Below are 72,089 nucleotides of genomic sequence, written 5' to 3'. Positions count from 1 at the left end.
CTTCTACCTCTTAAATTCCGCCGCAATGTTGCCTCTCTTTCTATCTTCTATCGATATTTCCACGCTGACTGCTCTTCTGAACTTGCTAACTGCATGCCTCCCCCCCTCCCGCGGCCCCGCTGCACTCGACTTTCTACTCATGCTCATCCCTATACTGTCCAAACCCCTTATGCAAGAGTTAACCAGCATCTTCACTCTTTCATCCCTCACGCTGGTAAACTCTGGAACAATCTTCCTTCATCTGTATTTCCTCCTGCCTACGACTTGAACTCTTTCAAGAGGAGGGTATCAGGACACCTCTCCTCCCGAAACTGACTTATCTTTCGGCCACCTCTTTGGATTCTTTTTAGGAGCAGCGAGTAGCGGGCTTTTTTTTTTTTTATTAATGTTTACTTTTTTGTGCCCTTGAGCTGTCTCCTTTGCTGTAAAAAAAAAAAAAAAAAAAAAAAAAACCATATGCAATGAAAATTACTTACTTATCAAAGTAAAGCATAATAAGCACATGAAGTATGAACATATAGTTACATAAGAAAGGAACACCACATCACAACCGCACAACTGGTAATAGCTGTACACACCTGTCACAGTGCAACTGGCTCTGGAGAAATGGCCTCAGGTTGTTGTATGGAGTATGGCTCTTGAGCTTCTTCCCATTACTCACAGCCTCAAGTGCCACGCGGTTTGAGGAGTCGATGTCAAGGACTCTGTTGAGTGTCAGTAGGTTACAGAAACCTAAATGACAAAAATGGAGCACACACAAAAATACAATTCCTTTTAACATCAGTACTCACTTGTATGGACCAGTCCACTTCTGCTCCATTTTCCCACCCTTCCGAGTCTCAGTGCGAAGGTTTCTTTTAAGAACCTTCATCCCTACACAGAAGTTGAAGGTCTTCACTCCTCTTGCTTTCCTGTTCCTGTACTCAGCCTTCTGCTTTTCTTGGGCTGCTTCAACTCTCTGTTTCCGCTGCATAATAAAAGTAAAAGCATAAGCATTGATAGCACTATCATGACCGGATTGATTGTACTGAAATGTAAATTTCCTTGTGCAAAAGATGCTTGTAATGTATGGTACAATATGGATGAAAGAATGATCCTATGTAGCAGGACTTGAATTGGAGTCAACGTCGAGTGTTTAATCTGGCCATATATCTGCAGTCATTACATTGAAATAGTTTGGAGACCGAATAAAGTCGGGCTAAAGCAGAGTCAGTCTGGCAATGAATGTACTATGCTGAAACATAAATTATAGCATCAATGTAAAAGTTATGGTATTTTTTCTTCGGTACTACTGCCAGACTTAGGACATTAGCATCAGGAAATATAACACATGACGTCCTCAGCCAGACCTTGGAGTGCAGTTCTTCACGCCTCTGGTCCTGCTCATTGACACACTCCACAATGTCCTCGGAAGAGGGCAGTTCAATAAGTTCTTCAAAGAACTGAAACAAAAAGAAACAGCAAAAGAAGATTACTTGAGAGGTACTAGAACTAGACATATTCTTCAATTCTTGTGAGATACACATTTCTTCCAGAATTTGCACACATATGAATCTACTTTCTACTTACTTCTGGTGTGGTACTCCTTCCTCTGTTTGCAGAAGCCTCAGGATCAAATGTAGTTTCTTCCTAAAAAGAATTATTTCAATAAATTGAACTGAAATTACGGTCATTAGGCACAAGAACAACTCTTCATATTTTTTTGGCTTGTGATTGAAAGTAATGGCTTCATATTTTAATGGAACCAATAGGAGAGGGTCAGAGACAGCATATCCCTTACCAAGCACGTAGGAAGGAAAATAACGACCCCAAATGGATGACCCGCAGACTCAAGCATGAAATAGGCTTGAAGAGAGGAATTTATAGGAAAATAAAGAACGGAGAGATCCACCTCAGGGGTAGGTATGTTGAGCTAGCCAGGTCGGTGAAGAAGAACACCCGCCTTGCAAAAAGAAATTATGAGATTAGGGTAGCCAACGAGGCCAAGAGCGATCCCAAGGGCTTCTTCAAATTGTACAGGACGAAAACAAGGGACAGAATTGGACCGTTGAAAACAAACAAGGGCGAGCTCGTTGAGAATGGAGAAGATATGAGCCAAATGATGAATGACTATTTCCTCTCAGTTTTCACGCAGGAAAATCTAACAACCATTCCGGAGAGAGTTCAGATATATGAGGGTGACGAGAACGACAAGTTGAGGGATGTGATCATCACTAGGCAAGTAGTCCAGGATGAGATTGGTAGGTTGAAGAAAAACAAATCGCCGGGCCGAGACGAAGTATTCCCAAGGGTTCTGAAAGAGTGCAAGGAAGTCCTTAGTGGCCCTCTTGCCGATATCTTTAAAATGTCGTAAATTCTGGGTATGTGCCCAATCAATGGAAAGTAGCTAATGTGACGCCGATGATTTTCAAAAGGAGACAAGTCAGCCACCTCAAACTATCGCCCAATGAGCTTTAACATCAGTTGTGGGAAAGATGTTGGAGTCAATTATAGCCAGGAACATTAGGGACCATCTAAAGAAGCATAATTTAATTCATAACTCAAAACATGGGTTCACGAAAGGTAGGTCTTGCCTTACTAACCTTTTCTCCATCTACACCAAAGTAATCGAGGCGGTTGACAAAGATGAAAACTATGACATACTATATATAGATTTCAGTAAAGCGTTCGACAAAGTTCCTCATCACCGGCTATTACTAAAATTACAGGCTCACGGCATAGATGGGAAAGTCTTGAACTGGATCAGGGCGTGGCTTAGTGGTAGGAAGCAGAGAGTGCAAATCAATGCTAAAAAATCTGAATGGGACTGTCGCGAGTGGAGTCTCACAGGGGTCGGTGCTGGGTCCACTGCTTTTTATCATTTACATCAATGATTTGGACACAGGAATCGCAAAAAGATGCTTGTAATGTATGGTACAATACTTGGATGAAAGAATGATCCTATGTATGAGACTTGAATTGGAGTCAACGTCGAGTGTTTAATCTGGCCATATATCTGCAGTCATTACATTGAAATAGTTTGGAGACCGAATAAAGTCAGGCTAAAGCAGAAATCCCAGATCTGGCAATGAATGTACTATGCTGCGACATAAATTATAACATCAATGTAAAGTTGTGGTATTTTTCTTCAGTACTACTGCCAGACTTAAGGACATTAGCATCAGGAAATATAACACATGACGTCCTCAATGAACCCAGCAGGTGCAGTTCTTCACGCCTCTGGTCCTGCTCATTGTTACTCACAATGTCCTCAGAGAGGGCAGTTCAATAAGGATTCTTCAAAAGGGCGAAACAAAAAATAGCTAAAGAAGATTACTTGAGAGGTACAGAACTAGACATATTCTTCCAATTCTTGTGAGATATACACATTTCTTTAGAATTTGCACATTACATATGAATCTACTTTCTACTTACTTCTGGTGTATTGCTCTTCCCTCTGTTTGTGCAAGCCTCAGGATCAAATAGTTTCTTCCTAAAAGAATTATTTCATTAAATTGAACTGAAATTACGGTCATTAGGCAACAAGAACAACTCTTCATATTTTTTTGGCTTGTAGGATTGAAAGTAATAGGCTTCATATTTTAATGGAATCAATAGGAATGATCTCTTCTATTAATTCAAACACTGGTGGTTACCTGGTGAAGTGGCCGGTGCTCATGAGCAAACATCAACCGGAAAGGTGTGAACCCGGTGGTCCGCTGCTTTTGGGTGCGGATGCTATAGGCGACTTCATCCAGGAAGTTTGGCCAGTCAGTCTTGGTCGCGTTGCAGAGCTTGGAAAGCCTGGTCTCCAGAGTCTGGTTAATTCTCTCTGCCAGTCCATTAGTCTGGGGATGGTAGGCAGACGTGATATCCTCCGGATCCCGTAGAACTTGCAGAGTTCGTCGTTGATCTGTGGGGAATGAAGAGGTCAAAGTAGCAGCAGTAATACAACAGGTGTTATAATAGTATCAGTTGTTTGCAGTGTTAATAATACCTGAGGTTTGTTCAGCATCTTAGAGCTAACGAAGCATTAGATGATGTAAATGTCCTCCTCTGACGACTGTATTGGTAATAATGCAGCTCTCAGGCATACCTGAATATAACATTACATCCTGATGACCTTTCCAAGAATTACAACAGAAATAACAGTAACATAAAGACTTACCAAGGAACATAACTCACGTCCCTGATCAGTCAGGATCCTTGCAGGCTTGCCCCACCTAAGGAAAGCAAATGTCATTACACATGAAAAAAAAAAAAAAATCTGCATCTTTTGTATCACATTCTTATATTATGCCTAAACATAATCAATTGATGGTAATGACAATGTCTGTTATGATTAAATTTCGGAATTAGTGCAAACAATATGGCAAGGCAAAGAACTTTTATACAAGAACTAAAGTGAACTTTTAATTGAAATAAAATTGATGAAATAAAACAGTTGTGAGAAGCAACAAACAGAGAAATATATATGGAGTGGCACGACTGCACGGACTTTTACATGCATTGATGAGAAAACATGCTGCATCCTCACAACAACTGTGGTAATACATGATTAAAGAAATAATGATTACCAGGGGCAGACTCATTAGCTTGGACTCATTCCGTTTCACTAATATTCAAAATAGGGAAAATATCGTGGATGGATTGTATGACAGAATTTTTTTTTAAATGATCCTACCAATGATGAATATGTTTTGTTTATTACATCAGATTGTTGAATGTTCGCATCTTTTTTTGAAAGCAAAAAATCTGTCACGGTGATGATGAGGTAAACTTCAAAGGAAAACAATGAAAACTGAATTAATCTTGACATCAGGATATTTTTTTCTAAGATGGATTGTTTAGCATCCAAACTGACTATTTGAAATTACATTCATAAGTAGTGATGACATGGCAGTAAATAGTTCATCCAAGTGCGGAAACTAATGATAAAAATTTACCTTTGGATAAAGGAGCGTATGCACCTGGACACCCCATAAGCTGTCTTATCTCTAAGTGGGAAGAAGTCGACAAACTTTGTGTAGAAGTCGACAAACGTGCAAATGTACCTGTAGCCTTCATCACTAACAGCCATTGGACCTGGATAGTTTAATAAAGCAGGAAGCAAAAAATACATCATGCAAAGCCATCAAAACCCAACATAACCAATTACATTAGCTTGTGCAGACACTAGGTAAAGCTAGATAAATCACCCATGCTAGATCAAATTATTCAGGCAAAGAGAAAGTGCATTATAACCCAGAAAAGAGAGAGAGAGAGAGAGAGAGATAGAGAGAGAGAGAGAGAGAGAGAGAGAGAGAGAGAGAGAGAGAGAGAGAGAGAGAGAGAGAGAGAGAGAGAGAGAGAGAGAGAGAGAGAGAGAGAGAGAGAGAGAGAGAGAGAGAGAATGTGTTGCATGAACAACAATGAGAGCTAACTACCATGCATTAGAAAGCATTGTTCTTCTCATATTTACAATTATCATAAAGTAAACCCAAAAGAGTAAGACGGCTGGCATTTGAGGTAGCTCACATATGTACAAAGTTTTAAGCAAGGCATTTGACAGAGTTAAAAAAAGGCAGATGATTCCTGAGAGATTGATTAAATTGGTGAGACATTGTATGAAAACTAAGAGGTTTCATACAATGTGAAGGCTCCACTTAGAATGTTATAGGAGTTTAGCATCAGGTGGAGAAGAACAGCCTATATATATAGATATAGATGAGAGTTGCAACCAAAACCAGGCATTCCAAAAGCACAACCCAGAAAAGGCCCACAAAACATCAAAATGGTATCTGACCTGTCTCGTGACCTACAACAGTAACTATACTTGGACAAAAGCATGTATATAGGTATGCATGCATATATGTGTGTGCAAGGGAGTTCTACAATTATGCTAGGGATAAGTTTTTTGAAGGGATCATGCAAATTTAAGCTTGAGCAGAGATAGTGCGATTTCAGCTTCAAAATCTAACTTTGAATCACTCATTTGTTGTATTCTTGTGTATGAGAAATGTGAGCCTAATAAGAACATAAGAACGTTGGAATCTGCAGGAGGCCGGTAGGCCTATACAAGGCAGTTCCTTTGAGCCTAAGCTCCCATGTATCTAACCCCACCTATTATCGCTGTCCATGAATTTATCTAATCTGTTTTTGAATGTGACAATTGTATTGGCACTCACCACATGACTGCTAAGCCTATTCCACTCATCCACAACCCTGTTGGTAAACCAAGTTTTGCCTATGTCCCTGTTAAATCTGAATTTATCCAGTTTAAACCCATTACTTCGTGTCCTACCCGGTTCTCTTACCAACAAAACCTTATGAATGTTAAAAGAACTAACAGTTTTCCCCTGTGCTATTATAAATTCACGAGAAGACAAATTCGAAGAGTTAGGAATTCTGTGTCTGTGTGTGAGTGAGTGTTGGAATATATGTACATTTGATTTCTGAACTTTTTTGCTTACCTAATACTTGTACCATTTTTAAAAGAAACCCCAAGACAAACCACCCAATAACACTTTTCACATATCTGATCCTCACCGACCAAGTCGACTCCTATAAGTTCCAACGGCTCCTTCACCTTTATGGGACGCATCTCTGGGGCCTTTGTCTTCATTGGCGTGTAGTGCTGGCACTTACTACATGTTTCAATCTAGAAAACAAATGTGAAAACTGAGAAAATTGCTTGAGGATTCAGCAAAACAATTCTGGAGAGTATTGAATTAGCTAACAATCATTTTAACTGTATCAAATTTATGTAAAGATGCACTACTTGTGATCAGGTATTTCATGCAATACCGAAACAATATTTACATACATAATGTTTGATGTCCTGGGTCATGTTTCGCCAATAGTAAACTGGGGAGACATTCTGACAAGTGGTAACCCAGCCGCTATGCCCTGCAGTGGGACTGCTGTGATGATGATATAACATAGCAGCAACCTCCTCAAATGACCTCACCACGAGCTTCCGAGGCCTCCCATCATGGTTTACTCTGTACAGCTTCTGATCTGTTTATAAATGCATAATAATCACAGTATGAGAACTGCAAGTGAAGCTTCCGTACAAGGCCACTCCACGACAATGACAACATATTTTAAACCACAGCTCTAACTTGCTTTGGCACTCATCTTTGCTTCCATGAACCCTGCACCTGTGCTAGAGAGAGCCTGTCACTCAAAGTTGTATTAAATTTAACTCCTTCAGGTGGTTGGGACACAACCTCTAACAATGAGCTGGTCCTTAGCACTAATAAGCAGTGGGTAGGGACACTGGCATAAAAGCAGCAACCTATCTCTTTCCTACCTTACTATAGAATGGATATCAAAATGTTAGAATCGGTGCAGAGGAGGATGACTAAGATGATTCAGGGGTTGAGAAACTTGCCATACGAGGAAAGACTCAAACATTTAAACTTGAGTTCTCTAGAAAGGCGAAGGGTGCATGGAGACATGATCGAGATTTATAAATGGATGAAGGGCTTTAATAAGGGGGATATTCATAAGGTTTTGTTGGTAAGAGAAACGGGCAGGACACGAAGTAATGGGTTGAAACTGGATAAATTCAGATTCAACAGGGATATAGGCAAATATCGGTTTACTAACAGAGTGGTGGATGAGTGGAATAGGCTTAGCAGTCATGTGGTGAGTGCCAATACAATTGTCACATTCAAAAATAGATTAGATAAATTCATGGACAGCTATATTAGGTGGGGTTAGATACACGGGAGGTTAGGTTCAAAGGAGCTGCCATGTATAGGCGTACCGGCCTCTTGCAGACTCCTACGTTCTTATGTATATAAGGATGAAAAGTGGGATCTCTTTATTTCTAATCAGTATACCCTAGCATATCTTATACTACAACCATGGCCATGAAATCAATCCCTTCTCCCTTTCCTCTACTAATCACATTATCAAAATAAATCATCATAAGCTGATGAGAGAAAATCATGAACACAAAATGCCGCAAAAGTGTACATTCTTCAACACATAACCACTTTAATTAATTTCAAATCTTGGCCTTTGTTTATTGCAGATAGCATCAAACAGACTTTCAAACTGATAATCAATCAAAAACAATCACTTACCCTGTTCATCCCACTGAAATTGGCGTGCCCATCGCAATACTTTCTGCTGCTCAGCACCCTTAAGTCCAGAGGCATGCCTTCTGGTCCTCAAGCAGATGATGAGTCGCTCATACATGATGTTGTCCTCAGCAAACCTTTGTCTGCAGGCCAACTCATACTCCTCAACAGTACAGTTGGACCTGATGATGAATTTTAATTATCAATATTATGCTTCACTGCAACCAGTCAAGTAAAGCTGCATGTCAACTTGACAGACACTGAGAAAATAATGACATGTGGTAGGGTATGTCTTTTCTGAAACTATACATAGTAATAAAAACACTTTCAGATATTTAATATATACATACATATATACAATAATATAATATAATAAATATAACATATACAATATGTAGAAGCACAAGCAGTAGAAAACCAAACGATGAACAGATGCTGAAACTAGTAAAGCTTGCCAGTGAACTAAATACTAATCATATCCTTGTAACGGCTGATTTAATTTTCCAGGTAGCTATAAACTGGCTGGATATGATACTGTTAGAGGCAGTGATGATTACTCCATTTAAATTTCTGGAATGTCTTGGAGGCTGTTTCCATATTCAATATGTGCATATCCCTTAAAGATTTAGAGGAAGTCAGAGTTCCACCCTTGATTTGATAATCACTTCAGAGGGAAATGTGAGCAATTTAAAAAGTGGTAAGTCTATTGGGTAAAAGTGACCATGTTGTATTAAATTGCGACTATATTTGCTACAGTGATGAGAAAAGGGACGCAACCGATGAGCCCATTGGTTTTCCAAACTATATTTTAGTTTGGATTTCTGCAGCTGAGTCTCACTTAAAACTGTTAGATAGTGTTCAACCAGATTAAATTTCTTCTTCTGAATCTTGAGATTAATCTTCGGCATCGTCGCCTGGTGGGATAATTATCTTATTTTTTCAAAATTATGTTTAATATCGACCAACCATTGCATCGTCGCTTGGCTGCCCGATGTAATACATCACAATTTTCCTGGTGTTTCATCCCAGCGACCGTCAAATTGTGGGATACACTTACTAATGTGATTATTAATTCTAGTAATTGTGAAACATTTAAAGAACATGTGAATGGCTTTCTTCTCTCTTAGCTCGCTACCTACTAGATTTTTCTCCATCTTCCTATTCTTTGCTTTCTCCTTCATTCTGTATTTTCCGATATCGGTGAAGTGTCGCCAGCTGGGCCTTTTGGCTTAAAGCATTTGTGCTTTCCGGCAGGTCACTTTCACTGATTCATATAATAATAATACTATTTTTTAAAGAGAGAGATTGTGAAAAAAATGACAAATTTGATAAATGAAACAGACTGGAGACAGGAGCTTGATGGAGGGTTATTGGATGAAATGTAAGAGAAATATAAAAATAAAATGCATAAATTCTATGAAAAATGTATAGCAGTGGCAAAAGCAGGACAAGACAGAAATAAAAAGCCACCATGAATGAGTGCGAGAGCCACTAGAGCCAAGACAAAGAAGTATTTTGCATGGAAAGTAATATTAGTAATATTAGTACTCCAACCTTTCCCTGATCCAGCCATGCAAGAACATCATTTGTTACACTACACAGAGCAGATTATGTAGAATATAACTTCCTATAGGCAGACTGCTTATCAGGTAAGGCATGGATAGTCGATAAATATCCCAAAAAATTGAACTAAAATTACATTCTCCACTATCTTAGACAAAAATGAAAGGTTAGAGACAGGTCTATATGAGGATCAAGTTTACTTTTCAAGGTGGGTCTGACACTTCCCAGCTTTTCACTCTGAGGAAAAACACACTGCTGGATACTTGAATTTATAATGCATTAAATAAATTTTAAGAGCTCATAGAAGCCTCCCTCACTAGCTATATCAGATAGGGGCATCGGATCGTTCACACAATACGTTACCTTAATAGTTTTCATTAAGTCACGTAACTTCTCAATACTAATTTCATGAAAAGATGACAAGCCAACATAGGGGATATCAGGCAAATAATTTGATTTCATCACCAAGCCTCCCTGAAAGTTACCAACAATTTTTTTTAATCTTTTCATCGAAGAAGTTTATAAATCTATTAGCTAGATCAGCATCAGTATAGCCATCTGGAAGCCTTCTAGTGTTGCTCCTATTACCCGTTAGCGTGTTTAAGATTGAATACAGCCGTTTAGTGTCTGAACCAGCTTCAGTAATCTTCTCTCTATGAAAAGTACACTTTCTTTGTCTAATTAATCTATTCACAGTATTCCAAGCACTAACATAACCACTGCGGGAATCTTCCGTACGCAAACTACGCCACCTCTTTTCCTTAAGTTTTCTAGTTTTGATGGCATTCTTAATCTCGGTATTAAACCAGGGTGTGTTTTCCCTCACTTTAATGTCTTTAGTGACTACCGGACACATGTTGTTATATTCAGTCTGTAGTACAGTATTATAAAGGTGAACCAGACAAACTTGACAACCATCCATTGTCACATTGTTGCTGTGCTCATGGGGACAACTTTTCTGGATTTCAGTTGTTAATTTGTTAAGTACATTATCAACTAATGCTTTAGGGTCATAGCTACTCTTAAGTCTAAAAGTGATAGTTTTCTTCATTTTCAAGTCTCTACTCACATCCACAATATATGTAATTAACTTATGATAAGGAGATATAGTAAAATCTGGCTCAATATCTAACTGATTGACGCTAACACCCATGGGATCACAAAGCACAAGGTCAAGCATGTGGCCAGAGCGAGAGGTTACATCGTTTACTTTATTTATACAATATAAAGAATCTAACAGCAATAAAATCACTCCTACACTGATTATGTACATCATCCATCCAAATATTAAAATCCCCAGAAATAAACATTTTACCAAGTGAATGATCAAAGCCCTCCAGATACTCAGTAAATTCCTCAAAAAAACAGCTGACAATTTGTATTTGGTGGTCGATAAATGACAACAAAAGTTAGCCTCTGAGAGGTGTTGACCATGAAAGTTACAGCTGTTTGTTCAAAAGTTTTAGAATATGGTGAAGGCAATTTTCTTAATTGAGAAAATTCATTTGTATTAATAAATATTCCTACTCCACCTCCCCTTCTAGTACCTCTTGAAGTGTGCATGAATGTGTGAGTAGGTGTCATTTCCACAATTTTAGATTTGTCTGATTCATTTAACCATGTTTCCGCAATACCCAAAACGTGATATGACTTTTCAGCGATTAATTCTCGTAGTTCAACAGTCTTATTTCTTACTGACTGAATATTAACAAACCCACATTGAATATTACCATTTCTCCTAGTATCCATGATCAGTCATATCCCTCAGCCTGTTTAGCTCAATTTCTAAAGTTTTACATTGCCTGCTTTTTTTTTTTTTTTTTTTTTTTTTACGTCGTTGCCTGTTCCTCCGGGTAGGCATCTTCCTGGTGGGGCCTGATGGTCGGCCCAAAGCTTCTTCCAGGTGGGGCCTGATGGTCGGCCCAGCCCGTTCTGGCGCAGGCGAGTGTTTATAGTGGCGCCATCTTGCATTGTTAACCTTATGATTTGTTTCTGGCCTTGATAGTCGCACACAATTAATACACTTATACGAATTACTGAAACACTCCCTAGTCAAATGATTACCAGCACACTTAGCACACACAACAGCATCACCATTTTTCTTAAAATTACAGTTATGCTCAGTATGTCCATACCTTTGACAAAAATAGCAATTACATACATGATACCTATCCCTAACATTATACCTGGCCCACTGCAAGCACACAACATCACCATGCCTGTGAATGAGCTCTCTTATTTCTGGGGTGCACCTTAGAATGAAATGACTAGTATTACCATGTGCAGGCTTAGTGAAAATCAATTCAATCTTGTCATGGACACCTTCAACTGACTGAAGATAGCTGTTCTTAGCAATTAAATATTCAACATCATCATCTTTACACTCTTCCATGGACACATTACAAATCATTATCTTGGGAGCAAACTTCTTAGTCATCCTAGTTTCGACATTACTCAATACACTACTTATCTTATTAGCTCCCCTTTCCCTCTCTTGCTCGTTTGCAAAGTCCATCACAACATTACCTCCTCCAGTAAACTTCGTGTTGACCACTGGTACATCTTTCAGGACTTTAACCAGCTCATTCTTTCTACTGACAGCATTATTATGTGAATCAAGTGACTTTACAATTAGCACATTCTTTTTCTTTGCTGCAGCAGCATATGTATCACTTTTCTGGCCTTTATCAAAGTGCTAATTAACCATAGTGTTAATAATCTCCTCTTCCGTGTCAACCAGCACATTTTTCTTTTTATCCAACACAGCTTCAGCACCGGAACCCTCAACAGTGACTACATTTACAACTGTGCTGACTGTTACATCTTTAGCTTCATGAATTTTCTGGTGTAAGCTCTCTGAATTGACCACTAACCTTGACATGCACTCACTAATCTCTGGCATTACTCCACCCTTCTCCAACTTTTCTGTAAGTGCACGGTTTTCAAGCTTTAACTGCTGATTTCCCTCAGTCAGCTTGCTAATCACACTTTCCATGCTCTCAGACTCATTGTAGCAGTCCATCACCCTTTTCCTACATGGTTTACACATCTAATCCACCTTCTTTAGATCCCCATCCTGTACACTATGAAGAAACAGACACTTCTTAGGCGACCATTTCTCACAGACATCACACGCTATCCAATCTGAGGAAAATTCTTACCCCTTAGTACACTGCTGACATTTAATAGGGCCCGCCACTCTGTACTCATATGCAGAATACAGTATTTCAGACACGACAGACTATGTAGAGTTGAGTATGGTCATACTTTTAATGCACCACTGCCCGAATGCACCAACCCTAAGTCTGAATGTACCAAAGGGAGGGTAAGAGGGTTGTGACAGGTGTGGGGCGTACAGAGGGTCATGGCAGGAGTGTGAAGGGCAGGGCCGTAGCAAGAAGCAGTGCGGCCCCCCAAAAAAAAAAAACTTGTGGGGCCCTATACAGACAACCGAGTTTCGTTCCGAGCCCCTCACCCGCCCTTTCTGTCCTCAAAAAACTTAACTCAAAGGAACTGGGGTGACTAACCAGGTGAGTGAACCCTCAACACAGCACAGCCCATTCTTAACCAACCCACGCCACACCACGGCGTCACGCGGCCATGCGGTCAGCACCCACCTTGAAAGTTATCTTTAATTTACCAACTGAATCGAAATGGATACCAGTATATAAATACGTACGCCTCAAAGGTGTCCTTCTCCATGTTGTTGAGATCTGAGGTGGTCTGCATCACAAGTCTGATGAGGGAAGTCCACTCACTAGAGTCAGAGCAAGGTCATTAACACCCAACCTTAACAGAGTCTAGAGAGCAACTGGCGTCGGTCGCGGGAAAAGAGACATTATACGAAGAGATAGTGGTATGTAGTAATTCCTCGGGCGTGCGGAAGTAGCGCCATCTATTGCAGCCCACAAAAAACGTCACTTTTCAGGGGTAGCTTTACTATTTTGAAGTACCTGCCACAGAACCCTATCCAGCCTTTACTTGTATTTTCATTATTGTAAAATGATTTTACTAATGGGGTAAAAAAAATATATTTGTTCTTATGTTTTATTAGGTATTATCTACACTATATCAATTTGTTATTTTAGGAAAAATATGGTGTAGAAAGCATTTGCTAATATATATATATATATATATATATATATATATATATATATATATATATATATATATATATATATATATATATATATATATATATATATATATATGTGTGTGTGTGTGTGTGTGTGTGTGTGTGTGCAGCAAACATATCCAGTGCTTTAAATACAGGCAAAGCATACAACATTCTATGCATGCTAAATTACTATAATGCCTTTGCAACTGTGGTAACCCGGATGTCACACTGGTCCTGTGTCCCAGGGTAATGGGTTCCCTAACACCACAGGCTCAAGGGCCAATGTTACGGAGATGAGCACCGAGGCCACGCGCTGCTACAGCGTATGCCCCCAACCGTACCTTTACCTTTTGCAACATGCTCTTAGCTGAGTAAAAATATCATACTAACTGTACAAGTGCCAGATAATGGCAAGCATTGCATACTGTTTGACAGGGCAGAGAACAAAAGCTTCTAAGCATTACAACTGAAATAAACAATGGGAGACACTCAAAGCTTGTTAACTGAGCATGACCCGATTTATAACAGGCAAAACCAACAATGGTGCGTTATATACAATGAAAACTTTATAGAAATGTTGCAAGGCACATCAATATAAGAGTAAGGCATCATAAAACATGCTGAAATACATGATGGAGGACATCAAGAAGGTAACACATGAGTTGTCTTAAATGGAATGCAATAACTTGGTGGTCCTGGGAGACAGCCGAGCCGGGAGGTGAAAATGGGATGTAGGACACGGTATGATCTCACAGGCTCTGACCTTGGTGTCAGGGTCATGAAGATATTAAGCTCAGTAGGCACAACTATGCAGCGGAGGCACATATGATAAAAGCAAATGAGACAAAATAAGGCAACTCATAGTGTAAGAAAATGGCAGGAAAGTTATGCTGCAGTATGTGACACAACAAATTACAGGGCAGAGAGTGATATGTATTTCATAGGCTACATCAGTAAACATGTAGCATTTATTGCAGGAAGCACACATTAAAGTTGGATGTAATAAAATATATGTTTTTAGCACACATTAAAGTTGGATGTAATAAAATCATTTGATATGAAACTCCTTGAACTGGCCAACCAAACAAACCACTCCTGTCCACCCTCTCCCTCTCAAAAAAGCATTATTTTTCACAAGGTTTATGAGGTATTAGTCAAGAATATCAACTGCCATTTCATTTTGTCAAACAATATCATACCTATGTCATTATGTATATCATATAAAGCAGAAAAAAACGTTGCATGCTGTAATACAAACAAGATTACTCATGGAAGCCACATTAATGATGCCAGACACGTGATGATAGACACTTAGTGTGATGAAATTACAAGCTGTATTTCACATCATGAAACCAAGCCAAGTGTCACTGCAGCACATTATTAGGTAAGGCAGACATCAAAAGTTTGTTACCTGAACAAGATTAAACATAACAGGCAAAATCCACAATAATGTATTGCATACTGTTGGGTAGGGAAGAGAACAAATGCTTCCAAGCATTACACCTGAAATAAACAATGGCAGATATTCAAAGCTTGTGAGCTGAACAAGATCTGATTTATAACAGGCAAAACCAACAATGGTGCATTACATGCGATATCTGGCAGGGGATTCCTTGCATTACAACTGGAAAGTGGCAGACACCTAAAGCTTGTTAATTGAACAAGATCTGATTTATAACAGGCAAAACCAACAATGGTGCATTATATGTGATATCTGGCAGGGGAGATAAATGATTCCTTGCATTACAACTGGAAAGTGGCAGACACCCAAAGTTTGTTAATTGAACAAGATCTGATTTATAACAGGCAAGACCAACAATGGTGCATTACTTGCAATATTTGGCAAAGTATATGGGAAAAATTTCTTGCTGTAACAAGAGTAATACTAAATAATGGCAAATCCCACGAAGTATCTAATCTTTTGACAAAGCCTGTGCTCTTTGCTGCAGGGCTGTCAGAGTCTGTTTGCTCCAGCCAACATTTACTGAAATACCCCTAAGCCATGAGTGAAGTGTTGAAACTGAAGGCAATTGAAATACTGTGCCTAGAAATCTATTAGCATTTGGACTTTGATAGTATAAGGCCAGAGCAAACCTCCTCTCTTGTAACCTATATCTCCTATTAGGCTTAGATCTTGGCATCTTGCAGCATGTTGAACCTGACCTTAGAAAAAATCCACCCCTATTGGATCTAAAAAAAATGCTGGCTCTGGGCAAAAACTGCCCAGGAGTTGTAACAGCCTGGGCTTTGAGCTGCCTTGCCTCCTGGTGCAGACGACAGACTGTTTTGTGCAGCAATTTTCACTTTTCATGTCTGAAAATACATGAAAAAAATATTTAATCACAATTAATCACAATTCTAAATAATAAAATATGTTCATGTAATTGCATTATTTTTAGTGTTATAAGACAGTGAATCTAAGCATTGACATTATGTCTGCACGCCAACTTCAATGTAAGGCTTCACTTAAATTGCCTGACAAGAGTAATATTTTCAGGAGAGATGGGGGAGAGGTTACAACTGGAGACTCTTGACAGATATAATGTCAAGATCTAAAAGCACCCATTTTCCATATATATATATATATATATATATATATATATATATATATATATATATATATATATATATATATATATATATATATATATATATATATATATATATGTTCAGTCCATACTAAAACCTTTGTCAATGTGTTGCCACACTAAAAATCTAAAAATTCCCTGTTTCTGCAATGTTAGTCATACCTAAGCCCTGCTAAACCATCCAAGTGAAATGAGTTCCAGGGGGCAGCATGAGCCAATACTAAATGGCGCCACTATAAAAAAAAATGCCTGCATCATGACGGGCCTGGGCCGACCGCCAGGCCCCTGTAGAAAACCTACCGGCGCTATAGGCGGGTGGGAAAAAAAAGGATCACATCAGAAGAATGGAAAAAGGTTTGTTAGTGGCACTTCAAGGTTATGCTACCTCTTCAAAGATTGGCCAGTCATAGTTTAAAGTGGAACAGGATAAACAAGAAACAGGCAGGTATCTGTGGACACTACTGTTACTATCAATTGCCAGCCTATGGCAAAATTTGAACTTATGCTATCAAAAACATAAGACCCATATGCTGATCATTCGACTAATTCTAACGGTACTTCAGCCATAGAAACATAATAGAGTTTAAATATATCATTCAAAATGTCAACCTTTTTTTTAAGATATGTAGCCTACTGGTGTAACAGTTAAATATTGAACTCAATTTGTATGCAGAGATGTGAGGTATGTTATTAAGCTGTAATGTTTCCAACACATTAGTTGTGGTTAAATCAACACGGAATAGTAACTAAAGAGGATAAATTATCACTGAGAACAAGAGGTTCCTTACTATATTGTGGTGAGCTTGATGGCCGAGTCGAGTTTCCTCCAGCCCCATCAAGTTCAAACCCTGTTGAGAGGCAATTTTTTAATCAAAGTGAAAAATGGATGCAAATGGTCACTAAAATGAGTTATTATACTTGGTGTCACAAATTCAGGCAAAGAATTTAGGGAAGGACTCCTGGACTTGGCGTCACTGATGAGGTAAATGATCTCTTGCACTCATTGGGCTATAATATATACATTGTTATAATGTGTATTATTGTCTTGTTACTATAATTTTATATTACTTACTGATAATGGAAATACATGTCAGGATTAATCATCAAATACAAGGAAAAAAGAATCATCTGTGGAAATTGTGAACTTTTAAGTTCATGTAACAAACAAGGTTTATTATACACAAAAAGGTTGGATACTTCAGATGTAAAAGATTTTTGGATATAACATCACCCCCTTCCTCCATATTGGTTCTTTAAAGCAAGGGTTGACTACAGCTCATTATTATTTGCAGCAGGTTTAATGACACTTTTTTTTTGGTGCAAAGCATCTGGAAATCAATGATCATTATAAGGAATACTTCTCATGAGTAGCTACTAAAACTTGACAACCTAGAAGGATGCACCATCAGACTGTAAAGGATAGATATATTATAAGACATAGCTACATTGGTGGATCCAAGGGGGGGCCCAGGGGGTCCGGGCCCCCCCCCCATGGTCCTGAGTGATACAGGAAAACTAGCTCAAAAGCGCGCTGCGGCTAAAACAATGCTTTGGCACAAAGTCCAGGCCGTTATACCCATTGCTTTAGGTCAGTCCACCAGTTTTTCAAGACCAGGACTGCCGAGAATGGCTAATCGGTAATGCTAATGCTCCTTCCACCCGCAAAAAGTCTGACGTCCCCCCAAACTCATTTCCTGGATCTGCACCCAAAGACATACCGTAACATGGTTCAGTGATCATGGACAAAAAAATCAGGTTAAGAATCAATATCCAATCATTTCAGGATACACAAATCAGCATCCATATGAAGGAATTCTACAACTTAAAAGTGATGTTGAGCAGGGCATGTGTTAAGTGACTTGCACAATCTATTTTGTGAAGTCATAATTAGATTAGTAACACAACAATCAACAAACACTAGATGAAGTATTCATACCAAAATCAGTACATGGAGCTGGTGCACTGCAATGGGGAGAACATTCCTGCAGCTCACCAAGAGGGTTGGATGATGCCACGTACTTCAGGGGGTGGCTAAATGTCTTCACCCTTGGCCTCTTTCTTGGACTCTCCCCTTCAGCTGCCACATTCTCTTGGATAATATCAAACGTGTTCGGATCTGTTGGGATGTGGTTGTATTAGATGTGGAATAACATACGACAGTGGAACATGGAAGGAAAGAGTATGTCCACACGGTAAAATATGGAGATGAGGGTTGCACTGCATTAGTTAAGTGATTACAAGAGGTAAACTGAAATTCTTTGGATACTGAAAGGATGTACGGGGACAACTGGGTGAGAAGGGAGAAAGATGCAGATTTTTATGTTATATAGCTAGTTACACCAATGAAGACTTAGGACATACACATTCAGAAACACCACAATTTGGCTGCTAGACAGAGAAGCACTAGATTTCAAAGTGCCAGGACATTGAAGGAAGTAATAATAAGAAAAGCAATAATGATTAATGAGTATAAATATATTTCTGATATTTTTGTTTATCTTAATACTAGTATTAGAATTTTCAAACACTAATAATATAATAAATAAATATTGATAAATTAATGAAAATAAATACATAAATTGTACTAATACTACCACTAACAATATTAACAGCACTGCACCTAATAGACTGAGCAATAAACTGAGTCTGATATATAACCATAATTAAACTGTCTCTGTCTGAGTGTTATGTGAAGCTTGTTCCATGCACTGTGATAGGAATGGCATAGATGCATGCAGGTTGCTGAGATACTTACAGTCACCAGCCACTTGTAGATATGGCACCAAAATGTGTTGGAAGCATTGGCGGCCAACTTCTATTTATTTCATTATTATTTTCTTTAAACAAAGGAGACAGCTCAAGGGCAACAAAGCGTACTAGAAAAAAAGCCCCACTACGCACCACTCCCAAAACAGACAAAAGTAGATTATTGATATACTCTTCTTGAAGGCCAAATTATAGGCAGGAGGAAATGCAGACGAAGGAAGGCTGTTCCAAAGTTTATCAGTGTAAGGGATGGAAGAGTGAAGATGCTGGTTAACTTTTGCATAAGATGTTTGGCAAGATATAACATGCAGTAATTGACGTAAATTAGAAAAGTATAGATTTAGGAGGGAAATGGGCAGGCATTAGTTTAGTAATAGGGTCGTGGGGGAATGGAACAGACTCAGCAATCACATAGTGAGTGCAGGGACGATAGCTTGTTTTAAGAATAGACTGGATAGCTACATGGACGAGGCTGACAGGTGGTAGTGGGGAGGAATCTGGAACTGCCGTGTGTAGGCCATTCGGCTTCTTGCAGTCTCCCCATGTTCATGTGTTTAAATCAAGTGCAGCGGCCAGCGGGGCCGCGGGAGGAGAGGAGGCATGCAGATAGCAAGTTAAGAACATCTGTCAGCGTGAAAATCATTAAAATTTCCACATTATCATTATTTATATATATATATATATATATATTTATATATATATATATATATATATATATATATATATATATATATATATATATATATATATATATATATATATATATATATATATATATATATATATCACTTACCCCCGGCTGGCATCCTTCCGTAATAAATGTAGCTTCACACCAGGCTACGTCCTCTTTTTCACCACAAAGGGACATGATTTGAGGCTCCGGCTGGTAAACGTGGCGGCCGCGGCGGTGTTATGATTTTTGAACGAGACAGCGTTGCAATCGGAGCAGAGAAAGATATTGCTGCGAATAGCGGTATAATAAACAGTAAGTTACACCGAGATAATTGTATTCACTCACTCTTTCCCCTTACAAATCAATGATTCAATGTAAATCATTACTGATGGAAGTCAGCGTGCGTGCTAAAACAATGAGTTTGGAAGAAAAACATAATCACAGTTTTTTAAAGAACGGCAGTAGGGCTACAATCTTTGTTCATTCCAGTATGTATACAGAAAGGTTAAACACATAAAAAACATCTAACCACTGGTAGCCTCCCACAAATGCAGAGAAAGTAATATAATTGCGGTACAATAATAGGATTACTCATGACATGCAGTCAGGCTATATCTACCTGGTAAATATATATATATATATATATATATATATATATATATATATATATATAGATATAGATATATATATATATATATATATATATATATATATATATATATATATATATAGTTCCTACTGTTCATTTTAATGTTTATCTCCCTATATTTTTTTTTTATTTAAAATGGGAAATAACCAGACTGAAGAAAAAGAGTAGCAACATTTGCTGCTTGATCCCATGTAGCAACACTGCTGATTGGTACTGGGGGTAGGGGGTCGGTGTCTTAAGGGGGGGAAGCGCCTGGATGTAAACAAAGCTGCTCCTGCGCCATCTGTTGCAACCGACATACACCACCAACCGCCCACGGTCTCCCATAGAGGCCCCCTCTCCTGTTCTATAGTCTCCTTGGTCGCGGGCTGCGGGCTTTGGTGCGTCGTGCGCCTGGCAGGCGGCATGAAACGAGTCTCGCGAATCGGTCAAAATATTTCGGCGAGCCTTAATCGGTCACAATATCTCGCCACACCGACACTCAAGGATGAGGGCAAGCCAGCCTAGGACATACTTGTAGCTGACACAACACTAATACGGTTTAAATAACACCACTTGTTAATGACATTTCAGGTGATTTTTACGTGATGTGTGTGTCTCCGTGTAGAGCCGTATCCAGTTTCCCTAAGGCTGTTGAATTTTATTCAAGTGTAGGAGGATGTTTAATATTTTTGCTGAATTGTGAACATTGTTCGCATTTTAGGTATAGTCATTCATTTTATTTTCTCCTTTCTAATGTGTGTTTTTGTTGCACAGTGGAGAAGGTAGCTTTATCATGCTAAGTATTCACTCATTATTCTTTTTCCTCTTTTTAATGCGTTTTGGAAGCATCTGGGGCGAGTGAGCACACACTTAGCGGTGAATGATCATACCTTTAGTGCAGTTTAGCGGTAATACTTTTCCTTTTACCATATTCCTCCTCATGAAGCCTTATTTTACTAATTCCTTTTTTTAAATAGCAGATAAACCTGACCCGGAGTTAGAAGCTTTGACCAAGGTATATCAGAAGTTGGTACAGGATTCGGAAGAGACCGTCGGGGATGACAGTTCCCGTACCCTAAGGAGCGGGTTAACTCATCAGAGTGTTCCTCCTCCTCCTCCTTCTCTTTCCCCCCGCTCCCCCGCATGATAACAAAGGTAATAACTTTACTAACCATCAATCCACAATGGCTACTAATAACATTAAACTTCTGCCGACTACGGCATCAGTCAGAGCTTTCGCAGGCAATGAACCGGATTCCACTGCGAGAGACTTCATCCTACAATGCGAGGATGTTGTGAATAACTCATTTGCGTCAGAACCGGGAGATAAAATCTTCTTCATTAGGTCCAGATTGAGGCCAGAAACAGAAGCATCAGCTCATATGTACACCAGCGCGTTCATGGAACCGCAACAAACCAAAGATTATGACGCGTTTCGTTCACATTTTCTGGAATCTTTCGGGGAGAATGTTAAACATAGCCTCGTCAAGGGCGTAAATGTAGCTGTGACCAATTTGATTTCAGCTGTGGAGAATAAAGGGCTTTTTGACGGGCAAGTGGACACTTATCGATTGTCTACTGATTTGGGCTCATATTTGAAAGCTGGTGGCTGGACAGTGGGAGAGAATATGTCACTATCTAATGTAAAAAAAATCCTGGAATTGTTCATGGACATGGCTGTCATCAAGGGCCAGTTTCGAAAAAGTTATTTATCCCTAGCCTACGGCCAAACTGACAAGCTGCCCGATTTCGTTCTTAAACTCAAGACCAAAATTGAGAAGAAAAGCGGAGCGCCAGTTCCCGCTGTAGCCGCTGTAGAACAGAACACCGCTAATATTAGCGCGTCCTCATCCGCCACCGAAAAGCCTAAACGCCACTGTTCTCATTGTCAGCGAGACGATCATACGGTTGACTATTGTACAAAACGTCAGCGGGATCGCAGGGCAAAGAGGGAGAGGGGAGGCTCGCAGATGTCAGGCAAGTCTGCTTTTCGGAAGACCCCGGCCGCTTCAAAATGTCGTGCCGAGGGCTACAACACTGGCAAGTCCTGTTTTATCCACGGTACTTGTAGCCATACCACAGAGGAGTGTTTCTCTGTGCTAAAGTTAAAGAAAGAGCAAGCAGGAAAGTTCGTGAAGGAGTCGGGGGAAGCCGAGCATCAGCCAGGGTAGCAACCCGGGGGCCAGAGGAAATTGAGACTGCAGTGCAGGCTGACAATAGTAGCTTGTATGAATCTGTTGTGGCCGTGCAGTCAGCCTGATATCATGGTACTTAAAGTCAAGCTGGGTCCGCTACAAACGCCGTTTGCGGTCAACACCGGCGCTGCGGTTAATGTGTTGTCAGAAAAGACGTACATAGCTTTAAAACGCGCGTCGCGAGGAGGCCGCTACCAGCTACGATCCTCTGACCTAGGCCTTTGCGGTGTCACCGCCGACAGGCTTAACATCCTTGGGGTGGTGAGTTTGCCGGTGAGTTTGAGACGAAACACCCCAGTCATGCGTTTGGATTTTTACGTGACGTCAAACTTTTCACTGCCGTCTGATGGTCTTCTTGGGTTGTCGGCACTGATGTCTAGCCGCATAGTAATACTTTCAGATAGTAATACAGTAAGGTTTCAAGGGAGATCTTTCAAGGCCATGGATCAACCTGTGGGCCTCGCTTCTCCCTGGGAAAGAAAGGAAATACCCAGCAAGGATCGGGAAAGTGCTTCTCCTGATTCGGTAGTGCATACCGTGCCGACTCTTTTCTTTCTCTGGTTTCAGTCTATCTCTCTATCTATCTATCTATCCATCTATCTATCTATTTATCAATGTGTATGGACGAATGAACACTCCTGAAAAGAGAAAAGTAGAAGAACACTTGCCTCCTCACGACGTGCTGCCAGCTATTAGGACGTAATCAACGCTTCAGGTCATGATTACACAGAATGAGATAGAAAAGTATTGAAGGTTGAATTTTCTTCTTGTTGATTCTCTCTCTCTATCTCTATCTCTCTCTCTCTCTATTATTATTTTTTTTTACAGCGACGGAGACAGTTCAAGGGCGCAAAAAAAAAAAAAAAAAAAGCCCGCTACTTACTGCTCCTGAATAGAGGTCAAAGGAGTGTCCAAAAAGAGAGGGTAATTTTGGGAGGAGAGGTGTCCTGATACCTTCCTCTTGAAAGAGTTCAAGTCGTAGGCAGGAGGAAATACAGATGAAGGAAAATTGTTCCAGAGTTTACCAGCGTGTGGGATGAAAGAGTGAAGATGCTGGTTGACTCTTGCATAAGGGGTTTGGACAGTATAGGGATGAGCATGAGTAGAATGTCGTGTGCAGCGGGGCCGCGGGAGGGGGGGAGGCATGCAGTTAGCAAGTTCAGAAGAGCAGTCAGCATGAAAATATCGATAGAAGATTGAGAGGCGACATGGCGGCGGAATTTGAGAAGTATGAGGAGGAGAGCTGATGAGACGAAGAGCCTTTGACTCCACTCTGTCAAGGAGAGCTGTGTGAGTGGACCCCCCCCCCCCCCCCACACACATAACATGAGATGCCTACTCCACTCTTACCTGTCAATCTATCTCTTATCGGTGTTTCTGTCACACTCTTGGTAAGGAAGAAAGTGGGACATACCAGTGTAGGAACATCAGGGAATACAACGTTAATATAACATTCATTTCACGTATAACTGATTGCTCTCTCGAATATCCTGTTATCTTTTGCCCCTTGTTTGAATTCACTTATTTCATTTTTTTATTAATATGGCACCTTCTTGATCTTTCATAAGTGTTGTTTACCCCAGAAGAGGATGCCGTGGTATTTGTTTTGCGTCTTTACATTTTACCTTAGTTGTATTCCTTTAGTATATATTTTTTTTTTACACACGAATTTTATTTCATTTCTGTCGTTATTATACCAAAATCCAGTAATTTATTTTCACGTCCATATTCTCATCTCTCATACGTTCATAGCCATATTTTTGTTCGCACTTATTTTGTAATTTTAGAATAAAAAAAATGTATATGTAGAGGCGCCCGTCTTTTGTTCTCTCTAATATTTACACGAAACAAAATAAAGTCCGTCATTGGTTCACGAGCCTCGTCCAGCGTGCTCCCGAGTGTCATGGCGGGACAAAGAAAAAGAGAAATACAGAACAATGCTGAAAAATGAATTGTTAGCGTGGAGAGTTTGGCATACAGGCGTGTGTTTCGGTTGGGGCGGCGAGAACGTGAATGGGCGTGAGGGTGTGTATGTGGAAGAGAGAGAGAGAGAGAGAGAGAGAGAGAGAGAGAGAGAGAGAGAGAGAGAGAGAGAGAGAGAGAGAGAGAGAGAGAGAGAGAGAGAGAGACGTACAGAAAATAACTTAGACAGAAAACGCTTAAAAATGACATGATATTGTCAGATTAACGCATATCAGCCAGACATCAAATACAGAAGGATCCTAACAAAGAGGCGGAAATAAAGCAAAGAAGGCGTACAGGCACACACACAGGCAAACAGTCTGACACAAATACAAGGCATCAAACTTTGCAAAATTTCAAAATGGTGCATCGCCAACCGACCGCCGGGCCGCCCCGCGTATCGCTCAGCCTTAATTATGGTCCAGGTGTGTCATTACCTGCGCTGCACCGAGCCAATCACGGCGGCGCGGGCACCACCTGGCGGCCCGAGACATACCTGGGAAAAATACTTCTTTTTTCCAACTCTGCGAATGGGAAACAAAGTGTGCATCGACGAGAGAATCGCCGCCGCATAAGTTTTGTGTGTGTTTAGAAATGAAATTTTGTGATGCAGTGAATCGAATTTTGTGTTGGAATGGCTTAAATGTTCGAATATCGTACACTTTTTGACGATAAATTTGCATTTTTTGTCCCATATGGGATGACTCGGGGTGACGAAAGATAAAAATGGAAAATACATTTCAAGTAAGGGACGCTGATTCACTCTGGTTACGGAAAGGGTGGTGTGTATACTCCTAAAGTAGCTTTTTATAAGGTTTACTCTTTATTTGGTAACATAATTCATCACTTAACATAATTAATTACATGCACTAAAGGATGCGTGACAGACTTTCCCAGTATATACTCTCAGTGTCACACACAACGAAATATATATATATGAAAGACATCGGGGGGACGTAGGCAGTGTAATAAGGGTGATGAAGGACGAGGAAGAGTAATGAGAAATGGGAGGTGTGGACGTACGAGGACGAGGAACAGTGATGGTAAAGCAGGTGTGTGTGTGTGTGTGTGTGTGTGTGTGTGTGTGTGTGTGTGTCAGAGAAATAGATAGAGGAAGAAGGGAAGTGAGTGTCAGTACGTGTTATTAAGGTTATGACGTGATGGGAGAGCAATCAACACACGTCACTTGGCCAGACTTATGACCTGCGAAAGAGAGAGGGAGAGAGGGAGGAAGAGAGGGAGGGTGAAAATTACTGGTTCTCATAATTTTCGTTGTGTATCTTGCAGTACTATATTTGCCTTTGTGTGTGTGTGTGTGTGTGTGTGTGTGTGTGAGAGAGAGAGAGAGAGAGAGAGAGAGAGAGAGAGAGAGAGAGAGAGAGAGAGAGAGAGAGAGAGAGAGAGAGAGAGAGAGAGAGAGAGGCTCATTTCCATTTTCATTTTATTCCTCATTGGTCCGGTAACGATAATAGAGGGATGAGAAGAAGCTAAGGAGATGCAGTGAGAGGAAAAGCAAGGGCAAAAGAGTGAGAGGAAGGCATGAAAGGAGAGCGTCTAAAAGATAAGGGAGAGAAGGTCAGTTGAAGGTGAGGGCAAGGAGCAGCGTTACCAGATTGTCGTACTAGGCATACTTTTTTCGTCTGCTTGAGGCGCAAAACTGTCGAGCCTACACTGATTACGATATACATTTACAATTAGAGTTCAGATGGTTAATTATCGATGTTTTTCTGCAATTGTTATGGGTCAGAAACAGGAAAATACGATGTTCTGAGTACGATAATCTGGTAACGCTGCCTTGCGGGAGGAAAGTAATACAGTGAGGGAGGAAAGGTGAGAGGAATGTATGTGAGGCAGATAGGTAAGGGGCTAGGGGAGCAAGTAAGTTAAGGAATGAAGCGTCAGAAGATGGGAAAAAGAGGTATGCAGGCAAGAAAGTGAGGAGATAGGTAAGCAGGTAGGATTGAAGGGAAATGAAAGTGAGGGTCAAAAGTTTAATAAGAAGGTAGGAGTAGAGTAAGGCATGAAGGGAGGTAAGAGAAGAGTTTGGTAGACTGCATGGAAGGAAAACTGTAAGGAAGATAAAGACTGACAAAACAACAGACGGAAAGACAAATAGATATCGAAGACAACAAATAGAACAAACACAGACAGACACATACAGATAGGTGGATAGATGTTTAAGAGAGGATAGGTAAGGAACGAAGAGTTATATAAAGGATAGGCTAACAGGTAGGCAGACAAGTAAGCAATCATGTAAGGTAGGGAGATATGGGTAGAAAGCTAAGAGGAAAGCAAGAAACACTTGTGGTTAAGGTGGAAGAAAATGAAAAAAAATAGAAGGGAGAGCGAGAAGGTAAATGGAATGATAGGTAAGAGAACGAGTGGACAAACAGAAAAGGAAGGATGATTGAGAGGTGGGTAAGGAAAGCAGCAAAGCAGGTAAAGCGAAGGTGAGAGGAAGGCACTGATTGATGAAAGACAAGGAAAACGTAGGCAAGCGGGGAGGTATGAGAGGAAATCTAAAACTAAGGTAAGGAAAACAGGAATCTAGGTAGGCAGCATGGTAGAAGGTGAGGGGAAAGTAAGTTATGATGAAATGGTAGAATGGTATGGTAGGAACAGGCTGGTAAGCAGTATGGGAAGGAAGATAAGAGCAAAGGAAAGCATACGAATAGGAAGATAATATGATAGAGAATGTCATGGGAAAGTAAGGGAACAGGAATTCAGGTGGGCAGTAAAGAAGGCGAAGTAAAAGTAAAATAAGAAAAGTAGGAATTCAGGTAAGCATATGAGAGAAAATAAGAACACAGAAAGGAAAACATAAAAGCAGGTAGGCAGAGCAAATTAAGACAAGCAGAAAGGTATAAGGAGGCAATACAAGGAAAAAGGTAAGCGGTAAGTAAGGGAACAGGTGCGCTGGAGGGCAGGTAGGCAGGGCAGGCGCAGGTGTGTTGAGTAGGTAGCCGGCTGAGTGCCATTGTCCCCGCCTCAGTTATGACCCAGAAATGAGTAACTCACTCTTCCAATGTCCGTGTCTCGTGGCTCTGTCCTGTGTCCGTGTGTGTAGGGGAAAAAGCGTTTGTGTGTAGGGTGGGTGTGTGTGTGTGTGTGTGTGTGTGTGTGTGTTCATAAATTAAGGAATGCAACACGTTTATGATCACAGGTGTCTATTTAGCGGGCCCTCTCTCTCTCTCTCTCTCTCTCTCTCTCTCTCTCTCGTGGCCTTTCAGCAGTTATTTCCATCCGTTAAAGCGGGGGTATTCTAGTCAACAATTGTATTTATAGATCTTGGAATTGTTAGCCGTATCTCTATGCTGTGATAGTCAGCATTTGTTTATATGTATACTTGCTTGCGTCTCTCCCTTCTAACGTATTGAATTATCACTAGTATTCATTTAAAGAGTGAGAATTATAATTTCTATGATACAAGTTATGATTGTATATGGTATGATTGTAATAAAGATATGCCACCCTTATTGTGTACAGTGTTGCGCCTTTAACCTTCCCATGACTCGCTGGAAGAGAATCAAGACGACGCCATATACATGATTCCTGACTTTTGTCATTTGTTGTACTTTAAGCGTAGGAGCAGCGAGTTTTTTTTTTCCCCCGTTTTCCTCGATCGTAAAAAAAGGAAAAATTATATGAATGTGTGAGTGCATGTGTGTGTGTGTGTGTGTGTGTGTGTGTGTGTGTGTGTGTGTGTGTGTGTGTGTGTGTGTGTGTGTGTGTTTCATCTTATTAACATACTTAGTTATATTACTATTACTGTTGCTGCCCCTTATAACCACATAATGCTAACTTTTCCTACATAGTTTTTATGCAAATAATGTGTTTTGAAAAGCCTTAAATATGGACACCGCATAGATTTTCATGTCATACAAACCTTTACAATGTTGAACAGGTCCGACATGAAGTCATGTGTCTCACGTTACACAAATGTATGACCGAGTGGAACATTTATTAATCATGTGGGGAGTACATTTAGGAAGCACTTTATGAAAATCTGATTCATTCATTCATCAGTATGGAGAAACACATAGTAGTAGGTCTGCAGAAACCGCTCTGCCCAACCTGACTAACTTCTTATTAAAGTAGAAACATGCAGGCCACATGTCCCACCGCGACCCCGCCAAGGCTTCTTTGCAGCACCCTTAAGCAGGCGGTCACGGGGCTGGAGCAGCGAATATTCATAAATGGACGACCGATTATCTCAAGTGCATGATTACGGGTGTTAGATACTGACTCACATATATCACGATCCCGGAAGTGGTTATTTTCCAGTGCTTGAGGGCTGTAATGAGGGTAGTAAAGGTGATGGTCGTGGTGAGGAGCATATTCTCAAACATTTGGGGGCTCACACACTTATATTTTGCAAGGCTTTGGTAGAGGTTGTTTTGGGGGTATTTCCATGGGTAGTTTCATGAGCCTAGTAGTATTTTGACAGAGGCTCATGCACCATGCACGTGGGACACACTCATGAGAACCCGACTCTTCTCTTTTGTGGCGTTAGAAAATAGTGGTTGTGAGATTCCTTAGTGTCATGAGAATATGGGCCCGAAGACTGTGATGGTGGTGGTAGCAGTAATAAGAACATAAGAACATAAGAACGCAGGAGTCTGCAAGAGGCCGGTAGGCCTGTACGAGGCAGCCCTTTTGACCCTAAGCTCCGTGTATCTAACCCCCACCCAATATCGCTGTCCATGAATTTATCTAGTCTATTTTGAATGTGACAATTGTATTGGCACTCACCACATTACTGTTAAGCTATTTCCACTCATCCACCACCCTTTAGTAAAACCAATTTTGCCTCTGTCCCTGTTGAATCTGAATTTATCCAGTTTAAACCCGTTGCGCCTGTCCTACCCTGCTCTCTCCAACAAACAAAATAGATGTCTCCAGCTTATTAAGGCCCTTCATCCATTTATAAACTCGATCATGTCTCCACGCACCCTTCCCTTTCTAGAGAAGATGGCTTTTTTAACTTTGAGTCTCTTTCCTCGTATGGCAAGTTTCTCAACCCCTGAATCATCTTAGTCATCTCCTCTGCACCGATTCTAACATTTGGTGGTGGTAATTGTAATGGGGTGGTAATAGTGGTGGTGGTGGTAGTAGTGGTGGTGGTAGTAGTAATGGTGGTGGTGGTGGTAGTAATGGTGGTGGTAGTATAGTAATGGTGGTGGTGGTAGTGGTGGTGGTGGTCGGGCTGGTGGGATCTTGTATGGACTGTTGTGATGGTCGTGGTGGTGGTGGTAGTAGTGGTGGTGGTCGGGCTGGTGGGTTCTTGTATGGACTGTTGTGATGGTCGTGGTGGTGGTGGTCGTGGTGGTGGTGGAGGTACAAACAATAATAGCGGATGTTATGAAGTTCTGTCAGTGTAATAAATCCACCATGTTTCGTTATTTATTTGAAAACGCTGTATTAAATCACTCGTTATCTTACCGCTGTTGTTAGTTATTGCTTTGTTTGAATATTGCTTTGATTTACCTGGCCATTGCCCTCTATGTGACAGGTATAGGTGAACACTGCTGGTGGACAAAGTCATACTTAATGTAGCTTCTGTATATTAGTTTATCAGTATTGTCAGGGTTATAAAAGAAAGTTCTGTTTATTTATTCATTCGTTTATTAATATCCTTAAGGTATTGTCGTATCATAAAGTTTGGGGTATATGAAAGGTGTGCTTGTATGCTTCATTCTTACAATAATTATTAAAAACATTCTGAAATTATTATAGATATCAGTAAGTGTTCCAGATACGTGAAAGGCATTTGTTTATTTTTATATCGCAGGTATCATTGAGTGTTCCAGGTATATAAAAGTTTATTTGTTTACTCTGCAGGGAAGGCGTGGGCACAGCGGGAAGGTGAAGTGAAGGTGACGTGGTCTCATCCGGGAGAGGTTCCCCGTAGCGACACCGGCGAGGGTGAGTAAACTGGACTTCTCGGTTTTACTTACTGAACAACCTTCCCCCTCTGCCTCGCTTCCTGGGGCTCTCATGGGAAACATGGGAATGCAGGCAACAAAAAGCCTATTGGCTCATTACGAGGTCGCCCGCTTGTGTGATTTAATCTGCTCGACCGCCGCTTGGGGCTTGATGAGCAGATGAAAGCACCTCAATATTGAGGAGCAGATGAAAGCACCTCGTTATTCAGTTTACTCCCGACGCAGCGAAATGACAGTTGATTCTATATTTGAAGGAGTTGATGGTATTCGAATTTACTACTTCTGTGGTAAGATTGTTCCAGTGGCGGATGACTCGGTTTGAAAAGAAACTCCTTCCAATGTCTGTTACATCGACTCGACTGAATGGGTTAACCGTTATTTCTAGTTCTTGAGTTGGTTTGCAGTTCAAAGAATTTGGAGTAATCGACGTTATTGAACTTTTTAGATACTTGAAGACTTGAATCATATCCCCTCGTAGGCGTCTTTTCTCCAATGTAAAGAGATTGAGTCGCTTGAGTCGTTCCTCGTACGGTTGAGCCCTTAAAGTTGGAATCATCTTTGTGGCGCGTCGTTGAATCCTTTCCAGTAAAGCAATGTCCTTTCTGTAATTAGGAGACCAGAACTGTACTGCATACTCGAGGTGCGGTCTTACCATGGAATTATACAAGGATAGCATCACGTCTGGTGTTTTACACTCGAAGTTCCTCGCTATGAACCCGAGCATAGTGTTGGCTTTGTTGTATGCTTTTTTACAGTGATTCGCGTGTTTCAGGTCACTGCTGATAGTGACTCCAAAATCCTTTTCCTCCTCCATCGCCTGCAGAGGTTTCCCATTCATGATGTACGTGTGGTTACTATTTTGGGACCCAATGTGCATGACTTTGCATTTGTCAACATTAAAAGACATTTGCCATTTTTCAGACCATTCGATAATGTGATTGAGGTATTTCTGAATGATTTCACAGTCGGTCTTTGTGAGGGCCTTTCCACCCACCTTGGTGTCATTAGCAAATTTCGATATTGTGGATTTCAGTCCTGATTCTAGGTCATTGATATATATGATACAGAGGATGGGTCCCAGCACTGACCCTTGAGGCACTCCACTAGTGACTGGAAGCCAATCGGAAGGCTGTCCGTTGATTAGTACTCGTTGTTTTCTGTCGGTGAGCCAATCTCTTATCCACGCGATCAGATTGGCTCCAATGCCCGCCGAGTGCAGTTTCTTAAGGAGTCGCTCGTGCGGTACCTTGTCGAAGGCTTTCTGAAAATCCAGGTATATAACATCACTGGGGATGTGGGCATCCCAGTTCTTATATATACCTTGGAAGAAGTCTGATAAATTCGTTAGACAGGAGCGCTTGTTTTTGGACCCATGCTGGGTGTCGGAGATTATATTATTGTATTCTAGAAACTTAACAAGTTTGTCTCTAATAATCTTTTCGAGTATTTTTCCAGCCACTGATGTCAAACTTATGGGCCTGTAGTTTAATGCAACGCTTTTGTCTCCTTTTTTGAAAATCGGTGTTACGTTCGCCATCTTCCAGTCTTCCGGTACCTTGTTCAGTTGAACTGACACGTTGAATATGTTAGTGAGTGGTTGAAGTATTTGTTGTTTAAGCTTTTTTAATGACCGCGGGGACAAACTGTCGGGTCCCGTTGACTTGTTCGTGTCGAGTTTGTCCAAGTACTTTTTTACTTCTTGGTCGCATATTGAGTCAATTTCCAGGGGCGTGATCTCACTCGGCGGGTCGGGGCCCTCGGGAATGGTTTCGATGTCCTCGACTGTGAATACGGATGCGAAGTTACTGTTGAGGATCCTGGTCATCTGTTTACTGTCCTGAGTTACAGATCCAGTCTCGTCTGTCAGGGGACTAATATTGGATTTTACTTTATTTTTCGATCTTATGTACGTGAATAATTTCTTTGGAGTTAGTTTTAATTTCGCGCGCTATTTGCTTTTCATAGTTGCGTTTACTACTTTGAATAAGGCTGCGACAAGCTCTGAGGCTGTTGTGGTACTGTGTGCGGGCTTCGGCCGTGGCATTCTCTTTCATCAAATTATAAATCCTTTTCTTAGGTTTACTGCCCTTTTTATTTATCTGGTCATCCACGGTGGATCTACGGCCCCATTTACTCTCCTGGATTTTTGAAAGGCTTTTCGGAAAGCCTTTCACTGCCTCGTTCAGAAGCCTCCCGAAACGCGCCGAACCAACCTCATTCAGAGGTAGTCCATCGCTCCAAAACAAGTATGGGCGCTCAAAGAAGTGGTGCCAGGCATTTATAAACGCCACGCCTTCGTCGTCACCAATTTCCTTCAGACTAGTTTTGATGTTGCTCGCTTTGCTGTTGAAGCCGGCGTAAGCGCTGATTCTGGGTAGAATTCCAGAGACAATGACGTGAGGGGACTTGGTCTTGTAACGCCGAATGACTTGACGGTATTTTGATAGTAGGGCCTAAGTTTGAGTAGACTGAACGTCATTTGTCCCCGCGTAAATCAAATAAACTGTCTTCCTTCGCGAGTTCCGTGACAGCATCGACAGCTGAAGTAATGTCGTCCAAAGGAAGGTTGTTCCAGTGGCGGTGACTCATCATTTACTGTTATGTTCTGCTTGTTACTTTTGCTCAGCATTTGGTGTTAAATTTTTTTTTTTTTCATTCGCTGCGTTTTTTCTCCCGCTTGCAAGTTTTTTGTGTCCTCTTCTGATGTCTCCTTTTCGTTCCTCCTATTACTCTTTTATGTTCTTCTTTTCATCCTCCTCCTTTTCCTCACTCAGCTTCTCTTCCTCCTCCACCTCTTCCTTCTCCTCCTCCTCCTCCTCCTCCTCCTCCTCCTCCTCCTCCTCCTCCTCCTCCTCCTCCTCCTCCCTTTATGCTTTCTTCTTTTCCCTTCTCTATTTTGTCAATCTTCTTCCTTTTCCTCCACCACCACCTCGGGTTCATAGCGAGGAATTTCGAATGTGGGTCATGTTATCCTTGTATAATTCACTGGTAAGGCCCCACCTGGAATACACCGTGCAATTCTTCGTGTCCTAATTACAAGAAGGATATTAAATTACTCGAGAGAGTACAGCGACGCACTACGAAAATAATACCATCATTGAGAACGCAACCTTACAATGAATAACTCAAGCGATTCAATTTGTTCACGTTGGAAAAAAGACGATTGCGGGGAGACCTTAAACAAGTCTTCAAATATCCCTGAACAAGTTCAGCAATATCGATCACTTCAAACTCTTCACAATACAAACTGCCCCGAGAACAAAAAACAACGGTAAAACAATTCAAGCAATGAGATTCAGTAAGGATATCGGCAGGAGTTATATCTCGAACAGAATTGGCCGCCACTGGAACAGCCTTCCTGAAGTAGTCACTGTGGAAACAATCATCTCCTTTAAGAATCACATAGATCGTCACTGCTGTGTCGGGAGTGTACTGAACATATTCCTAAATATGTACAATAGTGCTTTAATCCTTCCCGCAGGACACTTTTCTGGCTGACGGATTGATTAAATCACTGAAAGTAGACACCCTCGCAATGAGCCAATAGGCTTTCTGCTGTCTGCTCGTCCATGTTTCCTCCTCCTCCTCCTCCTCCTCCTCCTCCTCCTCTTTCTCCTCCTCCTTCTCTTTCTCCTCTTTCTCTTTCTCCTCCTTCTCTTTCTCCTCCTCCTCTTTCTCCTCCTCCTCGTCCTCCTCCTTCTCCAGCTTCTCAAGGAAGACAATGTGTTCATATTACTCCGAAATGGCGACGGCATTAAGCAGGCTAATTGGTTGTATTGAATACCTGATGGCTACCTGAGCAACTAACTACCTGGGCGTAATCTACTTCTGGGCGTGTGCTATTTAAGGGACGGCGAGATAGAAGGAAACCGAGGTAAGATATGGAAGGGAAGAGAAGGGATAAGATGCGAAGCGTAAGAAAGGCGAACAGGTGAATGGAAGGGAGATAGTGTATGCTGTTATGTAATTTCGTGGGAATTTCATATTGATTTTTGCAAATATGGATTTTTTTATAGTTTATGGTCCATTTAATAGAAAAAATGATGTTTCCATTTTTTCCAATTGCAATATGTCTGTTTGGCGGCCATCTTGAATTTTGTACCTAAAACAAGCATATTGGACCTATAAAGGCCTATGGTGTCTATCCCCATGTTTCTATGGTCAAGGAATAGAATAAGACCATATTTGAGGTTCTCAAACAATGTCCTATACCCCAAATGTAAAAAAAATCTGGCTATCAGTTTTGAATAAGTACCTTATTGAACATATGTTAACTAAGCCATTGCTTTTTTATGAAAAAGATACATATTAATATGACAAAAGTACTTTTTATTTCAAATAAAGGCATCTTTTATTTTATCCATTTAATTATCTCATAAAGAAAAGAAATTTTAATAATCAATCAATGTTCAGAGTTCGTTTAGTCTCCATCAGAATCCGACGAAGTTTCAACATCAACAGAAACGTTGTTGCACATGTCCGAGTCACCTTGGCACCGACATAGTTCTGTACATGCAATGCCTTGATCCCTACATGAACAACGTTTGCGGCACAAACTGGTCCTGCAACTACATTTCACCAGTTGAAGGATTGACTGTGGAGCCAACGGAAGCTGTGTTAGAAGAGGGAGGAGTTCACCTGATGCATCTTGGTACCATCCAAGGGTCCGAGCATCGATTGTCGTTGGGGATGGAGTTAGAACCTGTTTCCATACATTGCATTGCAGATGGGCACGCCTGATGTGTTCCTGCATGGCCCCTTGACTAGGTGGGAGGTTCTCAACTCCTTGATTTGTCTTTAAGCTCCGGAACTGATGCCATCTGAGCTGTTTTGCATCACTGAAAGTTTCAGTCTTTGAGTTGAATAGGTGGCACATGAACTCTTCACATCCACTCAGCACCTGCTCATTTGGTTGGTCTCCTATCCCAAGATTTGTCAGTGACAAGTGTACCGCCTCACTTTCCTTGATGAAGATTTTCCACCAAGCGGACTTACTCTTTCCAAAGAATCGGCCAGTTGTGTCGCATCCACTTAATGCATGCAGTCCTATGAGAGCAGAGATTCTGTTAGGTCCAAGTGCATGGTATATGGACTCCAGCTTTATATATTTGCGGTTAATTCCGGTTCCCATGATCATTTTGGTTTCAAATCCGATGTGTGGCAGATTAGACAAAGCCAACACAAGGACATCTGTGTCTGATGAATAGATGTGCACTACTTTGCCAGACATGTGGATCTGATTTGCAAACAAAATCATCAGTGTGTCTGCTTCTTCGTGGTTGCTCTGGATATACAATCTGTTTTGGAGATCATTGGACAGAACACCGTTTCGGTTCACAGCGAGGATGTTTGCTGACTGAGATTGCTGTATCACCTTTTGTGACAAGTATAATGTCAGTAAATCCTTGGTATGGGTGCTACTGAGAAATCCCATGAAGTCACGAATGGGAGTGCTGTCATCTACCTTGTATGCTGTCACTTGAGAAGACTTTCCACCAGTCCTGCGTTTTCGTGTTGTCTCCTTCAAAGACGATTGGACTTTGTAGTTGTCAAATACTACACAAACACTGTCGTATCCTCGTGACTTTTGATCAATTGCTTGGACAAAGCAGTTTGCTAAATCTGCACAATTCTTTATGACAGACTTCAGTACAGCTTGTTCATGGACAACAGCCATGCCATCAATGACCAGGCAGGAATTTTCAGGGATAGCTTGGACCTGGACCTCCTGGGCTTGCCGCTGGTCTTCATCATCATCGTCATCGGCTACTTGTGCAACAAGTTCGTGTAGCAGTTGGGATTTATCATTGCATGGATGTAGTCTTCCGTCAGCACTCATTAGTGTGTGGTTGATTGAGGATAACTCGTATGTCCCAATAACATCTTTGAAATCAGTTTCACGCGAAGATCTGGCAATGACGAGTAGACGTGCCAAGATTGATGATGACTGCTTGAGAATGATTTCTTCTGCTCCTATCTTGGTTTTGATTGGCTTTGCTCCTTCATTCCAACCAAGAACTTTGACCTTATGCATTTTGTCCCAGAGATTGCATGTTCCAGAAATGCGTTCTTCCACAAAGTTTTGGTATCCTTTCTTCCCACGGTTTTGGCTGTCCAAAATGTTGTCAGCAACGTTCTGTGGAATGATGACATTGTTTGTGATGTGCACCAGGTTGCTTTCTGTCCCATCCTCATTGCCTGGTTTGTTGAATGGGTTATTGTTTGAGAGTACTTCCTTAAGCTTCCTTATATTGGTCTCTTGACGTTGAACTTTTTTCGCATTCAGGTCATGGTGCTGTTTTCGTGATGGAGCAGTTACTTCCAACATGTCTTCTGTCTCTTGTGATAAACGTGCGAGTACTGGACTACTCAGACAGTACCGCAGGAGTGACTCCGGATGAGTTGTAATGCCAGATATTCCTCCATCGCCCTTGTGAACTTTGTTCAGATGTTCATGGGCATGGTCTACGCCTATGGCTGTGAAGCTAATTGGGTTGGTTTGGACCACAAACCCGCCCTCTTCAAAGTCATGCCAAACTTCTGGGTTTGACTCTTGTAGGTCATACATCCGTGCAACGTATTCAGGAATGTGCATGGCGTAATCCAACCTATTGAAGGCAAAGAAGTTGATGCACAGTTCTTCAAGAGATGACAAATGCAAGTGCCAATCCCGCTGGCGTGTGCTTCGCAAAAACTGAAGGAATGCTGTAACTTGTTTCATGTACATTCTTGCCCATTTGTACATCGGATATTTGTCATTTGAGGCATCAAAACTTTCCATCAAGTGGTCAAGGTCCAGAGATAGCAGCTTTTCTTCTATGACCTCACGATGAGCTTTGGCTATTCCAGCTTGTGTCTCACAGGCAGTGCATAGGTCTTTGAGACATTCCTGTACTGTGATAAGAACCTCTGGGTGTTTTTCAAAGAAGGCATCCAACCACAAATCGCTCAGTGCCTCTAATGTGACGATATGGCATTCGATTGCACGTTTGTAGTGCTTTCCGTTCAATATTTGCATCACTGTGATACTGCTGTACATGTTTGCCTCAGTCCATGCAGTATCTAAGCCGCTACCTTCCACAATTGCACCAAGACAACGCAAAGCACACAAGCTGATATGGAATTGACCCGGTGATTCGATCCACTTTCCTTCATAATTTTCTGGTTGTAGGAATGGCAGCTTTCGAACACGCTTGTACAGATCCATGTCCAGCCAGACACAGAGTGTCCGCTGGCTCTCTGGTGATCGCACCTCCATGTTAATCTTGTGTAGGTGAGTGAGAGATGTGACCAGAGTAGCCCATTCATGTGCTGGTGCATTTATTAAGGGCAAAGCATGTACCTTTTCTGTTGGTTGTGGTCCATCAGAGATTTGTGAATTATAGGCAGCCCAGACTGCAACATCTTGTTTTCTGGCTGGCTCATTATTGTCTTCGTCAGCCCCGTTGACATCATGACCTTCAGTTCGCTCATGAGATATGAGAGTTCTTCGTTTGAGATAACGTGCCATCAGCCACACTTTGTCATGTTTTGTAGCTTGTATTGTGGGTTCCTGGTGACTGAAAGGTTTGAAGTTTACAAAGTGTGGGCTGTTTGTGGGTTTCGGATTACCAATCACTGTACAAGGTTCAAGTGTCACAACAGTCTTTGGAACATCTTTCAGCATTCCTGTCGAGTTAGTAGGATCTAACCTTAAGGGTTCAGCAACATATTCATGGTCCTCCACCAAATTTGAGCTTTGCTGGAACAGTGATGCTGAGAGTCCATGGAAAGAATCCTTGCCATCAGGAGTGTCAACTTGTGCATCAATGTTGTCTATTGCTGCTACAAATGGCTGTTCTTTCAGGAGAGATGGTGGTATGTAAACTCCATGGTCTTTGCTGTTCTTCTGAACTGCAGAGGCAATCTCATTTACTCGTTCTAGAGTATGTTGATAAGATATGCCTGTTCCGGCATGCTCAAGCATATCTAGCATTTTCTTGCTTCGTGTGTTGTGATAGCAGTGAAGCGACATTCCTACAGAGAGTGGTGTTTCAGTTCTTTTCCGAAATGTAGATGATGACTTCGGTTTGTATCTGATTTGTCTCTTTGACTTGTGGGCCTGCACAATTTGTTGTGCTAAATTACTGGACAGCTGATTTATGCTCGCAGCACGTTCATCACTCTGTACAGTGTTGTGACCTTGAATTATCCACTTCATCAATAATTTCAGTTCATCGGGAGTGCCTTCATGTATGTCCGATAAAGAACCTTGGAAAGACCATCGTTCAGATTGCTCAATCGCAGTCCGCACAAGTTTGGCACATTCAAAGATGATATTCACTTGTTCCTGTCGACTTCGCTTGGCAGCATCGGATATGGCAGCATCACGTGTCATTGTGGAATGAATCAAAGCTGGTTTCGCACGGTTCGGTGGACGGCTGATTTCAACTTCCTGAACATGCTTTGGTATCGAGTCTCGTAGTGTTTTACGTTCTATTTCATGTGTCAAGTTATGTTCTCGCATAACGTGCCTGTAATCATTTTGAGCTGAATCGATTGGTATGATCTCCCCGTTATACAGTTTCTCTCGAAGTTGACTGTAGAACTGGATTTCAGCTGCCAAAAAGTTCATGGTATGTTGTTGTTCATCACTTTGGTCACTTACTGTTTTTGAAGAGCCTTCGATGAGTGATTGGTGCTTCTGCCATTGATCAGTCATGCAATCTTTATGATAGAGGATGTCTCTTGAGAGAGCATCATCCTCGCTGATCAAATCAGCATAGTTGACTTTCCATGCCTTGTTACTGGACGCCTTTACAATATTTCCTATTTTAACACCAACGTTTTGACTTCTGCAGACATGTAGTTTTCCACATTTGGATCCTTGGCAAAAGAAACATTCAAGTTTGTTGTATGTGGACTTGTGGGATCTGGTGAATGTTTGTGCCTGTATCTCTGGTTCGTGTTCTGTGGCTCTTGTGGCAGAAGCAGAAGGTCGTCCTCTTTTTCGCACAAGAAGTGTTGTATCCCCCGAAGACAATGCCTTTCTATGTCGCTCTTTTGCCCTCTGTATGTGTCCCGCATTAGTTGTGGCTGCATAACACTGTCTATGCCAAACGATGTTTTGTTCCTTCAGTTCTTGTGAGGTTAAACTTGAAATGCGTTCCAGAATAGGGACGAACACTGGATCACCACATTCGGCCCGCGTAGTGACAGCTTTGATGAATCTGTCGATGCTTTCGACTTTTGGGTCCTTTACAGTTGGCTCGCGAGACTGGGTTTGACATTTGAAGCATAGGGCATAATTAGTGTCTTGTTTTTTCTTCTTCTGTGGGGGTATATACTCATCCGATTCAGCCATTTTCTGAAAGAGCAAACAAAAAACATAAGAAAAACCATCACCATTCATTCTCATGTTAGCTACATTATTCTGTGTACAGTAGTAGTAGTAGTAGTAGTAGTAGTAGTAGTAGTAGTAAAAGTAGTAGTAGTAGTAGTAGTAGTAGTAGTAGTAGTAGTAGTAGTAGTAGTAGTGACTAATCATAACATTTTTATCGAATATGCTGATTGATCATTAGACCCATCAATATCATGAAATAGTCTCCCTCATGTGCATATGATATGGTTGTAGGATTGACCATAAACCACAACATACATCACATTAAATATAACTATGTAGTTTTATTAGTTTGTTATACCTATAACGTCTTGCACACTTATAAAATATTCCAGTTCAAATAAAAATAAAAATATGGCCAAATAGATAATTGAATTGACATAGCCATACCATTTAGTCAAACAAATTTCTGAACTAGCGTTCAGGTTCCAAAGCAATTAATTTAATTAATTGGGACTCAATGTATTTTAATTCATCTAGATTACTTTAAATAGCATTTATATTTTATAAGTAACATTTTGTGTGTATAATAGACTAATTGTGTTTATATAGACATCAATATTTTGTCGTACATCCAAATTTAAAAGCAAATATTACATGGTGAAAAATAACATTTTTTCGAATTAGACAGGGGTTTTAAAGGTGGCTGCCAAGCATCGAAGATGACCTAGAAAAAAATGGAAACATCATTTTTATGAAAATATAGAGTATGCACAGTAATAAAAACCATGTTTCCAAAAATCTATATGAATTTCCCACGAACTCAGAAAACGTGACATAACAGCATACACTAAGAGAGAAATATGATGAAGAAAGAAGAACGGAAGACAAGAGGGAGGTGAAAAATAGATGAAGATAATGATAGACGTATATGACAAAGAAGGAAGCATGGAAGACTGCGGAAAAATATAAGGAACGAAAGTAGGGATGTGATGAAGAAGGAAAGGTAGAAGAGATGATTGAAGGAAGACCGAGATAATGAGGACGATAAACATATGAACGAGACGTAAAGATGAGGGGAAAGGGAAAAAAAGATGGGGTGAAATGTGATGAGGGAAGTCTGCTTTTTGAAAGATGGAAGGGATGGGATGAGATGGGGTAGGTAGAGTGCAAAAATATGAGGAAGGAAGGAAAAAAGAAAAAGTGAAGAAAGTTAGGAATGAATACTTCAAGTCATGGAGGGTAAGTACTTAAATCAGCGAGTCAGAAAAGGGAAGAAAAGGGTAAATATATCGGGGACGAAGGAAAGGTAAGAGAAATGTGATGAAGTAAATATGTTCTGTAAGGATGGCAAAGGAAGGAATAAGTCTAAAAGGGATATATAAAGGAGGTAAAGGACATTGAGAAGGGTATGAAAATAACAATATGGTAGAAAAAATGTTGTACTAGATAAATTAGATTTCTATTGTATTTTACGTGGCCTTTTTAAATCATATAAATTGCAACATGTGAAAACGATATATAAATTTTGCTCTGCTAACCCTAAGTGTGTTACAACTTTATCCTTTTCACGCGATGAAAAAGGAAATTGAAGTGTGTCGTTTGCATTTTTCTTTGTGCTCTAGATTTGTTTTCATTTCAAAACTACATTACATATATATTTCATGAACATTATATTTTTCTCTTCCTTGCAGTCAACTTGGGTCTTCTGTGAAATAATGTTTGTTGAGAGAGAGAGAGAGAGAGAGAGAGAGAGAGAGAGAGAGAGAGAATTTGTTTATTTTCTTGTCTGTATCGCGAGGTAATAAAAAAGAGGTTTGTTTATAGCATTTCCCTTTCAAACAAGTCTGCTGCTTCCCCCTTTCTCTCTCTCTCTCTCTCTCTCTCTCTCTCTCTCTCTCTCTCTCTCTCTCTCTCTCTCTCTCTCTCTCTCTCTCTCTCTCTCTCAAAAAAAAAAAAGAAAGAAAGAGGAAGCGACGTTCAACTTTCGTGTTTTCGGTCAAGTTGTTTTCGTGATCCGAAATATTTTCAATTTTTTGAGATATAATCGCTGTATATTTTTTTCTTCAGATTTTAAGGAAAAAAGTATTAGTATATTTATCTGGTACGTGGTTAATAACAAATAATAATGATAATATTAATAATAGGCTTAATATTTTTGTTACAATTATATTGTAATAAAATTTTTATTGTAATTGTTATTATGATTCTTCTTGTTATTTATGATATTGCTGCTATCGGTAATACAACATTAACAACAATAATAACCACCACCACAACCACAACAAGAGCCAATACTACTACAACATCTTTTCATACTACTTTATGACTACGACTATTACTCCTATTACTCCTTTTACTATTACTTCTACTGGTACTACTACTACTACTACTACTACTACTACTACTACTACTACTACTAATAATAATAATAATAATAATAATAATGATACTGCTGCTGCTGTTCCTACTAAACTACTAATACTACTACTACTGTTCTTACTAAACTAGGTACTACTACTACTACTACTACTACTACTACTACTACTACCACCACCTTACTACTACGAGCGTTACTTTCTTTTTAACGTTTCGTCTACTGCGCCGGTTGGTTTTCTTGGTGGAGCGTAGTAGTCGGCTTCAGCACCGTTATAGCGTAGGCAAGTGTTTATAGTGGCGCCATCTTACTGGGCTCATGCTGCCCCTCCCCCCCGGAGCTCATCTTTGATCTTCATTTTGAGCGAGAATCCAGAGTCCGGGTTGATGGGTGGTCTTCAGGGCAGCGTGTGGGTAGTCATAGGTCACTCGGTGATGGCTGAAAAATTGCAAGCTTCTTTGTAGTGGCGGGCAGGACGGGAACCTGCGTCCTCCTGAACCCCGGGGTCGCACGCTGACACTTCTACTATTACAACTAAAACTGTTGCTACTGCTGCTGCTGTTTCATATGACTTCTTCCAGATCTTTGCTCCTGTTGATGGTAACAATGCTTATGTAGTCCATTCTTAGACAAGTTGAGTTAATCCAGCCACTAATTTAACCGCTAGCGCAGCGTCCACAACAACCTCCACTATGAAGAGGACCACTATAGGCGAGGTAGGAGCGGGATTTTTTTTCTTTTTTTCTTTTACTTTTGGCCTGCAGCGATCATAGACTTTCCTAATGGAGCCTTTTGGTAGTTTATAGTGGCGCCATTCTTGATTAGCTCATTCTGCCCCACGAAACTCCACTTGATCCTTTCTAGAGAGTTTCGCCAGAATGCGGTCTGATAGGTTTTCTTCAGGACAGCATGTGACTTGTCTTTGGCCACTCGGCGATGGTTGGAAATTGTGAGCTTGTAACGGCGGGCAGGACGTGAACCCGAGTCCTCCAGTACACCGCGTCAACACGCTGACCCCTTAGCCACTTGTTTTTATTTTTTTATTTTTTTTAGAGTCATGGAAACAACTCAAGGGTGATAATAGAATGGGGGGAAAAACCCGCTAATCACTGCTTGGTTGACTCATGCATATGTTGACTAATGAAGTTATTTTCCATTATATTGATTTTATTATCCGACCTCCTCCTCCTCATCGTCCTCCTCCTCCTCCTCCTCCTTTCGTCCTATTTATTCTTCTCATTCTTTTCTCAACCTTCACGACTTCCATCCATTTCCTTTTCAACCTCGCCATCTGCTTCCACTTTTCCTAATTTCATTCTTCACCACCACCGCCTCCACCACCTCTTTACATGAAAAGAAGCCACATTTTAGAAGCACCACCTTGACCCGCCGCCCTAATAACACACACACACACACACACACACACACACACACACGAGAAAGGTGAGGCGGACGTGCAGTGTATGTATAGAAGTTAAGCTGTAGTCATAATCCTTCTGCCACAGTATATTCCCCTCTTCATTTTGTTCCGGAGAATGATGATTATTTAGGCCTGTTCTCTTTCCGCTTCAACGTAATTTAATCCTTCTCGCTGGCAGTCCGCGGAAACATCATGCAGGATCTGTAGATGAATTTGTTTGGGTTGTGATATTTTTTAACGCAACGTTGTTAGTTCATATACAGCTTTTCTTGTGACCTGGAAGCATACAGAAGCTTTAAGTTTGTATCCATAAAGGTTTTCTACCGTGTGTGTGTGTGTGTGTGTGTGTGTGTGTGTGTATCCTATTGGACAGTAGAAAAATTAAACGCATTCATATCTGCATTTAATAATATTTTTTTCCTGCACAATATTATCTCCGCCCAAAACGGAGAGGAATATTAACTCGCCGCTGGTTAACAAACACGAATTCGTATTAAAGCACACCACGTCACGGTTGATGAAAACAAACAACTCTGTCTTATTTTTGTTTGTTTGTTTATCTGCCTGTCTGTCTGCCTGCATGCCTGTCCGTCCTTATCTGCCTTTATAGTCTGTCGGTCTGCTTACCAATCTATCCGTCTGTGTCTGTCTGTCATTTATCTATTTCTTCGTTAGTGTCTGAATGTTTGTCCGTGTGTCTGTCTGTGTGTGTTTCTCTGCTTGCCAGCTTGTTTGTCCGTCTGTCTGTCTGCTTGGGTTTGTATATTATGTCTGTTCACTATTGTCAAACCATATCAAATAGTCCGTTTGGGCGTTCCATTCCGTTTCCTATAGCTAACATATGAGAGGAAGGGATAGGTGTTGGGACAGTGTGGCAGAGCAAAGGGGAGGAAAGAACCCGCGGAATCGAACGCCCAAACGGACTATTTGAAATGGTTTGACTGTAGCTTGCATATTTGCGCGTCTCTGTCTGTCTGTCAAACTTGCATGTCTCTGCTTGTCTGTCAGCGTGCACGTATGAGCCTGTCTGTCTGTCCGTTCGTCTCTCTCTCTCTCTCTCTCTCTCTCTCTCTCTCTCTCTCTCTCTCTCTCTCTCTCTCTCTCTCTCTCTCTCTCTCTCTCTCTCTCTCTCTCTCTCTCTCTCTCTCTCTCTCTCTCTCATTGGCAAATTTATGGGAAGACTCTTGCTCCTTCCATCCCATTTCACTCGTGCTCCTTGAACACGTATGAGAGGTGAACACATGACCTTTCTGCCGCGGACTGGATATCGGCACGGCCTATGTGTCAAATTACTTTGTATGTTCATGTCATCATCATAGACATCATGAACATCATCATGAATATCATCATCGTTGTCATCATCCGTTTTACATTGAAACTTTTCCGTTATGTATAAAGTCTTTTAGATGGATAGATAGATAGATCGATAGTTATAGATAAATGAATACATAGATAAGGAGAGAGGTAGATGCCGGAAACTATCTTATAAAAAGTTAGACGAGGCTCTACCTTATCAAATAAATGTTTTTGGCGTGCAGAGAACAACTATTGAAAAAGTCCAAATCCTATTAATTTCACATTTCTACCTTGTTCGGTGCCTGTCTTGACTACAACGCACGTCACACTTGGCCCGTGTCCCAGGGTAATGGGTTCTTATTCACCACAAGTCCAAGGGACCATGCGATAGAGATGAGCACCGCGGCCAGGCACAGATATAGCATAGGCCCCTTACTTTACCTTAGATGTAGCACAGACTCTACCTGTACCTTTAGATGACTTACAAGAGTAATAACCCACCTTCTACTGTTAGTCTTTTCCTTACCTCTAAATTCTCTTCCTGTCACCCCCGTATACACATATGCCCTTGCACTTATGTTACGTCGCCTCTCTCTCCCTATCTTCGCTCCCCTCCCATAGTGTAACGCCTCCTCTTCTTCATCTGGCCTAAAGCAAGCGTGGGAGGAATTTTTTTTTTTTTTTACGTCGAAGCCTGTAGCACCGGTAGGCATTCTTGAGGGCCCTGATGGTCGGCCCGAGTCCGTCTTGGTGCAGGGAAGTGTTTATTGTGGCGCCATAATTTCTTGGCTCATGCTGCCCCCCCGGAGCTCCTTCTTGACTCACTTGGACGGTTCTCCTAGATTCCGGGTTGATTGATGGTCTTCAGGACAGCATGTGGGTAGTCTTAGGTCACTCATTGGTGACTGAAAAATCCCAGGTGGTAGCGGCGAATTCGAATCCGCGTCGTTCAGAACGCGGTGGATCCGGGGCCCTCACTAACCACTCAGCCACTGCTTCCTTCCTTCTATTCATTATTTTGTTTTTTGTCATTGTTGTTGTATCTGGTGCTGCTGAGCCTGTTTTTCCTACTGTTGCGGTAATCTTTTTTTTTTTTTTTTTATCTTTTATGAGAGAGAAAATGCGAAAGAGAAAAAGGATAAAGATAAAAAAGGAAGAGAAATAACGAAATAAAGAAATAAACCATTATCTTCCTTCTATTCTTTCTCATATTCAGACCTACTTTTAGACTGTACAGTTCATCGATCGTTCTCCGCAGGTCTACCCTACAGTCACCACGTTAGATGAACCATTGGCAAATGCAAGACTATAAGGTATTCAGCGTCTACCCTGATTCTTCTTTCTGCCTACTCTTAACTTTATATACACTCCTCAGCAGACCCAGAATGGACACATACAGAGATCAAATGCCACATGAATATAACAAAAAAAGTCCGCAACATCCTGTTCTTATACATAAAGAATTTGATGCCGTAGGATGAATATAAAGAGCAAGCCTCTCTTCACTCCCTCCCCTCCCCTCCCCCTAAGTCAAGAGGTGAAGGCAGTGAGAGAAGATAACAACAATGAACGATAGTTGGGAGGCAGCTGGGGCTTAAAGTTAAAGGACAAATTTTTAAAAGTTTTGAAAAAGCCGCGTCAAACCGATGGCTGGGGTCTGAGAGAGCACCAGTCACAACTATCAGACTCCACAGCGTTCTTTTGCGAGACTGCAAGTTTTGTGCGCGTCGTGAAGAGCCTGCTGCCCGCTGGGGCCCTCCCCTTCCTCAAGTTGTTCCGGCGATACAGCAAAAGCATGACGAGCCTGTCCCAGCACCTGGCTGACGGCAGTCACGAGTAGGAGGTGACGCTTGTGAAGGACAAATACGGAGAGAAACAACAGTACGAAATGGAGGATGAGGAACGAAAGGAACTCCTAGAGTTCCTTCAACTGGAGGAGACAGTGACACACGAGGAGGAGGAGGAGGAGGAAGAAGAGATGGAAATGGACCACACGGAACAAGACGAACTGTTTTTGTTCCTCAAGCTGCAGAATCCAGTGAAGGGGCAGGAAGAGGCACTCAAGCATCCTAAGGACGTGGAGCAAATCACGCAGGAGGAGGAGGAGGAGGAGAATAATAATAATAAGAAGAAGAAGTAGGGAGTAAGCCTTAAGGAACAGGACGAGTTGTCTTTGTTCCTCGAGCTGCTGGAACTATAATTATAGATATCTTCGTAGATAAATGTTTTATTTTTAGTTTTTAATTCGATGTTTTACACAATAAAATATTTATTCTAAAGGAATGTTGGCAAATCATAAATGTGTGTATGTGTGTGTGTGTGTGTGTGTGTGTGCGTGTGCGTGTGCGTGTATGTGTGTGTGTGTGTATGTGTGTGTGTGTGTGTGTGTGTGTGTGTGTGTGTGTAATTAGATAAAACCAAGCTGTATATATCGGTAATCAAATATATTAAACACTTAATATCCTCCTTGATCTCAGGAAGCAAAACATGACCAGAAACATTCCTGCAGCGGTGACGTCGCCATGTTTTGGTGTTTCCTTCCTCTCGTCACTTGTGGAGCATTGAAGCCAGGTTGTCACACTCGCTTGTTAGGTGGTCGTGCAAGGCAATGTGTTTTTATTAATATTACTTACAATACACCAACAGCTGTTTAAATAAAACCACGATAATACTGATCAAGGCTACAGATAAATGGCATGGCAGGATCATATCATTAAAGTGTGAACTAAAGCCAAAACAGAAGGGGCGGCTTAAGTGTAAGGGCCGCAAGCACCCACTTGCTTTTCTGTTTTTTATAAGGAAAGGAAGCAGCTCAGGGGGAAGAAAAGTAACAAAAAGCCAGCTGACACTGCTCCTGCAAAGTGTCTAGTAAAAAATTATAAAGTTCTGAAAGAGGACAGAATCATTTGAAAACCCAGGGAAGCAGGGAACCCTCAGTTCATTGCTTGAAAAATCGTTATTCTATTGACATGTGACAGTTTTATATCATGCAATTACCCCAATAAATACAGGACGGAGTACACGACTGGCCCCCGAACATGATCCTTCTTAGGTCACTCAAAATACTACAACCGGTGTGGCGGACAAGAAGTTCCAACACTAAAACTTGCACATGCGCAGCCCACCACGCCCCAGAGCTGCAGACGGCGGGTGTTGATAAAGATTATTTCATAGCAAAGGAGGCAGCTCAATAAGATACAAAATAGCCCGCTCCCACTTTCATATCTCCTGAACCCCGCAGACCTCAAAGATGTAGCTAGTTTAGTGTGTTGTGCAACACGCAGCCGAGAAATGAATAAAACGCTGGGCCATCGCGTCCAGTCCGCAGAGACTCATGTTACAGTGTATACACTTTGTGAGTACACTGTACCCTGACGCTGAGTGAACTGAGGACTGATTGCCTGACTGACTGCGTTATACAGCCTGGGGAACACCTTAAGCACTGCAGGCCGCACAGATATGTCTTGTTTAGAGTTTTGTGCCTTAAGGAGTCAGCCATTGGTGTTGCTTTGGGAATTTATCCTCCGGGTAGCTTCTGGTCCGCTACACCGGACACTACAGAGCGGTTCATCATCTTCCCAAGGCCTCCCCGCCTGCCTCCACACACTGCCTCCGTCGGGTCAAGTAGTGCCTCTCCGTCAAGTGTCCTGATGGGTGGGTTGCTTTCGGCTTACAGCAGTGCCTCCTCCCTTAGGTTAGGATCGGCCTCCGTAAATCTGTTCCGCCCTGAGAAGGAGAGGGAGAGTATTGAATCCCTGACAAACACATCTTACTCTTATGAGAACAATAAATCACAAACACTCCAATAAGTATATACATACATCCATTACTTGCAAGGCTCCTGGACTGGCCAGTAATGACCACCAAACGGTTAATGGGGAGGGGCCTATTTGCAAAGGTAGTCTATACAATACGAAGGCAATATATAGAACACAACCAATATTTGCCAGACTTTAGCACTGGCCAGTGATGTACACTAAATGGGGTAAACAGCGGGTAACTACAATCACATTAGTCTAACGCCATTAGTGGGCAGCTGATACTTCTTGACGCTCCAAAGACACACGCTTACTGGGGGAGGGAGAGTGTCTGATTGCTGCGAACACAGTATCATGAAGGGTATACACTAGGTGACGTTGTGTGCATGTGTGTGTGTGTGTGTGTGTGTGTGTGTGTGTGTGTGTGTGTGTGTGTGTGTGTGTGTGTATTACCATGGTGCCATGGCCAATGTGGTCTGCATTGCCACTCGTCAGACCATCGCGGCAGTCTCGGCGGCCGTTGCAGCGTAATCGTTTGTTGATACACGAACCATCCCGGCACCTGAACTCCCAGTGGCGGCAGCGCTCTGAGACGGAGTAGTAGTAGTAGTAGTAGTAGTAGTAGTAGTAGTAGTAGTAGCAGTAGTAGTAGTAGTAGTAGTAGTAGTAGTAGTAGTAGTAGTAGTAGTAGTAGTAGTAGTAGTAGTAGTAGCAGTAGTAGTAGTAGTAGTAATAGCAGCAGTAGTAGCAGTAGTAGTAGTAGTAGTAGTAGTAGTAGTAGTAGTAGTAGTAGTAGAAGTAGCAATAGTAGTAAAAGTAGTAAAATTAGTAGCAGTAATAGTGGTTAAGTAGCAGTAGTAGTAGTAGTAGTAGTAGTAGTAGTTAAAATAGTAGAATTATTACACTAATGCTGTCAATATTATTGGTGATACGAATAATAAGAGAAACTGTGAAATAATAACAATAATTATATAATAATAATAATGATAATAAATTATAATAATAATAATGATATTAATAATAATAATAATAATAATAATAATAATAATAATAATAATAATAATAATAATAATTATTATTATTATTATTATTATTATTATTATTATAATATTTAATAATAATAAAACAAAGAAATTGATAATCAGAAGAAACCAAAGAGAAAAGAAGAGAAAGAAGACTACAACAATGACGATGGCTTAACATGGAGGGGTAGCAGGTCTTAAAAGGATGTCAGCATCACAGTAGGAGAAGTTTGAAGGTCACTGCTCAGCAGGCCGCCTTAGTGCACGGTCACACGGTCTTTGCTACTCACTAGGTCGACAGCCTTCCTCATCCGAGCCGTCCCTGCAGTGAACGCAGCCATCGCAGCGGTCCTTTTCACTGATGCAGCCACCGTCTCTACACTGCCACTGGCCCGCACCACACCCTGCATTACAGCACACAGTTAGGCAGGGCTGGGCAGGAGTTAAATGAGTAACAAATTAAGGCCGACACACCATGGGTAGATGATACCTCATCATTGGTCAGGTCAGGGATTGGGGAAAAACGTTAGGTTGAGCATTCTGTTATGTTTTGTTTGCCCATACTGGAGATCAGATAAAAGGTCCGAAGTGGATAGATGGTTATAGATCTTCTGGTTAAGGATATATTCAAAAGCTTTAGAAAGACAGGAAAGTAAAGCTATAGGGCGGTAGTTTGAGGGATAGGAACGGTCACCCTTCTTAGGCACAGGCTGTACATAGGCGTACTTCCAGCAGGAAGGAAAGTAGATGTTGATTGGCAGAGACGAAAGAGTTTGGCCGGGCAGGGTGTCAGCACGGAAGCACAGTTTTTAAGGGCAATAGGAGGCACTCCATCAGGCCAATAAGCCTTCTGAAGGATGAGGCCAGGGAGGGCATAGAAAACATCATTCTTAAGAATCTTAATAACAGGTATAGTTGAGTCAGAGGGGGGATGAGTAGGATGAATATGCCCAGAATCGTCCAGAGTGGAGTTTATACCACAGATATTTCTTCCAGAGTGGAGTTTATACCACAGATATTTCTTTAGATAATTCTTGCTTGAATTCATCCAATTTCACAATTATGGTAGCCAGAGATGCTTTATGGAGGCATGGGGTGCACATCCAATTAATTTTAGGTATATTCTCCTGCTTAATTCCAGACAAATGAGCACATTTCACATGACACCATTTAGGGCACAAACAGCATCCGATCCATTTCTCGCCTGTGAAATCCTTACAAACGTAAAACAAATCCATCGCGCCTTTGGCTTTGCCAACCATGTCGCAAATAGATCAACTGTCAAGAAAAGTACAGTTGGCTCCACACAAACCTATACTAAACATTTACCGAGGAAAAAAAATACTGCTGCTATAAAGAAAATTAGCTCAAAATGATTCTTAAAACAACCACGCAAAGCACAGAAGAAACAAAGTTGATTGAAAATGCTGGAGGACGAAGGGGAATGGATGATGGCCAGAAGATCGGTATAGTGAAGTGAAGTAAGACAAGCGGGAAAGAAATAACAAAGAACATCAGTCAAACATCCACAGTCAGTCTTAAGCATTACATCAACCCTTCCTAGCCCGGCTTCAATCGCATTTTTCCCGCTTATACTGTTTATTCCTTCTTCATTAAACTCTCAACTCCCCACCCTTTACCCTCTGAAGCACCCCAAACTTTCCCATGCCCTACATTCGTCCCTTTCCTATTTATCCACTCACAATAGGATCTCAGTCCAGCACAGCAATCTTTCACATCGACTCTTTTCAGACCCTTCGTGAACCATTTCCCAAATAAGACTTCCAACTTTTCCTCATCCATCTTTTACTTCTTTACGCCCGCCTCGATAACTACTATTCCGCTTTCCCGCTCTCATTCCCAGCATTCCGTCGTCCATCTGTTTTGTACTCACCTGAACAGTCATGTTCGTCTGTCTTGTCCTCACAATCCTCGTCGCCATCACAGAGCCAGTCTTTCGGGATGCATTTGGTGTTATCACAAAGGAACTCGTCGTTACTGCACTCTGTGTGTGTGTGTGTGTGTGTGTGTGTGTGTGTGTGTGTGTGAAAGATATAGTGGTATTAGAGAAATAGGAATAGACGTGCTCTCTCTCTCTCTCTCTCTCTCTCTCTCTCTCTCTCTCTCTCTCTCTCTCTCTCTCTCTCTCTCTCACACACACACACACACACACACACACACACACACACACATACACACACACACACACACACACGCGCGGGTGTGGGGACAGACACTGAGAGCCAGGGCAGCTACTATCCTGGCGGGTGGCCTGGAGGGACTATCGTGGGGCAGCCCGTCAGCACACTGACAGCGTTGTAAAACAATACAATCAAGTGTTGTGGTATTCATACAAAATCATTGTTATTATCCTAAAAACGAAACAATCATAGCACTGCATAGCCCTATTAGATTATTAAATCGTTAATTAGTTTTATTTTGAAGTTAAGGAGTTAATATATGAGGAAGAAAGGTGTTGGGACTGTGTGGCAGAGTGGCATGGCGGGACTGACCCGCGGAGCCAACGACAAAACGATCTAGGGAATCTTGCTTCATTATACTGGACCACCGTCAAAGATTCACAACGCTGCGTGGCTAACAACTCAACTGTACGCAGGCTAGACCTACTCTGGAGCTGGCGGAAGTGCGGCACCAGTATTTCGGATCATTCCCCGGTCAGATATTCGTTATATTTCAACGATTTTTCTTGGAATTGTTTCAGTCTTTGAGCGACCAATTATCTCCAGGACCCTTGGGGTTGCCGGATATCCGGGGACCGTATAGTCGGGGTTTAAGTTTGCATGTTTCCTTAAGAAAACCCCAAAAAATTGTAATGTTGGCTATAACAAAGCCAATATGGATTCTAGATGGAGAAATATGACCAATCACTAAAAGCAGGAGTAGTGGTGGTGATGGTGGGGGTGGGGGTGGTGGTGGTAGTGGTAGAAGGACAGTTTTCTTCATCAGCGTTGTCGAGACACTCATAGTTGCCGTCACATCTTGCAGCACACGTGCCGTCACTACAGGTGAAATTCTTCGGCGATGCACACGTAGCTACTACACAGGAAAAAATAATATCAACAAAATCAAGTCATAGTGATATACGACCCTAACGTATGTTACTGTGTCTCAAAAAAACGAAGTCACAAGTCTAAACAGATTAACTATCAAGAAAAGTACAGTCGGCTCCACACAAATATATACTGAACATTTACCGAGGAAAAACAAGTATTGCTGCTATAAAGAAAATTAACTTTCAAATCCTTCTTAAAACAACCACGCAAAACACAGAAAAATAAAATTGAATGAAAATGCTGGAGGACGAAGGGAATGGATGATGGCCAGAAGATCGGTAGTGCAGTGAAGTAAGACAAGCGGGAAAGAAATTAACAAAGAACATCAGTCAAACATAGGCCCTCGTCGTACACATCCAGTCAGTCTTAAGCATTACATCAACCCTCCCCAGCCCGGCTTCAGTCGCATTTTTCCCGCTTATAGTATTTATCCTTTTCATTATCCTTTCAGCTCCCCAACCTTAACCCTCTCAAGCACCTCAAACTTTCCCATGCCCTACATCAGTCCCTTTCCTATTTATCCTCACACGAGTCTATCATCTTTCCATTAATTTTCCAACGCCCGTCTAAATTCTTAAGCATACTTAAACTTCTCAAACCCATTATCAGGACACACTAATAAACCTCTTCCACCGATTAATCCCCTTCCCATTAGCCCGTTTCAGTCTATTTTTGCTGTAGAATATCAGTCGAGCACAGTTATCTTTCACATCGACTCTTTCCAAACCCTACATAAACCATTTCCCAATAATACTTCCACTTTTTCTCCTTTTTCGACTTCCCTACGCCCGCCTTGATTACTTCTATTCCGCTTTCCCGCTCTCATTCCCAGCATTCCGTCGATCATCTGTTTTGTACTAACCTGAACAGTCCTGTTCGTCTGTCTTGTCCTCACAGTCCTCGTCGCCATCACAGAGCCAAGTATTAGGTATGCATTTGGTTTTATCACAAAGGAACTGGTCGGCGCTGCACTCTGTGTGTGTGTGTGTGTGTGTGTGTGTGTGTGTGTGTGTGTGTGTGTGTGAGAAAGATATATGAAAGAAATGGGCATTGAGACACGCTCTCTCTCTCTCTCTCTCTCTCTCTCTCTCTCTCTCTCTCTCTCCCCCCCCCCCCGATACTCACCACAGTCCTGCTCGTCGTCCCCATCCGGACAGTCCTTATTGCCGTCGCAAATATTCACTCTACAAATTGTATCGCCGCTCACACACGTGTATGTGCTGTCCCCGGGACAACTCCTTTCACTTATATCAAATGCGGGTCCAGCTGTGAAAAACAGACACGCACAGGATTATTAGAACGCGCATAACATCATAGAATTGATTTTACCTTTCTTGCTTATCGCCAAAGAAAAGAACAAAACATATACGCGACACTCTCTCTCTCTCTCTCTCTCTCTCTCTCTCTCTCTCTCTCTCTCTCTCTCTCTCTCTCTCTCTCTCTCTCTCCCCTCTCTCTCTCTCTCTCTCCCTTCTCTCTCCCCCCCCCTCTCACACACACACACACACACACACATACACACACATACGTACTCACACATACTCACCACAGTCCTGCTCGTCGTCCCCATCCGGACAGTCCACCTTGGCGTCGCACACATGCACACCACAAATTATACTGCCACTCTGACACATATGGTAGTCGTCCCAAGGACAACCCACTCCACGTTTTTTTAATGTGAATCTAACTGTGGAAAACATACATACATCCTTGTGCAAATTAATTGAAACAAACATGATTTTAGCCTACTATTTGCTATTACATCTTATTAAAGTATGCTAATGCAATAATTGAGCTGCTATTGCATCAATTATCATCTAAACATTTGCTGATGCAATAATTCAGCCGATATTGCATCATGAGATTTAGGCTGATGCAATAATTATTGCATCATACATCAGAAACCCCACTGCAGCTCATGAGTCTGACGTCACTCAGTCATAAGCCAACACTTTTCCGAGATGGACGTGACACCCAGAAAGCGTACTAAGATTGTGACTTTGCATGAACATACATCTAGTACATATCGAGAAATTGCTAAGATCGTTGGAGTGAGTCTTGCAACTGTTAGCCGTGTCATTAAATTGAAGCATGACACTGGATCGGTTACTCCTAAACGTAAGGGGAAATGTGGCCGTAAGAAAAAAACTACTCCAAGAGACGATGCCTACTTAATTCGACAAAGCAAAAAAGATCCACGCAAAACGAGCGACGCTTTGAATACAGATTTAAAGCAGAAAGGAATCGAAATTAGTTCCTCTACAGTTCGCAGACGGCTCCTCGCAGTTGGTAGAAGAGCCAGAAGACCTGTGAAAAAACAGCTTCTAACCAAAGCAATGAAAGAAAAACGGTATAAGTGGGCAAAGAAGTACAAAGATTGGACCAAGGAACAGTGGAGAAAAGTCATTTTTAGTGATGAGAGCCATTTTTTTGTACAGGGTCAGAGAAGCCAGCATGTTCGTAGGTCATCAGGAGAGAAGATTCGGGATTCTCACATTGATCAATGTGTTAAACACCCTCTTAAGAAGATGTTTTGGGGATGCTTTAGTTATTATGGTGTCGGAAGCCTTCATCCAGTTGAAGGAATGATGCGTTCAGCACAATACATTGATGTTCTTCAAAAAAGACTTGTTCCAGAGCTAGAGAAGAGGTTTCCTGATGGTTCTGGGATCTTTCAACAGGACCTTGCTCCCTGTCACACATCAAAAATTGTGAAGAATTTCATGACAGAGAAGAATATACAAGTGCTTGATTGGCCGGGCAACTCTCCAGACGTAAGCCCAATTGAAAATTTGTGGGCCATTTGCAAAAGTAGGCTTCGTACAATGGACTGCACAACTAAAGAAATGCTCATTCAGGCACTGATTCAGGTATGGTACAGGGACCCAAAAATCAACAGTGACTGTTCAAATCTAGTGGATTCTATGCCAAACCGCGTTCAAATGCTCATAAAAAACAGAGGAGGCCATATCCGTTACTAATTTGCATTTATCAGATGTTTTAGTTTGTTTGAAAAATAAAGATCCTTGGGAAACATATTTTCATTGCCTGTTTCAATTAATTTGCACAAGGATGTACGATAATTATTAAGCATAGCTCTGAAGTTCCAGAGGTTAACATTTCCTTCCTTCGTCGTCGTCATAGAATTGAACTCACATGGGGGCAAGCAGCAGACCTTCACGTGGTGCCCCTGTTATCCGAAAGGAGACCAACTGCTGTACTACACAAAGCCACAAACACTCTAGGGTGGTAAAAGGATCAACCCTCGGCCCTCGGAGATGACACTATCCAAAATCATCAGCTTTAATGCTGAAGGACTTTCGTCGGCAAAATTAGAGATCCTTGGAACTCTGAAAGCCGATATCTTATGTTTACAAGAGACACACTGCAGCTCACGGCCAAGAAACATCCCTGGCATGAATCTTGTTATCCACCAACCAAGCCCTGTCCATGGCAGTGCTATTTATACAAGAGATCAATCGAACATCCAGAGCTGTAGTAATCACTCCGCTGATAGAATCGAAATCCTTCAAGTCGAAACCGAACACCTCATCATCACATCAGTGTATAAACCTCCTCCAACACCATTTGTCTGCCCAGCAAACCACAACCTGAACGGCGAAAAAGCCTGCTTGGTTATCGGTGATTTTAATAGTCACAGTACCACCTGGGGCTACAGCCAGACAAACAGGGATGGTGAAGAAGTGGAACTCTGGGCTTTGAATAAAAATTTCATCCTCCTCCATGATGCCAAGCACAGACCATCTTTCTTAAGTACTAGATGGAGAAGAGGCTACAACCCCGATTTAGCTTTTGCCTCATCCAAACTCTTCAACAACTTTGAGAAATCCATCTTGAAACCAATCCCAAGATCTCAACATAGACCAGTGGCAATAGAGATCAGACCTGTTCTAAGACCAACCGAAAGCAAACGAATACCTAGATTTAATTTCCGAAAGGCAAATTGGGAAAAGTTTACAACCGAACTAGAGGCCGAAATAACCAGCATTAACCCATGTCCTGGAGATTATGAACATTTCCAAAAACTTGTCTGGAATGTTGCAACAAAGAACATCCCAAGAGGGCACAGAAAACAGTATATACCTTGTCTCACCAGCCAAAGTAAGATGTTGTACCAGGAATACCAACAGGCATATAATGACGATCCATTCTCTGAAAACACCATAGAACTAGGCGAGTCACTGCTCGACCTGATAAGCACAGGAAAAAAGGACAGATGGCAGGAACTAATAACCGGAATAGATATGACTCACAATAGTAAACAGGCCTGGAAAACAATTCGGAAACTAAACACCGAGAAGAATACCAACATAAGCGTAGCTGCAGTTACCCCGGACAAAGTTGCACACCAACTACTATTGAATGGCAAACCCAAAAATAAGGAAAGGGGACACAAAAAGAACATGAACGTTGAAATGACCGACTATATGAACAATAGTGAAGAACAATTCTTCCCATTTTCGACAGAGGAACTGGATGAAGGCATAAAAACAATTAAACTTGGCAAAGCATCTGGATTAGACGGCATCACAGCAGAAATGATACATAATTTCGGACCTAAAACTCGTCAATGGCTCCTTGAGTTGCTGAACACCTGTGTAACAACTCTAAAGATACCAAAAACATGGAAAAAAGCCAAAGTCGTAGCTCTCTTAAAACCGGAAAAAGACCCAACATCCCCTAAGAACTACAGACCAATCTCTCTACTGTTGTCTGTATAAGCTGTATGAACGCTTGATTATGATCCGAATTCTACCCACAGTGGATGACCAACTGTCCCACGACCAGGCAGGTTTTAGACCTGGCCGCTCCTGCTGCGGCCAGGTCCTGAACCTCACACAATACATAGAAGACGGCTTTGAAAAACAACTGAAAACTGGAGCAGTCTTCGTTGACCTCACTGCGGCATATGACACGGTGAATCACAGGGCTCTCCTATTTAAGGTAGCCAAATTAGTGAAAAATTCAACCGTTGTCCGGGTGATAGAGTCCCTCCTGAACAACCGGAGGTTCTTTGTAGAGATGAACAGCAAAAAAAGCAGGTGGAGGCTACAAAGGAACGGATTACCACAGGGATCGGTGTTGGCTCAATGTTATTCAACATTTACACCAATGACCAGCCGCAACTCCAGAACATCCGCAGATTTATCTATGCAGACGATCTTTGCATTGCGATGCAAGCAAAATCCTTCCATGCCATCGAAACCAGCCTCACAGATGCACTGCAGTCTCTATTAACCTACTACAAACGTTGGTTCCTAAATGCCAACCCAGGAAAAATCCAAGTCTGCACATTCCATCTTAACAACAGCCAAGCAGAAAGAAGCCTCAAGGTCACTTGGGAAAACAAAACACTTGAAAACACCAAGTATCCTGTATATCTGGGTGTGACTCTGGATAGGACATTGTCTTTTAAAGAGCACACAAGGAAACTTAAAGAAAAAGTCGCAACCCGAAACAACCTATTACAAAAACTTGCAAATTCTTCATGGGGAACCAACCCACAAACCCTAAAAACAACCGCCATGGCACTGTGCTACTCCACGCGGAATACTGTGCCCCGTGTGGCACGGTCCTGCCATGCAACAACTGTGGACCCAGAATTAAACCGGGCTTGCCGCTGAATAATAACAGGCAACCTGAAGTCGACCCCACTACCGGCCCTATATAGCCTTGCAAGCATTGCGCCCCTACATCAGACGTGACGCAATCACCAAGCAGGAGCGTGACAAGCAATTGACCGACAACCGACACCCACTGTATGGTCACCAAGAAATGCGGCGAAGGCTTGTCTCACGCAAGAGCTTCGCCACTGTTATAGGGCTACAAGGACGCACACCAACTCAATATCGGCATGAGCAGTGGATGGAGATTAGTAGGACCTCACCACATGGGCCACTCCCCCCACCATCTGAAAACCTCCCGAACGGAACATCGTTTAACAGGAAAGAGTGGGTAACCCTAAACCGTGCCAGGACTGGAGTTGGCAAGACAAACGGAAACCTTCAGAGGTGGGGACTGGCGGCTAGCGCAGCCTGCCCCTGTGGTGAGCCCAGTCAAACAATGGAACATATTCTCCGAGGCTGCGTGTTGGGCCCAAGCTGCTCCAACCAAGATCTCCTGGAAGCAAACGAAAGATCCCTCCAGTGGTGCCAGTGGTGGAGTGACAAGATATGATGATGACACAAAAAACGGACATGTTGTTCCTCTCCTGCTGAGGGAGAAGTTCCTACCCTTATATCTACAAAAGAACATATGTGGGAATGGCCCACCATTGACATGCATCCCATCTTTTTACTTTGAAATAAAGGCAAGAATCAAACAAACCAGCTCACCCGAGTCAGTCACAGGCTCGTCCATGTCTCTCGTCCTTGTACTCCAGCTTTCCTGAGCCTCCTTGGTAGTCCACGAGCCTGCTTGACGAAGATTGTCGCCGAGGTCGCGTCAGGTCACGGCCTGACACCCTGCTGGCCAGCACCCTCGTCTTGTCCGCAAAAGTAAAGTCTAAGTTTCGGCTCGGGTCATCCTGACCATGTAATGGGAGGAGAGTGAGACATAGAGGACCCGTGTAGATGCGTGATAACACACACACACACACACACACACACACACACACACACACACACACACGAAAAAAAATGGCGTCAAAAATAAATGTAGGAGACTACGCATACATTTTCCTGTCCCTCGTTAAATATATCAGTTCACGGGAGTATACCCCGGGGGCACATTGCCTCTCCCACCCTACGACACCATTCCCGGTGGTACCTCTGAGCAACACCGATCATTCAGATGTCGTCTCCGTGTTCACTGTCACCACGGTGGGCGTGTTTTGTTTTCAGACCATTTGGTGGCGGAGTTAGAAGAAGGTCGCTAGTAATCATATTGAAGGAGAATTGGAATTCTTCGTACTACCGATGAATCCTTGGGGTTGACCCACCCTCCCAACAAGCTGTCCTAACATGATAATTGAGTTTTCATACCAAAAAGAATCAACTTGATTTTTCTTTGAGTAGATTTAGAGTTAAAGACTTCCTCAGCATTGTGATAATTTAAGGCAATCTTTATCTAATCTTATTACGTATCAGAACGGTAAATGAAAGAGTATGTCCTTTCTTATATGCATATGAATTTGCTTAATATGTATACATGATTTTTGTCCCGATGTAATGAACTTTAACTGCGAGAAATAGTTCGTGTGTTGCGTTTTATCCATTGCGGTAACTATCGCATAATCACCAATTAGCTGTTTCTTTATTACATTTTTTTCTCGAGAGAAAACGATTCAGATAAAATAACAAGGGTCACATATTTATTAATATACCTTGGGGGTTTGCAAAACAGTATTAGTTACAGAGATTAACCATTTATTCCAAACTCAAATAGTTTCAGTGACACTTGTCTGATATTTTTTTCCCAGTTTATGGTTAAGATTTTAAGTTGATTTTACGAGTTTTCTGAAGTTTTTGTTGTCAATTCGTGTTCAATGAAGCGACACTTTGTCCCAAGTCTCGTCCCAACACCATACGTTCAAAATATCTGCTCAAATGCTATACATGGGTAGGTGGTGGCTGAGTGCTTAGCGTGCTAGGCACACATTCACCATGCCATGGACAACGTCGGTTCGAATCCCCACCTGGGATTTTTCAGTCACCGCCGAGTAGCCTAAGACTACGCACATCCTGTCCATAAGACCACCCATCAACCCGGACTCTAGAAGAAACCGTCCAGTGAATCAAGAATGAGTTCCGGGGGGGCAGCATGAGCCAAGCATAATTGGCGCCACTATAAAAAAATTGCCTGCGCCACGACGGGCTTGGGCCGACCATCTGGCCCCCTGAAGAAAGCCTGCCGGCTCTATAGGCGGGGATGTAAAAAAATAAATAAATACTTTGGGACATCGCAAGGATTGCTGTTAGTTACTGTGTATTAAACACGCTTAAATAACCTTGCAGGTCCCCTTCCCATACCAAGTAACTTGTGCCACGATCTATCGCCTTCCTAAACCCATGAGCTATGTGGGCATCCCCTCAGACTCCTCTACTCAGGATTGTCTCAAATTTTGAAGCCAATGGCGAGTGTGACATCCGCGTTCTCCCTCAGAACTGTGACGGTCTGTAGCGCTTCCTAGGTTCTGCTCATTGTCCCTAATGCTCGCATGTCTCTGGTCTACCTGAGGCAGAGAGTGGGCGAGGGAGGCGGCGAGCAGCAGGACCACCACCAGGGAGCGCAGCGGCGGCATGGCGGCGGCTGGGGGGTGAGCTTCTTTGCCTCCTCTGACACACACGGGACCCGCACGCTGGGGCCGAGCGGAACAAAGTAGCGTGGCTCAGGGTGGCTCTAGACGTATATGTAAGGCCACGACTTCCGCCATTTTGAAATGGGTATAGGCACGGAATGCATAAAGAACGGGTTATCTAGGCAATGACAAAAAAGTAAGATTAAGGCGTAGGAGGTGATAAGAGGCAGGAAATACACCGAATATGACGTGTTCCTATCGATGTGGTTACTTATCAGTGAGACGTGATAACCAACAGGAAGCAAGTATTAATGATAAGCGATCCCTGGCTGTTGCAAAATCAATAAAACGCTGCCGCCATTAGCACGCCGTCGACGACTCCAGAACCTTTTAAGTTAAAATTAATAGTTACAAGACCAGTTCCTAAGCTGAAGCAGTCTGAGGAAACGAATTAGGGATCTGTTGGCTGAAAATATTTAAGGTAACAAGTCAAAGATATGTTATCAAGTGACCTGGTAAAGCTAACAAACCTGCTGAGGATGACAAAATTGGGGCTGGAAGGTGTGTAGGGGGAAGTGAGCAGATGGCTCGAGTTAGCTAATAAAAAATAATTATGTGCCAGACGTCAGAAGTCTTTGGTAAGATGAGATAGGAGTAAAAAGATAAGACACAGGAAAGCGCCAGTGATTTATGGGAGGATGACTCGGTGACAGGGCTGAGAGCTGTGAGTCAGAAAAAGACGATCAGACCAAAGGGGTGTGCAATATATATTTTTTATTTTTAGAGAAAAGGTGGCTGCTCAGGGGAACAGAGAGAAGGAAAGGGACAGATAAGAAGGGTTGTAGGAAAGACGAGTTTTGAAATCATAAAAAAAAGGATGGGGAGGAAAGAAGGGTTATAGATGGAGTCTTGAAATTACGAAAAAAAATGTGGAAGGGAAAGAAGGGTTTAAGATAAAGACGAGTTTTGAAATTGTGAAGAAAAAAATGGACAGGAAAGAAGGGTTTTAGATAAAGACAGGTGTTGAAATTATGAAAAGAGTAAAAGGTGTGACAGGTGTCTGGAGAACCATCTTGGTGATTCACATGTAGTTATTTCGTTCTTTATTTTGGCTTTTACGTTATCATATTTTGTCTTTAACAAATTGTCTTGCAACTTTGGCCAAAGACCCATGAAAATGTTGCTGAACATGGCGGCGGTTAGGGCGTTTTCGGGCGCCCACGGTGACTATTCAGCTGGGGGATTAATGCAATGCAAGGATGTCATGAATAATTCACTCCTGGCTCTAGACCAAAGAGGTGTCTTGATACTCTTCCGACTTTCTCTTCATCAACTTTTGCAACATTCGCGGTCTTTGTACTATTTTCCGTTTTGTGGAGCACCATCTCTCCTCCTCTAAACCTCCCCTTTTCTTCCTCATCGAAACCCAGGTTTCTGAGGCTACTAGCAGTAATCTTTACTATATTTCCTACTACTATTTATATACTAAATCTAAATCCAAGGTTGGATCTGCGTTGCAACGACATCACATCCTCACGTGCCCACGACTTTGATTCTTCAGAATTTTTTTGCTATCTGGCTAAGACATCATTGTCATTCTATTATTAAATACATCTGTGCTGTCTATGTCTCACCTAACTCTACCAGCTATGTAAAGTTCTTTGACTATATGAAATCTTAAGTGGAGCACATCTTGACTCACTCTCCCTTCATTTATATCTCCATCTTATGGGGTTCCAGTTTTAACCATCAGCTTTAGCTTTCATACGCTTTCACTGACCAGCCTGGTGGACAAGCCTACAACTTTGCTCTCCTCAAAAATAAAATTTCACTTTGCACGATTCAGGGCATATTCCTCGTACTCACCCACCTCTGACTCCACTATACTTCTTGTTTAAATCCTTAAGAGCGATGTTTTCTATGCCCTCTCTGGCCTCAACACTCAGAAGGCTTATAGACCCGATGGGGTGCCTCCTATTGTTCTTAAAATCTGTGTTTCCGTGCTGACACCCTGCCTGATCTGACTCTTTCATCTCTGCCTTTCAACATCTACCTTTCCTTCCTGCAGGGAGTACTCCTGCATACAGCTTGTGCCTAAGAAGGGTGACCGTTCCGATCCCTCAAACTACCGTCTTATAGCTCTACTTTTTCTGTCTTTCGAAAGCTTTTTATTGAATCCTTGACAAGGAAATTCTTCAGCAACTATCAACTTTTGACCTGTCTGATCGCCAGTATGGGTTCCGCAAGGGATCCTCTACCGGTGATCTTCTTGCATTCCTAACTGACTCCTGGTTATCCTATCTTAGCCGTTTTGGTGGAACTTCTGCTGTAGCATTAGACATCTCGAAAGCTTTTGACTGACTTTGGCACACATGTTTGCTTTCTACGTAAACTACCCTGCTACTGACTCTATCCCTCTCTATGTACTTTTATCTCCAATTTTCTTTCTGGACGATCTCTCACTGCTGTGATAGACTTACACTGTTCTGCTCCTAAACCTTTCAACAGTGGTGCCCCAAGGAACACAGTTATATCTCCGACTCTCTTTCTGTTGTCCATTAATAACCATTTCAAGAGGAGGCGGTGGCTGAGTGGTTAGCGTGCGGGTGCCGTGTCTAAGAGTACCCGGGTTTGCGTACCGCCCGCCGCTCAAAGCTTTTTTTAGATTTCTCTGTCACCGACGAATGGCCTAAGATTGTCCACATACTGTCCTGAAGACCACCTATCAACTGATCACCTATCAACCTGAACTTTAGATTCTCTCTTAAAGTAGGATCTGAGTTGAGTTCCGGAGGGCAGGATGACCCAAGCAGGATGGCGCCACTATAAACACTTGTCTGCGCCATAACAGTCTGGGGACGACCATTAGGCCCCCAAGAAACCTACCGGCGTCATAGGGATAAAAAAAAACTTAGCCACTCCTACGCTAATGACTTGCATTACTCAACATCTTTCAACGCATGACCCTCCATACAGTAATTAGATGACTCTCAGCTGGACGCTGCAGAACGCTTATCCTCAGATCTTACTATCAATTCTGAATGGAGGGGAAAGAACTTGGTATCCTTCAATGCCTCAAAAGCTCAAATTCTCCACGGTCAACTCGACAAATCTTCAAAATACCTATCCGTAGTTTTCGGCAACAAAAAGTTAGCACCTCCAACAATAAACATTCTCGGTCTGTCCTTAACTCACTGGCCATTCTGTATCGTCTCTGCCAGTTCTTTTCCACCTACCAGATGCTTCCCATAGACAGAGGGCTTGTCCGCCCTTGTATGGAGTATGTATCTTATAATGTGTAATGGCTGCACACATACAGCTCTGCTAGACAGAGTGGAGTCAAAACTTCTTCGACTCATCAACTCCCCTCCTCTTACCGGTAGTCTTCTACCTCATGAATTCCGCCGCAGTGTTGCATCTCTTTCCATCTTATATCGATATTTTCATGCTGACTGCTCTTTTGACCTTGTTAACTGTATGCCTCCCCACCTCCCGTGGTCCAGCTGCACACGATTTTCCACTTTTGCTCATCCTTATTCTTTCTAAATCTCTTTTTACAAGATTTCACCAGCATCTTCATTCTTTTATTCCTTCTGCTGGAAAACTCCAGAAAAAAATGACGAAGTGAAATTGGAGAAGATATTTTTATCTAGGTGCTAGAAGTCCCTGGAATAATTAGAAGAAGCAGGAATGCGGCACTTTCTATTTTTGAAAGTGTTTTTGGTAAGTCGGAGAATAGATTTGGCACGACTCCGGGCAGAAATGTACAGATCGTGATTAGCGGGAGTGCGAAGGCTCTGGTACCGTTTGTGAGCTGCTTTTCTATCTTTAATAGCACGAGAACAAGCTTGATTAAAACAAGGATTTTTAGCATGAGTAGTAGATAAAGTTCGTGGAATGTGTGACTCAATGCCAGAGACATTTGAGTGTCTGTGTGTGTGTGTGTGTGTGTGTGTGTTATCAGATAAAACCAAGCTGTATATATCAGTAATCAAATATGTCAAACACTTAATATCCTCCTTGATCTCACGAAGCAAAACATGACCAGAAACATTCCTGCACCGGTGACGTCGCCATGTTTTGGTGTTTCCGTCCACTCGTCACTTGTGGAGCATCGAAGCTAGGTTGTCACACTCGCTTGTTAGGTGATCGTGCAAGTCAATCTGTGTTTTTATTAATATTACTTACAATACACCAACAGCTGTTTAAATAAAACCACGATAATGCTGATAAAGGCTACAGATAAATGGCATGCCAGGAACAGTTCATTAGAGAGAGAACTACAGCCAAACATGTGTAAGGGACGCAGGCACCTACTTTTTTTTTTATAAGGAGAGGAAGCAGCTCAGGGGGAAGAAAAGCAACAAAAAGGCAGTAGACGCTGCTCCTGCAAAGTGTGCAGTAAAAAGTTCTAAAGTTCTAACAGTGGACAGAATCATTTGGAGAACCCAGGGAAGCAGGGAACCCTCAGTACATTCTTTGAAAAAATCGTTATTTTATTGAGATGTGACACTTTCATATAATGCAATTACCCCAATAAATACAGGACGGAGTACACGACTGGCCCCCAAACATGATCCTTCTTAGGTCACTCAAAATACTACAACCGTTGTGGCGGGCAAGAAGTTCCCACACCAACAATTGCGCATGCGCGGCCCCCACGCCCCAGACGATGGGAGTTGCTAAAGATTTTTTTTACAGCAAAAAAGGCAGGTCAGGAAGATAAAAAAAAAGCCCGCTGCCATTTTCATATCTCCTGAACCCCAAAGACCTCAGATTTTTTGTAAGTGTTAGCCTATAGCGTCGGTAGGAATTCTTCAGGGGCCTGGTGGCCAGCCCAAGTGCTTCATGGCTCAGGTAATTTTTATATTGGCGCCATTTTTATTCTTGGCTCATGCTGCCCCTCCGAATTCATTCTTGAGTCACTTGAACGGTTTCTTCTAGAGTCCGGGTTGATGGGTGGTCTTCAGGATAGCATGTGGGTAGTCTTAGGCCAGTCGGGGGTGACTGAAAAATCCCAGATGGTAGCGGCCGGATTCGAACCCGCGTCGTCCAGAACGTCTTGAATGCGGGGCCCGCATGGTAACCACTCAACCACACTGCCGAGAAGTGAATGAAACAATGGGCCATCGCGTCCAGTCAGCAGAGACTCATGTTACAGTGCCATACTTTGTGTGTACACTGTACCTTGACGCTGAGTGAACTGAGGACTGATTAGCGGACTGACTGCGGTATACGGTCTGGAGAACACATCAAGCACTGTAGGTCGCACAGATATATCTTGTTTTGGGTCTTGTGCCTTAAGGAGTCAGCCGTTGTTGCTACTTTGGAAACTTATCCTCCGGGGGAGTGTCTGGTCCGCTACACCGGCACTACAGAGCAGTTCATCATCTTCCCAAGGCCTCCCCACCTGCCTCCACACACCGCATCCGTCGGGCCAAGTAGTGTTTCTCCGTCAAGTGTCCTGATGGGGTGGGTTGCTTACGGCTTACAGAAGTGTCTCCTCCCTTAGCCGTGTCTAGAGCGGTGGCCCCTGTTCATGCCTCCACACACTGCCTCCGTTGGGCCAAGTAGTGCCTCTCCGTCAAGTGTCCTGATGGGATGGGTTGCTTTCGGCTTACAGCAGTGCCTTCCCTCTTGGGTTGGGGGCCGAACATCTGTTCCGCCCTGAGAAGGAGAGGAAGAGTAATGAATCCCTGACAAACACACCTTACATTTATGAGAACAATAAATCACAAACACTCCAATAAGTATATACATACATCCATTACTTGCAAGGCTTCTGGACTGGCCAGTAATGACCACCAAACGGTTAATGGTGAGGGGCCTATTTGCAAAGGTAGTCTATACAATACGAAGGCAATATGTAGAACACAACCAATATATGTAACCAGTGTATGTCTCCGTGTGTCTGTAGTATCGTGGTGCCATGGCCGCGGCCAGAACCAGTATAGTCTGCAGTGCCACTCGTCTGAGCCATCGCGGCAGTCTCGGCAGCCGTTGCAGTGTAATCGTTTGTTGATACACGAACCATCCTGGCACCTGAACTCCCAGTGGCGGCAGTGCTCTGAGACGTAATAGTATTAGCAGTAGTAGTAGTAGTAGTAGTAGTAGTAGTAGTAGTAGCAGTAGTAGCAGTAGTAGTAGTAGTAGTCTTGATAACTCCTCGAACCTCTTTCTTCTCAATTTCTGCAACATTCGCGGTCTTCGCTCTAATTTTCATTCTGTGGAACATCATCTCTCCTCCTCTAAACCTCACCTTCTCTTCCTTACCGAAACACAGGTTTCTGAGGCTACTGACAGCAATCTCTACTCTGTTCCCTCCTACTATCTCTATCCTAAATTTCAATCCAAAGCTGGATGTTGCGCCTACGTGCGCAACATCACTTGCTCTCGTGCCCACGACCTTGACTCTTCTGAATTTTCCACCATCTGGCTAAGACTTCATTGTCATTCTATTACTAAATACATCTGTGCTGTTTATCTCTCACCTAACTCTACCAACTATGTAAAATTCTTTGACTATTTGAATTCTAAAGTGGAGCACATCTTGACCCACTCTCCCTTCGCTGAAATCTCCATCCTAGGAGATTTCAATGTTCACCACCAGCTTTGGCTTTCATTCTCTTTCACTGACCACCCTGGTGAACAAGCCTACAACTCTGCTATCCTCAACGACCTAGAGCAGTTGGTCCAGCACCCTACACGTATTCCCGACCGTCTTGGAGATCGGCCCAACATTCTAGACCTCTTCCTTACTTCAAACCCTTCTGTTTATTCTGTCAAACTGTTCTCTCCGTTGGGCTCCTCCGATCACAATCTTATTTCTGCATCCTGTCCTATCGCTCCTGTACACCCTCTGGACCCACCGAGGAGGCGATGCTTCTGGCATTTTGCTTCAGCTCGGTGGGAGGACCTGAGGATGTACTTTTCCGATTTCCCGTGGAATGATTATTGCTTCCAGGATAGAGACCCCTCTGTGTGTGCTCTGCGCATCACAGAGGTGATTGTCTCTGGAATGGAGGCATACATTCCTCGTTCTTTCTCTACTCCTTACGCTAAAAAGCCTTGGTTTAATCACGCTTGTTCTCGTGCTGTCAATGATAGAGAGGTAGCTTACAAAAGGTACCAGAGCCTTCAAACTAATGCTAATTATGAACTTTACATTTCTGCCCGAAATCGTGCCAAATCTATTCTCCGACTAACCAAAAATTCTTTCATTAATAAAAAATGTCAAAACCTTGCTTTCTCTAACTCTTCCCGTGACTTCTGGCATCTAGCCAAAAACTTATCCTCCAACTTCACTTCTTCATCTTTCCCTCCACTCCTCAGTCCTGACGGCAACACTGCCGTCTCATCTATCTCTAAGGCTGAACTCTTCTCTCAAACTTTTTTCTAAAAACTCAACTCTGGACGATTCTGGGCATATTCCTCCTACTCATCCCCCCTCTGACTCCTTTATGCCTGTTATAAAGATTCTTCAAAATGGTGTTTTCTATGCCCTCTCTGGCCTCAATCTTCAGAAGGCTTATGGACCTGATGGAGTGCCTCCTATTATCCTTAAAAACTGTGCCTCCGTGCTGTCACCCTGCCTGGTCAAACTCTTTCGCCTCTGCCTGTCAACATCTACCTTTCCTTCTTGCTGGAAGTATGCCTTCATACAGCCTGTACCTAAGAAGGTGACCGCTCCAATCCCTCAAACTACCGTCCTATAGCTTTACTTTCTTGTCTATCTAAAGCTTTTGAATCAATCCTTAACCGGGAGATTCAAAAGCACCTTTCCACCTCTGACCTTCTATCTGATCGCCAATATGGGTTCCGCAAGGGGCGTTCTACTGGTGATCTCCTAGCCTTCTTAACTGACTCTTGGTCATCCTCTCTTAGCCGTTTCGGTGAAACTTTTGCTATTGCGCTGGACATATCAAAAGCTTTTGATAGGGTCTGGCACAAATCTTTGCTTTCTAAACTACCCTCCTACGGTTTCTATCCTTCTCTCTGTACCTTTATCTCCAGTTTCCTTTCTGACCGTTCTATTTCTGCCGTGGTAGACGGTCACTGTTCTTTTCCTAAATCTATTAACAGTGGTGTCCCACAGGGTTCTGTCCTATCTCCCACTCTTTTTCTGTTGTTCATTGATGATCTTCTTTCCAAAACGAACTGTCCTATCCATTCCTACGCCGATGATTCCACTCTGCATTACTCAACTTCTTTTAATAGAAGACCCACCCTTCAGGAACTTAACGACTCAAGGCTGGCGGCTGCAGAACGCTTAGCCTCAGACCTTACTATTATTTCCGATTGTGGCAAGAATAATCTGGTGTCCTTCAACGCCTCAAAAACACAGTTTCTCCACCTATCCACTCGACACAATCTTCCAAACACCTATCCCCTAATCTTCGACAACACTCAGCTGTCACCTTCTTCAACACTAAACATCCTCGGTCTATCTTTAACTCAAAATCTCAACTGGAAACTTCATATCTCATCTCTTACTAAATCAGCTTCCTCGAGGCTGGGCGTTCTGTACCGTCTCCGCCAGTTCTTCTCCCCTGCACAGTTGCTGTCCATATACAGGGGCCTTGTCCGCCCTCGTATGGAGTATGCATCTCATGTGTGGGGGGGCTCCACTCACACAGCTCTTCTGGACAGAGTGGAGGCTAAGGCTCTTCGTCTCATCAGCTCTCCTCCTCATACTGATAGTCTTCTACCTCTTAAATTCCGCCGCAATGTTGCCTCTCTTTCTATCTTCCATCGATATTTCCACGCTGACTGCTCTTCTGAACTTGCTAACTGCATGCCTCCCCCCCTCCCGCGGCCCCGCTGCACTCGACTTTCTACTCATGCTCATCCCTATACTGTCCAAACCCTTTATGCAAGAGTTAACCAGCATCTGCACTCTTTCATCCCTCACGCTGGTAAACTCTGGAACAATCTTCCTTCATCTGTATTTCCTCCTGCCTACGATTTGAACTCTTTCAAGAGGAGGGTATCAGGACACCTCTCCTCCCGTATTTGATCTTCCTTTCGGCCACCTCTTTTGTTTCTTTTTAGGAACAGCGAGTAGCGGGCCTTTTTTTTATTATTGTTTTCTTTTTTTGTGCGCCCTTGAGCTGCCTCCTTTGTTGTAAAAAAAAAAAAAGTAGGAGTGTTAGTAGTTGTAGTAGTAGTAGCAGTAGTAGTAGTAGTAGTAGTAGTAGTAGTAGTAGTAGTAGTAGTAGTAGTAGTAGTAGTAGTAGGAGGAGGAGTGTTAGTAGTAGTAGTAGTAGTAGTAGTAGTAGTAGTAGTAGTAGTAGTAGTAGTAGTAGTAGTAGTAGTAGTAGTAGTAGTAGTAGTAGTAGTAGTAGTAGTAGTAGTAGTAGTAGTAGTAGTAGTAGTAGTAGTTGTAGTAATAGTAGTAGTAGTAGTAGTAGCAGTAGTAGTAGTAGCAGTAGTAGTAGTATCAATAGTAGTAGTAGTAGTAGTAGTAGTAGTAGTAGCAGTAGCAGTAGTTAAAATAGTAGAAATACAATAATTATGTTAATATTATTCGTGATACAAATAATAAGAGAAAATGCGAAATAATAACAATAACTAGACGCATAGCACTCGTAGAGTGCACACCTCCGCCAAAGATTGTCCTGAAAATTGGTATGGGCATCAACTGTGAGCCTATGCATCATGTGGAAGCATTTGTTTCGAAATTTGATGATTTTTTTTTTTGGAAACTTTGACCTTGGCCGAACTTTTGGAGGTCAAGGTCAAAGGTTAAGGTTAAGGCCATGCAAGGTGCGTCATTCCATGAGCTAAAATATGAACCAAGTCTGAAGTCTCTACGATGACGAGAACAGAAGTTATGGCCAATCTGACATTTTGTGCGAACTTGACCTTTGACATAAAAGATTTAATGGGTTATATTCTGGATGGACGAGGTGCATCTTATGGAAGCATTTGATGAAATTATATTTTTCGGAAACTTTGACCTTGGTCGAACTTTTTTTAGGTCAAGGTTAGAGGTCAAGGTCAAGGCCATGCAAGGTGCGTCTTTCCATGAGCTAAAATATGAACCAAGTCGGAAGTCTCTACGATGACGAGAACCGAAGTTATGGCCAATGACGTTTTTTGCGACCTTGACCTTGAACTTTGACCTTTGACAAAAAAATTAATTCGTTCTGTTCTGGATGAACGCGAAGCTTCCCTGAAAAATTGGATGAGATATCCGCAAAATTGTGCTCAGGAGACTGTTAACGAACAAACAAATACATAAACATAGTGACCGGACCGAAAATATCACCTTCCAACTCCGTTGGCGGAGGTATTAATAATAATCAATAATGATAAAAACAATAAAATTGATAATCGGAATAAACCAAAGAAAAAAAGAAGAGGAAGAGAACTACAACCATGACGATGGATTCACTGGGAGGGGTTGCAGGTCTTAAAAGAGAGTCGGCGTCACAGTAGGATAAGTTTGAAGGTCACTGCTCAGCAGGCCGCCTTAGTGCACGGTCACACGGTCTTTGGTACTCACTAGGTCGACAGCCTTCCTCATCCGAGCCGTCCCTGCAGTGGACGCAACCATCGCAGCGGTCCTTTTCACTGATGTAGCCACCGTCTCTACACTGCCACTGGCCCGCGCCACACCCTGCGTAATAGCACTCATTCAGCAGGCGGAGGGCAGGGGTTCAATGAGCAACAAGGAGAAAATGTAATAATAACATTACTCACCACGAGGAGTAGTCGTGGATATGGTGGTGGGAGTGGTAGCCGTAGTAGTAGAAGTTGTGGCGGGTGTGGTAGTAGTAGTAGTTGTGGTGGGTGTGGTAGTAGTAGAATTAGTAGTAGCAGTAGTAGTATTGGTGGTGGGTGTAGTAGACGGACAATTTTATTTATCCGCAGCACAAAGGCCCCCACCGCAGTCGACTTGCGACGGTGCACACGTAGTAGTAGTAGTAGTAGTAGTAGTAGTAGGAGTTGTGGTGGTGGTGGTACTGGGTGTGGTAGCGGTAGTGGGACAGTTGTCTTTATCCGCAGCACAAAGACCGCCACCGCAGTCGACTTGCGACGGTGCACACGTAGCTACTCAGGAAAAAATA

The 72,089-nt window shown here is 42.1% G+C and overlaps 1 long non-coding RNA gene across 4 annotated transcripts; it reads right to left on the bottom strand.

Moving 5' to 3' along the window:
* Nucleotides 1-48,450: 48,450 nt before the first annotated feature.
* LOC126991902 (uncharacterized) lies at nt 48,451-61,112 on the bottom strand. 4 transcript variants are annotated; one of them, XR_007745913.1, is made up of 9 exons: nt 60,952-61,106; nt 54,304-54,444; nt 53,883-54,023; nt 53,620-53,730; nt 52,573-52,737; nt 51,578-51,688; nt 49,974-50,087; nt 49,115-49,248; nt 48,452-48,629 (listed from the first exon to the last, which is right to left on the bottom strand). It is a non-coding gene; the product is annotated as an uncharacterized LOC126991902 (long non-coding RNA). The 4 variants fall into 4 exon arrangements; XR_007745915.1 differs by lacking the exon at nt 60,952-61,106 and adding an exon at nt 59,114-59,124; XR_007745916.1 differs by lacking the exon at nt 53,883-54,023 and having other exon boundaries at nt 48,451-48,629; nt 60,952-61,107.
* Between the last annotated feature and the right edge of the window lie 10,977 nt (nt 61,113-72,089).

Source organism: Eriocheir sinensis, unplaced genomic scaffold (assembly GCF_024679095.1).
Source record: "Eriocheir sinensis breed Jianghai 21 unplaced genomic scaffold, ASM2467909v1 Scaffold36, whole genome shotgun sequence".
Classification (NCBI taxonomy): domain Eukaryota; kingdom Metazoa; phylum Arthropoda; class Malacostraca; order Decapoda; family Varunidae; genus Eriocheir; species Eriocheir sinensis.
The sequence above is the reverse complement of the archived record's forward strand: the minus strand, read 5'-3'. Positions and strand labels throughout refer to the sequence as shown.